This window comes from Triticum aestivum, chromosome 5D, assembly GCF_018294505.1.
Source record: "Triticum aestivum cultivar Chinese Spring chromosome 5D, IWGSC CS RefSeq v2.1, whole genome shotgun sequence".
NCBI classification, from domain to species: Eukaryota; Viridiplantae; Streptophyta; class Magnoliopsida; order Poales; family Poaceae; genus Triticum; species Triticum aestivum.
In genome coordinates this window covers 52,576,700-52,640,645 of record NC_057808.1, presented here as the reverse complement: position 1 = coordinate 52,640,645, position 63,946 = coordinate 52,576,700, and the positions used below count along the sequence as shown (strand labels likewise).

General features: G+C 44.6%; 4 protein-coding genes and 3 long non-coding RNA genes across 7 annotated transcripts; 6 read left to right on the top strand and 1 right to left on the bottom strand.

Moving 5' to 3' along the window:
• Positions 1–11,935: 11,935 nt before the first annotated feature.
• LOC123119400 (beta-1,4-mannosyl-glycoprotein 4-beta-N-acetylglucosaminyltransferase) lies at positions 11,936–14,774 on the top strand. Its single transcript, XM_044539204.1, has 2 exons — positions 11,936–12,225; positions 13,197–14,774. Exon 2 carries the CDS (start codon positions 13,298–13,300, stop codon positions 14,414–14,416), a length of 1,119 nt encoding a protein of 372 aa, XP_044395139.1. The 5' UTR covers positions 11,936–12,225; positions 13,197–13,297; the 3' UTR covers positions 14,417–14,774.
• Positions 14,775–17,568: 2,794 nt separating this feature from the next.
• LOC123124304 (uncharacterized) lies at positions 17,569–18,433 on the top strand. The gene is made up of 2 exons (XR_006461036.1): positions 17,569–17,796; positions 17,905–18,433. It is a non-coding gene; the product is annotated as an uncharacterized lncRNA (long non-coding RNA).
• Positions 18,434–20,375: 1,942 nt separating this feature from the next.
• On the top strand, positions 20,376–21,104 carry LOC123124303 (uncharacterized). The gene is made up of 2 exons (XR_006461035.1): positions 20,376–20,525; positions 20,615–21,104. It is a non-coding gene; the product is annotated as an uncharacterized lncRNA (long non-coding RNA).
• Positions 21,105–38,867: 17,763 nt separating this feature from the next.
• Positions 38,868–39,585, top strand: LOC123124302 (defensin-like protein 1). Its single transcript, XM_044544946.1, has 2 exons — positions 38,868–39,026; positions 39,187–39,585. The coding sequence occupies exons 1-2, from the start codon at positions 38,948–38,950 to the stop codon at positions 39,354–39,356; spliced, it is 249 nt and encodes an 82-aa protein (XP_044400881.1). The 5' UTR covers positions 38,868–38,947; the 3' UTR covers positions 39,357–39,585.
• A 248-nt stretch (positions 39,586–39,833) lies between these two features.
• On the top strand, positions 39,834–41,263 carry LOC123124301 (uncharacterized). Its single transcript, XM_044544945.1, has 3 exons — positions 39,834–39,972; positions 40,099–40,248; positions 40,548–41,263. Exons 1-3 carry the CDS (start codon positions 39,883–39,885, stop codon positions 41,088–41,090), a joined length of 783 nt encoding a protein of 260 aa, XP_044400880.1. The 5' UTR covers positions 39,834–39,882; the 3' UTR covers positions 41,091–41,263.
• Positions 41,264–47,670: 6,407 nt separating this feature from the next.
• LOC123124300 (uncharacterized) lies at positions 47,671–49,475 on the bottom strand. The gene is made up of 2 exons (XM_044544944.1): positions 49,212–49,475; positions 47,671–49,118 (listed from the first exon to the last, which is right to left on the bottom strand). The coding sequence occupies exon 2, from the start codon at positions 49,061–49,063 to the stop codon at positions 47,864–47,866; it is 1,200 nt and encodes a 399-aa protein (XP_044400879.1). The 5' UTR covers positions 49,064–49,118; positions 49,212–49,475; the 3' UTR covers positions 47,671–47,863.
• A 2,166-nt stretch (positions 49,476–51,641) lies between these two features.
• LOC123124299 (uncharacterized) lies at positions 51,642–52,428 on the top strand. The gene is made up of 2 exons (XR_006461034.1): positions 51,642–51,863; positions 52,074–52,428. It is a non-coding gene; the product is annotated as an uncharacterized lncRNA (long non-coding RNA).
• Positions 52,429–63,946: the final 11,518 nt, after the last annotated feature.

Sequence of the window (63,946 nt, the reverse complement as noted above, 5' to 3'; positions counted from 1 at the left end):
GGGCGCGGCGACGGGGCGGGGCGCGGCGACGGGGACGACGGGGACGGGGACGGCGACGGACGGCGACGGGGACGGCGACGGGGGCGGCGACGAGGGGCGGCGGCAACGGGGCAGAGGAGAAAGAAGCAGAGGGAGAGATGAGAAACTGAAATTTTTTTGAAGTGTTTTCTTATATAGAACAACCTTTAGTACCGGTTGAAGCCACAAACAGGTACTAAAGGTCTGTTTTGGCCAGGCCAAGCGGCGGGAAGCGCCCACCTTTAGTACCGGGTGGTGGCACTAACCGGTACTAAAGACCCACCCTTTAGTACCGGTTGGAGCCACGACCCGGTACTAAAGGGTGTGCGCTGCCAGGCGAGGGGCGCATAAGTTTAGTCCCACCTCGCTAGTTGAGGAGCGCCAGGACCAGTTTATTAGCCCTGGCGCGGGCACTGCATTGAGCTCCTCTCAATAGCAGGCCTTCTGGGCCTACCTCTCCTACTCTGCCTGTGGGCCTACTGGGCTTGCGGGCCTGCATCCTGGCCCAACTACAGGTTGGGTTTCTAGTCGTATGCAGGCCGCTCTGGCCCAGTAGGTGGGCTTTTTATTTTCTTATTTTTTTGCTTTATTTATTTTTGGTTTATTTATTTTTGAGTTGTTTTTTGCTGTATTTAGAGTTTCTTTGGGAATATTTTTGCTTTAGGTACAAAAAATTACAAACTTTCTGTTAGTGCCGGTAGTTTACAAATTTGAATAGTTTACATTTTGAATTATTTGAAATTTGTGTGAATCACTAGTTTGTGAATAACTTAACTTTGAAAATAGATTTTTCAGTGATTCTTTTTTCTTATGTTTAATATTAGTGTGTTTTATCATTATATTCAATTTGGTAATGCTTAGGTTATTTAAAAAATGAAATGCCTTTGTAACGGATGAGTTTTCGTCCGAAACCCTGATACTTTGAAAGAGATTGTCCATTTTGTACATGAAGTGCATCCAGTTTTTGCGGTAACCCTCTCTACTTTTTTGCACATGCTATGTGGGTGAAATTATGATACCATGCCAACTTTCAACCTTTTCTGAGTTCATTTGAAATGCTTTTCAATTTCAGGGTCATTTAGCTGAAAAAATCAGTAAATGCATGAAAGAATTTGTTTGCACATAAAATTTCTTCGCGTTTCAAATGCCAAAACACATAACTACCCTAACTATTACAGAGATTCCCTCCTGGGTGTGAAACACAGAAGAAAGTGATGATAGTGAAGCCGATCACATCCCAGATCTTTGGGTGTGAAACTTTTTCTTCGCGTGTGTCCCTTTGCGCCGTAGCCATGGAAAATCTTCATCATTTAACTGGATGCTCGAGTCAATATTCACTATGAATGGAGCAATTTCATCAAACTTTTCATAATCTTCTGAGATGTCTGTCTTGTCATCTACTCCCACGATGTTTCTTTTCCCAGAAAGAACTATGTGGCGCTTTGGCTCATCGTATGATGCATTCGCTTCCTTATCTTTTCTTTTTCTCGGCTTGGTAGACATATCCTTCACATAGAAAACATGTGCCACATCATTAGCTAGGACGAATGGTTCGTCTGCATACGCAAGATTGTTGAGATCCACTATTGTCATTCCATACTGCGGGTCTTCCGTTACCCCGCGTCGTGTCATATTGACCCATTTGCACCGAAACAAAGGGACCTTCAAACCACATCCATAGTCAAGTTCCCATATCTCCTCTATGTAACCATAATATGTTTCCTTTCCCGTCTTGGTTGTTGCATCAAAGCGGACACCACTATTTTGGTTGGTGCTCTTCTTATCTTGGGCGATCGTGTAAAATGTATTACCATTTATCTCGTACCCTTTGAAAGTCATTATATTCGAAGATGGTAACTGGGACAGCGAGTACAGGTCATCTTCAATAGAGGCATCATGCATGGTATGTGTCTGCAACCAGCCGGCGAAACTCCTGGTTTGTTCACATGTAATCCAGTCATCAGACCGCTCCGGGTGTTTGGAGCGTAGAAAATTCTTGTGTTCGTCCATATACGGAGCCACCAAGGCAGAATTCTGTAGAACTGTGTAGTGTGCTTCAGTGAGAGAATGTCCGCCCTACATATTTTTTGATTCCCTCCTAGCGTGCCTTTTCCATCCAGTCTGCCCTTATGCCGCGATTCAGGAACACCAATCGGCTTAAGGTCAGGAATAAAGTCAATACAAAACTGAATGACCTCCTCATTTTCATGGCCCTTGGAGATGCTTCCTTCTGGCCTAGCACGATTATGAACATATTTCTTTAAGACTCCCATGAACCTCTCAAAGGGGAACATATTGTGTAGAAATACAGGACCCAAAATGTTAATCTCTTCGCATAGGTGAACTAGGACGTGCGTCATGATGTTGAAGAAGGATGGTGGGAACACCAACTCGAACTGACAAGACATTGCAACAAATCATTCTCTAACCTTGGTATGATTTCTGGATTGATTAGCTTCTGAGAGATTGCATGGAGGAATGCACGTAGCTTCACAATGGCTAATCAAACGTTATCCGGTAGAAGCCCCCTCAATGCAACCGGAAGCAGTTGCGTCATAATCACGTGGCAGTCATGAGACTTTAGGTTCTGAAACTTTTTCTCTGCCATGTTTATTATTCCCTTTATATTCGACGAGAAGCCAGACGGTACCTTAATACTGAGCAGGCATTGAAATAAGATTTCCTTCTCTTCTTTGGTAAGAGTGTAGCTGGCATGACCCTGATGTATGCCGTCTTTTCCATGCATACGTTGCTGGTCCTCCCGTGCCTCAGGTGTATCTTTTGTCTTCCCATACACGCCCAAGAAGCCAAGCAGGGTCACGCAAAGATTCTTCGTCACGTGCATCACGTCGATTGCAGAGCGGATCTCTAGGTCTTTCCAATAGGGCAGGTCCCAAAATATAGATTTCTTCTTCCACATGGGTGCGCGTCTGTCAGCGTCATTCGGAACAGGTTGTCTGCCAGGACCCTTTCCAAATACTACCTTCAAATCCTTGACCATATCATGTACATCAGCACCAGTACGGTGGCGAGGCTTCGTCCGGTGATCCGCCTCACCTTTGAAATGCTTGCCTTTCTTTCTTACGGGATGCCTGCTCGGAAGAAATCGACGATGTCCCAGGTACACATTCTTCCTACAATTGTCCAAATATATACTGTCGGTATCATCCAAACAGTGCGTGCATGCGCGGTATCCCTTGTTTGTCTGTCCTGAAAGGTTACTGAGAGCAGGCCAATCATTGATGGTCACGAACAGCAAGGCCTTTAGGTCAAATTCTTCCCCCATGTGCTCATCCCACGCACGTACACATGTTCCATTCCACAGCTGTGTAAGAGTTCTTCAACTAATAGCCTTAGGTACACATCAATGTCTTTGCCGGGTTGCTTAGGGCCTTGGATAAGCACTGGCATCATAATGAACTTCCGCTTCATGCACAACCAAGGAGGAAGGTTATACAAACATAGAGTCACAGGCCAGGTGCTATGGTTGCTGCTCTGCTCCCCAAAAGGATTAATGCCATCTGCGCTTAGACCAAACCATACGTTCCTTGCGTCATCTGCAAACTCCTTCCCATACTTTCTCTCGATTTTTCTCCACTGCGACCCGTCAGCGGGTACTCTCAACTTTCCATCTTTCTTACGGTCTTATCTGTGCCATCGCATCGCCTTGGCATGCTCTTTGTTTTGGAACAAACGTTTCAACCGTGGTATTATAGGAGCATACCACATCACCTTGGCAGGAATCTTCTTCCTGGGGCGCTCGCCCTCGACATCACCAGGGTCATCGCGCCTGATCTTATAGCGCAATGCACCGCATACCGGGCAAGCGTTCAAATCCTCGTACTCACCGCGGTAGAGGATGTAGTCATTAGGGCATGCATGTATCTTCTGCACCTCTAACCCTAGAGGGCAGATAGCCTTCTTTGCTTCGTACGTACTCTCGGGCAATTCGTTGTCCTTTGGAAGCATATTCTTTATCATTACCAGCAACTTTCCAAATCCCTTGTCAGATACACCATTCTCTGCCTTCCATTGCAGCAATTCCAGTGTGGTGCCCAACTTTTTCTTGTCAGCTTCGCAATTCGGGTACAACAATTTTTTGTGATCCTCTAACATGTGCTGCAACTTCTTCTTCTCCAAATCACTTGCGCAGTTTCTCTTTGCATCGGCAATGGCCCGACCTAGATCATCAGCGGGCTCATCTGATGCCTCTTCTTCAGCTTCTTCCCGCATTGCTGGCTCAGCTTCTTCCCCCATTATTGTATCATCGTATTCAGGGAACCCATGGCCAGGATAGCTATCGTCGTCCTCTTCTTCTTCATTGTCTTCCATCATAACCCCTCTTTCTCCGTGCTTGGTCCAAACATTATAGTGGGGCATGAAACCGGACTTAACAGGTGGACATGAATGGTTCTTGACGTAGAGTAATTGTGATCATTCTTACAGACAGCACATGGACAAGGCATAAAACCACCCGCCCGCTTGTTTGCCTCAGCCGCAAGCAGAAAAGTTTGCACGCCATTAATGAACTCCGGAGAGCATCGGTCATCGTACATCCATTGTCGGCTCATCTTCATTACGCAACACCGAGAATACCAAATTAATACAAGTTCATGCATAAAGTTCATACGTAAAGTTCATACAAGACTTAAATGCAACAAACAAATAACTCTCTAACTAAAGCATTTAAATGCAACAACAAATGCGATCAAGATCGCAACTAAGGTACCAATTGACCCAACAACATAATGATACCAGGCCTCACTATCAATGGCATATTTTCTAATCTTTCTAATCTTCAAGCGCATTTTCTCCACCTTGATCTTGTGATCATCGACGACATCGGCAACATGCAACTCCAATTCCATCTTATCCCCCTCAATTCTTTTCAATTTTTCTTTCAAATACTCGTTTTCTCTTTCAACTAAATTTAACCTCTCGACAATAGGGTCGGTTGGAATTTCCGGTTCACAAACCTCCTAGATAAAAATATCTATGTCAACTTGATGGGCATAATTTGTCATAAACACGAAATGCAACAACTAGTTTTAAAAGAGAATATACCACATCCGAATCATAACAAGGACGAGGGCCGACGGGGACGGATATCAAAACCATGGCACTATGTATAACAAACAACGTACGGGTAAGATAATTATACGAGTAACTATATATCCAAATCACACAAACATCAATTTGGTAATGTAAAACATTCATGAACAAGAGGCTCACCACAAGGTGGTGCCGGCGACGGAACAGTGCGGGCGACGGAACGGTGCGGGCGACCGACTGTGGTTACGACGGAGATTTCGAAGGCACTAAGTAAACCACACCTACATATGCAAACTAAGTGTTATTTTTACCTCAAATTGCATATAAATCAAATACTAGCACATATATTTCCTCCCAAATTACTAAACTCATAAATTAATCACTATACAAAGCATTGCAACAGCTAATCTAGCAATGAGAGATGAAAGGACAAAGTTGCTAACCTTTGTGATCATTTGAATGGATGGGGGCCTTCAAATCTTGACAATTTTTGGGCAAAATGTGTGATGAGCTCGAGAGGAAGAGGGGAAGAACAGAGAGGAGAGGGGAAAGCGGAAGAACAGAGCGAGCTCGGGTGGACGAAGGGTTTATGTAGGACGACCTTTTAGCACCAGTTCGTGCCACGAACCGGTACTAAAGGTGCTGGAGGGGCCCCGGACTGACAACATCCTGACACCACTCACTTTAGTACCGATCCGTGGCACGAACCGGTGCTAAAGGTTCGCCATGAACCGGTACTAATGAAAGCGGCCGGCTAGCCATTGGAACCGGCACTAATGCACACATTAGTGCCGGCTCAAAATCAAACCGGCACTAATGTGCTTGACATTTGACCCTTTTTCTACTAGTGAAGGTAACCATATGCAATGAGGCGTTGGATAGAAACATAGTTGAGATGATTAAACCATTTAGTGAAACTTCTAGGCACTTGTTAAAGTGCCTTGCTTTCCTTGACTCTAGAGACCCCTTTAGTAGCTTTGATCATGATAAGCCAGTTGAGCTTCCAAATATTTACTATGTTGATTTCTCTTCACAAGAGCGCTATCTCTTGTTTTATCAACTCAACTTATATACTGATATGCTAAAGATAATTTATGAAATGTTGGCTTGTGACAGTTTGACTTGTCTTGCTCCCAAGTTGGTACAACCTAACAACATTTGGTATGTTCATTGCCTCATTAGACATGCATTGGCATTACCTGTGGCAACAACATCATTTGAGAGGGGTTTTCGTCCATGAAAATTATGAAGATAAAACTTCAAAATAACATGAGTGATGATTGGCTCAATGATCTCAAGGTTTTCTTTGTTGAGCGTGAGATATTTGCCAAAATTAGTGACAAACAGATTATGGAACATTTTCATGCTTTCAGGGACCATCGAGGCCACCTACCTCGAGGACCTTGTTTTAATTCTATAACTACATCTTAAAGGTATTACTCCCATCTTATCAAAAGCTATAATCACTTATCCCACTTGTGCAAATATTTACATTCATAATTTTTTGCTTCACATGTTGTAGGTGTCAGTTGGTATTGTGGGGTTATATTGTGGCATCGACTGAGCATTTCAAGTGGCAAGACTCTATGTTAGTAGTTCCAAAAACATTTTTGTACTTTTCCACATATTTGTTTGTATGTTTTTATATATTCTTAGTAATTTAATTTCATAAGTTTTGACTGAATAGACATGCATTTGTAAAAAAAATAGTCCTTAAATGTTCACATTGCTTAGGTTCAATTCTTGAATCCTCCGTTGCTCAAAAAGTACATAGATAAGCAGCTAGGAGACGACAAACAGAAGATTTCTAGTGTGAACGCCTCAACCCACAGGGTTTTAGGGGTTTTAGGTGATTTAGGGGGGGAGGGGCTTAGGGACGTATAGGTTATGGCTAACAGAAAAAATATCTACCGCACATAAATGACATTGTAAGCCAAGCCAAACATATTTTTTTAATTGGCAAGATGAATGTTTTTTAATATTTTTTTAACGAACCTGCTTCATTTTTTGTGTCTTTTTTTGAATTTGAAAGTTATGTATTTTGAATTATTTTTTCGTACACACTATATGCATCCATCGGCTCGTTGCTCCACATTCTCCTAGTGCTCGTTATGGTATCAAAATTTTTTGTTTCTCTTTTTTGAAATTTTGGGCTGTTTTCGACTATTTTTGGTTTCCTGTTTGTACTACAGACAACAGTCCCAAGGCTAAGCCCCCTCTTTTTTCCTTTCCCTTTTCCACAGAAGCCCAAAGTTCTTGACAAAACCTATTGAAAAACTAGACAACACAACAACCGACCTACTCATTCAGGAGAAGAAGAAGCAAGTCTGTGTGGGGGCCTAACGAGAAACATTAGGCCGCCACAATATGCAGGACGTCACGTAAATGAGAAATAGTTATTTCTTAGCTAGATGAGCTCCCTTTTTTGTATCCCTCGTGTGGGATGAGATAAATTCATCTGAGGTCGCTAGACTCATCACCAAATTTCACTTCGGTCAATGTACTTAGGAATATCGGAAATACAATCATGAAAGTCATAGCATTGGACCACTGCGTACGTTTTGGCTCCGTATTCAGCCTACCTGGCTTACCGTTTGACCGATTGTTGAGCATCAATGGAGTCAAACCCATCAAGGTTATTGAATTTGTCCTAAAAATTACTTTGATCACCGTATTAAATAATAAATCATGGATGATGGTCCACTTCATGCGTTTTTTGTGTGCAAAAAACGGCTTGTGGTATGTGATGCCGTGAAAATTCTCCTCCCTCCAAATCCCTAGCCCCTTGTCCCCATCATTCATCGACTACCTCTGATGACCCACAAGTATAGGGGATCAATCGTAGTCCTTTCGATAAGTAAGAGAGTTGAACCCAACGAGAAGCAGAAGGAAATGACAAGCGGCTTTCAGCAAGGTAATTTCTGCAAGCACTGAAATTGTCGGTAACCGATAGTTTGATAGTAAGATAATTTGTAACAAGTGACAAGTAGCAATAGTAAAAATATGTGCAGCAGATAGCCCAATCCTTTTTGTAGCAAAGGACAGGCCAAAACAAACTCTTATAGCAAGTAAATTAAAGCGTTCTTGAGGGTACACGAGAATTTCATCTAGTTACTTTCATTATGTTGGTTTGATTTGTGTTCCCTACTTTGATAATTTGATATGTGGACGGACCGGCGCTTGGGTGCTGTTTTTACTTGAACAAGCCTCCCACTTATGATTAACCCCCTTGCAAGCATCCGCAACTATGAAAAAAGAATTAATATAAAATCTAACCATAGCATTAAACGAATGGATCCAAATCAGCCCCTTATGGAATAGCGCATAAACTGGGGTTTAAATTTCTGTCACTCTAGCAACTCATCATCTAATAACTACTCCACAATGCATTCCCTTAGGACCAAAGATGGTGACGTGTCATGTAGTCGATGTTTACATAACACCACTAAGGGAATACAACATACATATCATCAAAATATCGAACGAATATTAAATTCACATGATTACTTGCAACATGACTTCTCCCGTGTCCTCAAAAACAAAAGTAACTACTCATATAACATATTCAGGCTCAAGATCAGAGGAGTAATAAATATCATAATGAATATGAACATATAATCTTCCACCAAATAAACCGGCTAGCATCAACTACAAGATGTAATCAACACTACTAGTCACCCACAGGTACCAATATAGGTTCCGGTACAAAGATTGAACACAAGAGATGAACTAGAATTTTGAGATGAGATGGTATGGTTGAAGATGTTGACGAAGATGGGCCTCCCAAAGATGAGAGGGTAGTTGGTAATGACGACAACTTCAATTTTCCCCTCCCGGAGGGAAGTTCCCCCGGCGAAATCGCTCCGCCGAAGGGCAAAAGTGCTCCTGCCCAAGTTTCGCCTCGAGACGGCGGCGCTCCGTCCCGAAAGTCCTCTCCGTATTTTTTCTAGGTCAAAAGACCTTATGTACCAGAAGATGGGCCAGGGCCCCCACTACCCACCAGGGCACGCTGGTGCCTAGTGGGCGCCTGGGTGGCCCCCTCTGGTATTTATTTTCTCTAATATTTAGTACATATTCCAAAATAATTCTCCGTAAAATTTCAGCTCATTTGGAGATGTGCAGAGTAGGTATCTCTGACGTAGCTTTTTAGGTCCAGAATTCCAGCTGCCGGTATTCTCCCTTTTTTTGTAAACCTTGCATATTATGAGAGAAAAGACACTAGAATTACTCCACAAAGTGTTATAATGAATAAAAACACTATAAATAACAGTAGGAAAACATGATGCAAAATGGACGTATCACCCAACGAGGAATAGAAGGAAATGATAAGCGGTTTTCAGCAAGGTATTCTCTGCAAGTACAGAAAGTAGAGGTAACAAGTTGTTTTGTAGGAAGGTAATTCGTAACAAGTGACAAGTAGAAATAGTAGAAAAGGTGCAGGAAGGTGGCCCAATCCTTTTTATAGCAAAGGGCAAGCCGGAAAGTTCTCTTATATAAAGCAAAACGTTCTTGAGGACACATCGAAATTGTCGTCTGTTTAGTTGATGCGCGTTCGCTATTTTGATAATTTGATATGTGGGTGGACCGGTGCTAGGGTGTTGTTCTTACTTGAACAAGAAACCCTCTTATGATTACCCCTCTCCCAAGCATCCGCAACTATGAAATAAGAATTAAGATAAATCTAACCATAACATGAAACATATGGATCCAAATCAGCCCCTTACAGAATTACGCATAAACTAGGGTTTAAACTTCAGTCACTCTAGCAACCCATCATCTACTTATTACTCCACAATGTCTTTCCTTAGGCCCAAATATAATGAAGCATGTAGTCGACATTCACATGACACCACTAAAGGAAGCAACAACATACATATCATCAAAATATCGAACTAATACCAAATTCATATGATTACTTATAACAAGACTTCTCTCATATCCTCAAGAACAAAAGTAACTACTCACAATCATATTCATGTTCAAGATCAGAGGAGTATTGAATATCATTAAGGATCTGAACATATAATCTTCCACCTAATAAACCAACTAGCATCAACTACTAGATGTAACCAACACTAGCTACTAGCAACCCACAGGTACCAATATGAAGTTTTGATATAAAGATTGAACACAAGAGATGAACTAGGGTTTGAGATGAGATGGTGCTGGTGAGGATGTTGATGAAGATTGGTCCTCCCACGACGAGAGGATCGTTGGTGATGTCGATGGCTTTGATTTTCTCCTCCCGGAGGGAAGTATCCCCAGCGGAATCGCTCCATTGGAGAGTAAAAGTGCTCCTGTCCAGGTTCCACCTCGAGACGACGGTGCTTCGTCCCAAAAGTCCTCTGTGTATTTTTTAGGGCAATTGACTTCATATAGTAGAAGGAAGGGCCGGAGGCCAGTTGTGGGCCCCACAAGGCATTAGGGTGCGCCCAGGGGGGTGGCCACGCCCTGTTGCCTTGTGGGCAGCAGGTGGCCCCCCCTATGGTATTTCTTTGCTCCAGTATTATTTTATATATTCAATAAAAAATCTCCATGAAGTTTCAGGTCATTTGGAGCTCCGTAGAATAGGTATCTGTGATGTAGCTTTTTAGGTCCAGAATTCCAGTTGTCGGTAATTTCCCTCTTCATGTATATCTTGCAAATTAAGAGAGAAGATGCATTAGAATTACATCATAAATGGAAATAATGATCAAAAACATTGTAAGTAATAGCAGGAAAACATGATGAAAAAAGGACATATCACTTAGTAGAGAAAGAAAGTTGGTCGCAACAATCCCTCTTGAGCTTGAAGTAGTCGTCATGTGTCTCCACTCCCTCCACAATGTGCAAGAACATTTGTTTTCGCATGCGGAAACGGCGACAAAACCATGGATCATCCAAAAAAGTTGGGTTCGAAGAAAAGTAGTCCTTCTACAATAGTCGTGCTCCGGACACCCTATCCCGATTGATCACTCGTCTCCCTTCGATTGGGCCCTTGAAGTTGAGAATATGCTCCACCTGTCGGTCCATTTCGTCTTGCATGCTCATGAGCATGATCGTGTCCACCTCTTCGTCCGAATACGAGGAATCGAAGAACTCATCTTGAATCATTTGATCAAGCTCCATCGGTCCATACTCCTCGTCCGACAAAGCATCGGAATTCATCGTTTTCCCTAAAGAATCACAAAAAATACAGTCAGACAATGTATCAAACACATAGAGCGCAAGGCGAAGCCAAAGAGTTGTTGGACGTACCGTGGTGGGGTGCGGACCGGCGGCGACGTCCCCGGCGGCGAGGACGGGAGAGAGGACTGCTCTGCCGGAGGTGGCGGCGTAGAGGCTCGGAGCGGCTGATGGGCGCATGCGGCAGCGGAGCGGCAAGACGGACGCCGAGTAGTAGGAAGAAAAGAGGAGAGAGCAAATGGATCCGGTAGGTCGATTTGGTAGATTTGGTGCAATTTGCAGTGGGGTCAAGCAGTCGGGCCCGACGTGACGGACGTGTCCGGACGCCCCATGTCCGTCACATATTTGGGCTGAATTTGAGAGGTGCCGGTTATCCCGGGCGTTTGAGACGTCTGTCTGGTTTGAAATTTCGTGACCGATGACCGGATGACCCGCCCAAGCGTATGAAGCGGGTTTGGGATGCCCGCTCAACTGTTGTGCCTGCAGTTTAATGGAACCTGGGTTCCCTGTTTTTTTTTTTCTTTTAAAGACAGCCTTGCCCGGACTGTTGGTCAGTGGTCCGGCTACAAACATGAGGACTTTTGTCTTGCACGAGTGACGAGTTTACCAACCTAGTTGTCACACGGGTGACGCATGCAGAGGATCACGACCCCCGTCCACCCACCCACCCACCCGGTCAGCCACCACCACCTCCTCGTGTTCTTCCGTTCCGTTCCGTTCCCGAGGAGGAGTGGAGTGGCGAACATCGCATATCCCCGGACGCAGAGCCAAAAGCGAATCCACCCCGCTTCCCCTGCTTTCCTCCCTCGCCTCCCTAATTTTAGCAGCATGGAGGGCGCCGAGCGATCCATGGGGGCCGCTGATTAAATGAGGCCAGCAGATCGCGGTGCGCCCCCCGTCTCCTTCTTCGTCGCCGCCCCCGTCTCCGTCTCCGTCGCGGTCTTCGTCTCCTCCTTCGTCGCCGCCGTCGTCGTCGTCGTCTCCCCCGAGGTGAGACCCGCTCCGCCATCTCTGTTCCTCGACATCCCGCCCAGACCCAGTACGGCCCCTCCCTCCCCTTTTCCGGCTCTGAGATATGGAGGAGCGGCAGGCAGCGGCGAGCGAGATTTGTTTTTCGTTGGATTTGGCTGGCGCCTGCCGATTTGCGAAGGGATTCGGTCAGAGCCACCAATCGGAGGGAGTCGCTAGGTGGCGGCGTGTAGTGTAGGGTAAGGCGGTCTCTCTTTTGCTTCTGAATGATGGTAACATGGGGTGGGGATGCAGATTGGTTGGACACCAAATTGGGCATACAGATGAGATGATCCTCATGGGCAGGGGTGTGGCATTTCAGTTTGATCTGGGCAACAGGGGCTTGCCATCTTACTTGTGTGCTGCTAATAGAAATAGTTGTGAGTTTTCCGCATCGCGGTCACCCATCAGGTATATAGGAGGGAGCACCAGACTGCAAGGGGTCCTAGTTGTTTTGGAATCTTAAATACTCCAAAAACGTCCTATATTATGGGACGGAGGGAGTACTTGTTTGTGTGGTTGATAGACAGGGGTAGCTATGCTGTTGAAAATACACGAGCACTTAGATCATGCTTGTTGGGGTTTTCTGGCAAGAATGCTGTGACAATAGATGATGCTGGTTCTGCTCTGGTGTTATGCTGCACTTTCATTTTCTTCCTTATTTGGTTGATGCAAATGCTGAAATGCAATAGCGGCTCGTTTATCTTGGCATATAAGTATCAATTTCACGGCTCCATGTCTTGTCGTACATGTATATGAATGTGTGCATTTAAAGAACAAGTCAGTTGGGTCACAAATTCACAAGAGTCTGTGTGTAGCTGTAACTCATCCCCATTCTACTTCGTAGACTGACAATCTTACCTGTATGTTTATTTTGTCTAAGTTATTATGTTGCTTCCTGTACCACTTTCTTCTCCTTGTTTACTTATTTTCTGTTCTCTTGCATAATGCAGGTTGCATTCAGCTTCCGATATTGCCGTGTTCCCCAGGAAGAGAGAGTACTTGGGGCACTCTCCTATGCTTCTCCGAGACTTGCTCATTTCTTTCCTTGCCAATGAAACAAGACAGTCGCATGGCGGGAAACTCGGTGAATCTGCCTCATGCAACTAGAAGAAGAAGTACTTTGGCTTTCAAGTTCCTGATACCCTTCGTTCTAGTTCTTTCAGTTTCTGTTATTGCTGTCACCCAGTACTTCCAAAGTATCTCCTACTTTCTGCGGCCGCTGTGGGACACACCACCAAAGCCCTTCACCCGTATCCCGCACTACTATGCCCCTAATATGTCCATGCACCAGCTGTGTCAGCTCCATGGCTGGGGCATCCTCTCCTCCCCTCGCCGTGTCTTTGATGCTGTTCTCTTCAGCAATGAGCTCGATGTTCTGGAAATCCGCTACCATGAGCTCTTTCCATATGTTGACAGGTTTGTCATCCTTGAGGCGAATGCTACCTTCACTGGCATCCCAAAGTCACTCACCTTCTTTGAAAACCTCAACCGTTTCGCATTTGCTAGCTCAAAGATTGTCTATGACATGCTTCCCATTGGAGAGTTGGATCCTGATTCTCGCCGAATGCCCTTCCTTGTAGAAGCTGGTCACCGCCGTGCACTTAACAACCTGCTAAAAAGATCAGGCATTGCTGTGGGGGATGTCTTGATCATGGCTGATGCCGATGAGATCCCCAGTCCTGAAACCGTGCAGTTGCTGAAGTGGTGTGATGGAATACCGCCAATCATGCATCTCGAGCTAAAAAACTATATGTACTCCTTTGAATATCATGTGGATCAAAACAGCTGGAGAACGACAGCGCATGTGTTCACCGAGCGGACCAAGTATCAACACTCCCGCCAGACCGACCTGATGCTGGCCGACGCGGGCTGGCACTGCAGCTTCTGCTTCAGGGAGATCAAGGAGTTTGCTTTCAAGATGAAGGCATACAGCCATGCAGACCGGGTGAAACATGACATTTTCCTGAACCCGGACAGGATCCAGAGAGTCATATGCAATGGGGATAACATTTTTGACATGCTGCCTGAGGAGTACACGTTTAGTGATCTCTTCAAGAAGATGGGGCCTATACCGAGGTCAGCGTCCGCTGTTCATCTTCCATCCTATTTGATCAGGAACGCGGACAGCTACAGGTTCTTACTTCCTGGTGGGTGCTTGAGACCGGGCTAAATCAGAAGTGTCTTGTAACTTGTTAGCCAACAGTATTACTTTTAGATGCAATGTTGTTGTTACTGTGGAAATAGGTGTCTTTGTTTGATGTGGAGCAGTAATAGTTTTAGATAGGATGGTAGAAACTTTCTGTCTGTGTGTGTGTGTGTGTTCAAGGAACCATGTGAACTTCAGCTTAGAATTCACCTAAGGTGATACAAAGGTAAAATAGCGACAGGGATCGCCGCCCTTTTGGGTTCATCCTGATGAGCAGGAAGCACATCAATGATGTAATTTGTTCTTGATCTAAATAAGGAGAGAATGATGCCATTGTCTTCTCTACTGGAATCAATGGAACAGGCTACAAAATGCAGAGATACAGAGTTAGCTGCTCTTTTTCGATTATATACTCTGCATCGTTTGCATGCTAATCTATGCCTAGTGTTACTTGAACTTTTTTAAATAACATTCCCTCATGGACAAATGTTTACTTACAGTCTAAACCCATAGGTTTCCCTCTCAAAATAAGAACATCTAACTAAATAATTTACATTTAGTTGTAATCAGATATATAGGAAGTCTTTTTTTTTCCCCTGCCATTGGTGTACTATTTATGTTTTCCTTAACCTAGAACACGAAAAGCCTATTTTACTCCCTTAAAGTATTGGCATGAGCACTTCACCCCGTCATCTCCGAGGCTTGGAACTGTAAATGGAAAATCAGGAGAAAATGTAGCGATGAGCTGGACAACATAATACAGGAACAAACATAACAAAAAACTATACACGTGCTAACCGCTTTGCATAATTATTATTCAGTAATTTTCGGCAGAGAGTTTCATTTGATTTTCAGATCATCAATGTCATCAAGCTGGAAACAGCCTCTTACAGAAATGTAGGGAAAGGCTGCGTACTATAGACCCAAAGTGGTCGGACCCTTCCCTGGACCCTGCGCAAGCGGGAGCTACATGCACCAGGTTGCCCTTTTTTATCATCAATGTCATCAAGCTTGTGCTTCCTGATGATCATACCCACCCATGTTAGCTTCTGGTATATAACATGGCTCTATGTAAAATTTGATCTGTTTGCAGCTTGTCAACACTTTCTTCAAGCTGCCCAAAAGTTGCTGGGAAATAAAACTTTATTGATCATTTAAACCTCGAAAAGGAACATGTGTAATAAAATATAAGAAAATCATTCAGCTTGATCCCCTTCCAGATATTTCTGTCATCCGCTCTTTCCCTCTATAGGATCTGATACATTGTTACTATTTCGTTGACATGTCATGTTTCTTTCTTTCCACTTCCTTTAATATACGTCGCATTATCACTCGCTGTTTAGTATAGTATAGACATGACTTCATGACAGTCTTTAGCATGGAAAAGTATTGCATTGTGCAAAAGTTGATGCAAAACCAGGACTTCATTTATCTGATGTGCATTGTGCAACAACTTCAATTTGTTAAAGCTTTAAGATGCCTGCATTTCTATCCATGTGATGTACTCTCCACATATTAAATGATGCATATCTTCCATCAAGTCTCAATAGTGCTTTTGAAGGTACAACACATCTTTGCATCTTCTAGATATAATTGCATCAATACTCACTTTCTTCTACATAGTTTTTCTTTTCTTTAATATGGTCTGCTCATCCATGGCTATAAGAAGAGAAGCCTCTAACCTATTTGGATCTGCACCGCCTCTCCTCTCCGCCAGCTTCATACATGGAGGCTCTCAAGGTCAAGATGCCAGACTTGTGCTTGCTCTTGCTCATGGCACTCCTGTTGCTTCCTGGTAAGCCTTGCCTGGAATAATTATCCGAACAATATATAACACTTTCTCAGTAGTCTATTCTTTTTGATGCTGCTGTGCAAAATGATGTTCTTATTTTTACTGAAGGGTCTGAAGGTAATACCTGCGCGACGGTCAGCCGGACCTACATTACTCTCTTATGTGTGCGTGATACGTGCGTCAAGCACTGCCACAGCAAGGGCTACACAGGAGGGAAGTGCGTGATCACCTCCTTGGAACCTCCCATGTTAGTCTGCTTCTGCATGAAACCCTGCTGATGATGCTTCTGAAGCGGTAATGTTTTTGTGTGTGTGTTTAAGGAACTATATTTGTGAACTTCTATGTCGTATTTGCTATGATGAGCAGATCAACACAGAGTTCACCTAAAGCGATGTAATAAAGGTAATATTGTGATGGAGTTCTCGGCCCTTTTGGGTTCATTCTGATTAGCAGCTACAGATGCAGAGATAGATATATAGCTGTGTTTGTGATGCGATTATATCTTCTGGAGTGTTTGCATGTGAATCTATCTCCAGTGTTTGACATCGTTAAATTTATCCGGATAATGTGTTCTAGCACAGTGTTTGACAAAAAGAAGAAAGCAAAACATTGAAAACAGTTGGTGCTAGCTCTGTCAGCTTCCTCTTTGGCCCCCAGAGAAGCGAGAGATCTTTCTCACTGAAGATGGTATCCACCTCAGACCGAGAGTCTCAAGTCTGTTCCTCTCTGCATTGCTTTCATAGTTCTGTAGGCCTTTTTTGGGCCATAACAACTGCAACGTTTGCCGTGGTATCATCATGATCTCAAGCATGCTGCAAAGCCGTGCTGTGGCATTTTGCAGTGAACGTTCGTTCTAGACATAACTTCTCTGATTTGATTATATCCTCTGCATTGTTTGCATGTTAATCCATGTCTGATGTCACTTGAACATTGAAAGAACAATCTCCAATGGACAAACATTGCAGCCTAAACACATAACTCCCTCCCTCAAAATAAGAACATCTAACTAAATAGTTCTATTTCAGTACATTTATAATCATATTCCATAAATATATTGTTTTCCCCCTTAAATTATTGTCATTAGCACTTCACCCCTAATCTTAGTCTGTGGCTTGGAATAGTAAATGGAAAATCAGGAGAAAACGTATTGATGACCTGGACAACAGAATACACAGTAACAACTAAAAACCACAAATACTATACAAGCTCTAGCCACTTTAGATAATTATTATTTAATAATAAACAAACCAAATGGGTCAACTCTATCTAGACCAAAAATTTCAGCATCTGCCAATGTACAACACGTAGTTGCATCATCCCTATGTTTGTTTTCATTCCATAAAGTCTCAAAAGTGCTTTGAAGGCGCAACACATCTTTGCATCATCCAGATAGAACTGCATCTTCTAGACATACTTTTTCTTTTCTTTTCACATGGTCTGCGCATCCACGACTATAAGAAGAGAAGGCGTAAACACATTTGGATCTGCACCGTCTCCTCTCATCTAGCTTCATTTCCTCTCTGGGTGCTTATACCTCGAGACATGGCGGTCCTCCAGGCCAAGATGCCAGCCTTGTGCTTGCTCTTGCTCATGGCACTGCTGTTGTTTCCTGGTAAGCCTTGACCGGAATAACTATCTGAGAACTATAACATCTTCTCGGTGTCCTATTCTTTTCTTTGATGCCGTGGCGCAAAATGAGATGTCCTTATTTTTACTGCAGGATCTGAAGGCAAGACTTGCTCGGAGGTCAGCAGGACCTACACTCCTCTCTTATGTGGGGATGACACATGTGCTACTCACTGCCACAAGGAGGGCTTCCCTGGATCGAAGTGTGTGATCACCTCCTTCGACCCTCCCTTTTCAATCTGCCTCTGCAAGAAACCTTGCTAATGATGCTTGTGGAGCAGTAATATATCGTTTGTGTGTTTAATTTACTATGTATGCAGACTTTTATGTTGTATTTGCTGTGATGAGCAGATCAACATAGAATTCACACAAGGCAACATAACAAAGGTGAAATTGCGATAGAGTTCGCGGCCCTTTGTGTTCTATCCTGATGAGCAGCCACAAATGCAGAGATAGATATAGCTGTTGTGATGCGATTATATCTTATGGAGTGTCTGCATGTGAATCTACCTCTAGTGTTTGACATGGTCAAATTATCCGGATAATGTGTGTTAGATGTATGTTTCTGTATGATCGACAAGCTGAAATGCTCAACGTACACCATACATGGTAATTGCAAATCATGGTTAATTGTGTCTGGTGAGTTTGTGCAATGAATTTGTAGTTGGTGCTGGATGTGCTTGATAGTCTAAAAGAACCAAGCAGCTAGATGTCAGTGTTCCCCCTCCGAGTCTTTACTAGACGTGAAGCTATAATCTGAAAGCTATCTAACCACCAAGCAAGCAGCTATCCCTTGATTCTAATACTTTTATCAGGATTTTAAGCGTGCTGATCAATAGAATAAGAGCTCCTTCAATAGGATTTAAAGCGTGCCGGTAAATAGAATAAGAGCTCCATCAGCGTCTCAACCAAGCCTATAAGATCATGGTGTTATTCTCTTGGTTCGATTCTTTGTAAGCATGAACAATTGGACACTAGAGTTTGCTCAAAACTACTGAGATTTCATCTCCTCTGGTATGAACAGACTTGCTTCATGTATATTATAAACTTTGTGTAAACCAATTAATAAAGTCCTCTAGTTTTTTGTACAACGGAGAGCTATAAAATTTGAAATAAAAAGAAAGAAAAACATGAAGACAGTTGGTGCTAGCTCTGTCAGCTTCCTCTTCGGCCTGGATCCCGGAGCAGCGGAAGCGACGTTCGGCCTGGATCCCGGGGGGTGGCGGCGGGTGAAGTTCAGGTGGCCCTCGACGGCATGGTGTGGTGGCGCCCAAGTCCAAGGCGGAGCTGCTCCAGCGGTCTAGTGGCTTTGGCTCCGGTTGATTTGGCTCAGTGACGGTGATGAGCAGGAGAGGGATCCTTCCCGGCGGCTCTCGGGTTTTGGCGGGGTGGGGTGGTGGCCTTCCCCCCAGGCTCCAGCGGTTGTGCACGCCGGCAGTGGCCAGAGCGTCAGGGCTCCCGCGATGACAGTGCTGTTGTGGGTGGTCGCCGGATCTGGGCGGCCAGATCTGGGGCTTTGAAGGTGGTCTGGCCGGTGCACAGGTTGTTGATTGGAATCTTGGGGCAGATCCCGGTGAAGATATTGTCTTAGGTCGATGGCCGGAGCCGGTGATGGTGACGCCCTGGGCGCCGTCTCCTTCGTGAAGGCATCATCAAGGTGAAGCTCCCACCTCCTTCCATTACCTCCAGAGGAAACCCTTGATCAGTCGATCGGATGATGGCGGCGCTCATATGTCGCTCCCCCCTTGGGGCATCATTATTGGAGGTGTTCATCGGTTGAGGGACCGGTGGATGGTTTCAATGGTGGAGCAGCGTTGAATGTGATGCATCGACGACATGGAGTCTCGGCGGGCGTGGCGCAGCAGGGTCACGGTGATGGATGCATGATGATGGACGCACGTAGGGAGGTCGCATTGTCTGGCGGCGTGGCGGCGTCGACGACAGGCCTGGCAAGGTCAATGCGTTGATACCAGTTATGAAGATGGATCGGCGGAAGACGGTGGCGGCAACCTCTAGAGTATGCGCATGCGGTGCCCGCTGAGAGTCCAATGGACCGGTTTGTGCCCCCGACCGCCGTTGGGCGGATTTGTTGAGGCCTCCGGATTTAGATGATCGGCGTTGGTGTGAGGTCTAGGCAGGCGACTCCGATCATGTGCACCTCCTTCATCAAGTTGATAGGAGTAGCGACAAATGTTGCCAGAAGGACGGTGGCTCCAGACTAATTGATGCATTACTTTGTAAGGCTTTGTTGAATAATTAATAAAAGAAATGGTTGTATGCATCGCTCGATGCAGAGGCCAGGGGTTATCCTCCTTTTCTAAAAAAATGGGTCAGCTCTATCTAGACCAAAAATTTCAGCATCTGCCAATGTATACAACACAGAGCTGCATCATCCCTATGTTTGTATTCATCCGTAAAAGTCTCAAGGTTGCTTTGAACTTTGAAGATGCAACACACCATTGCATTATCCAGATAGAAATGCATCTTCAAGATATAATTGCATCATACTCTCTGTTTTGTACATAGTATTTTTATATGGTCTGGCCATCCATGACTATAAGAAGAGAAGGCACTAACCTATTTGAATCCGCACCGTCTCCTCTCCGCTAGCTTCCTTTCTACCTTGGGTGTTTATTCTTGAAGACATGGAGGTCTCCAAGATCAAGATGCCAGGCTTGTGCTTGCTGCTGCTCATGCCACTCCTGTTGCTTCCTGGTAAGCTTTTACCTGAAGAATATAACGGTCTATCAGTGTTCTATTCTTTGATGCTGCTAAGCAAAATGTTGTCCTTATTTTGACTGCAGGATCTGAATCTGGCGATTATTGCAAGGTGTTGAGCAAGACCTACACTACTTTTCACTGCACGGACAATCCATGCGCTGAGCACTGCCGCAATGAGGGCTTCCCTCGTGGGTGGTGTGAGTTCGTCTCCTTAGAACCTCTCGCCTTAGTCTGCTTCTGCAGGAAACCCTGCTGATGATGCTTGTGAAGTAATAACACTGTTGTGTGTTTGTAAGGAAGTGTATATGTGAACTTCTATGTCGTATTTGCCGTGACGAGCAGATTAGCATAGAATTCACCTAAGTCAGTATAATAAAGGTGAAGTTGCAATAGTCTGCCTCCCTTTTGGGTTCATCCTGATGAGCAGGAGTCACATTAAGCTCTTGATGGTCCTCTCTGCTGATGAAACCTGTTCTTGGTCTGAATAAGGAGAGACTGATGCCTTTGTCTCTTATGTTATTGGAATCAACAGAGCATGCTACAAATGCAGAGGTATGGACATAGCTGCTGTGACATGATTATGTCTACTCGATTGTTTGTATGTGAATCCATCTCTAGTGTTACTTGAACATCCAAAGACCAATCTCCAGTAGACAAAAACATTAAAAGTATTTTGATCTGGTTATGATTATCTATTGTACAGTGAGATCATGCCACACTGTTTTCCTTCACCCGGTACAGCGATTAGCTCTTCAACCCCTAATCTTTGTGTGAGGCACGGAGCAGTAAAGGGAAAATCAGGAGGAAATGTATCCTTGAAGGACAAGAGAAAAGAAAAGCACAGAAACAAAATAATAGCACAAAAGGATTCTAAGTAAATTGTTGTATAAATAGAAAAACAGAAACTGTACAAGTCCTGGCCACTCTGATTAATAACATTGATAACAACAACAACAATAATAATACTTGAATTTATTAATATTATGAATACATTCGAGTACACTACAACATTAATTTCTTAACCCAGACTTAATTATGTTGTCTTGTTCTTCGTTTCCAGACCATCCATACCTATGACAAGAGATCACTTACACTTTACTCCGCATATTCGGTTTAAATTTATCAACATTTACAATGCCAAATAAATACATTATGAAAATATATTCCATAATGGATCTAATTATATTGATTTGGTATTGCGAATGTTGGTATTTTTTTCTATAATCTTTATCAAACTTTATAAAATTTGACTCAAGGCAAATTTAAGATGCAAAGTAAAAAGAAACAAAGAGAGTATATTTGGATCCTCATCATCTGGCTTTCTCCGCGCTCGCTATGCGGTGTTTATTCTGGGAGGTATGGGGGGTCTTCAAAGTGCTTATGCTTCCTCAAGTCCATCCATCCATCCACTGGTCAAATGAAGAATTTGTGAGAGGAGTATAAGCTGCCCCCAGAAGTTGCTGCTGGCAAATCAAAGAAATAAAACCGCGTGTTCCAGCTATATTAATTGGGACTGTCTATTCAACAATTGACTGATTTGTATTTGGTTATCATTCAAATTTTCCAACCAATAATCTGTTGACAGCTGTATGTCTGTTTTTACAGAAGAAAACGGATCGGGCTGTATTTGTGACCCGTTAAGCAACTAACAGCGACAAAAAGGTTGAACCAGTCGCCCTACTGTCCTTTCCTTGACCCGTCAAAAGCACCTGACAGGTTTACACCGTACAAATGCATAAGGTTACACCGAGCAAAATGCATAAGGGGGTAAAATTACAGAGTAAAATCACATTGGGACTAGCATATCAAATTACACAGTAATTAAGTGTAAAATTACAGTTTAACTAGCAACAGATTACAGTATACGTTATGGGGAAAATTACACTGTAGAAAATGGAAAAATAGGATTACAGTGAAACTACCATACAAATTACACATAAAATTATCAGTCAAATTACACAATACAGACATGGGTAAAATTACACCGGGGGAATTACATTGTAACTACTGTGTACTAACATTGTAACTACCATACAAAAATACACAGTAATTATCAGTCAACTTACTGTGTAAAAAATGGCATTTGAATTACAGTGTAGATATGGGTAAAATTACACTGTAAAAAAAGGTGTAAGGTTATAGTGTAACTACCATACAAATTACACAGTAATTATCAGTCAAATTACTGAGTAAAAAAAGGCATCAGATTACAATGCAGGTATGGGTAAATTTACACTGTAAAAAAGGTGCAGGATTACAGTGTAACTACCATACAAAATTACACAGTAATTATCAGTCAAATTACTGTGTAACTATGGGTAAATTTACACTGTAAAAAAGGGCATTCGAATTACAGTGTAGATATGGGTAAATTTCCACTTCCCGTTCGAATTACAGTGTAGATATGGGTAAATTTACACTGTAAGAAAGGAATAGGATTACAGTGTAACTACCATACAAAATTACACAATGGTTATAGGATTACAGTGTAACTACCATACAAATTTCACACTAAGTATCAGTCAGTAATAAGGGCATTTAGATTACAGTTTATATAGGGTAAATTTACAGTGTAGGTACCATACAAATGACCCAATGATTAACGAAAGAGAAAAAAAGACTTACAACATTCCTTCTGCCAGCAGATGATAATTTTCTCTTCAGGTACTTTACTTTCTGATCAAGAAACAAAAAACATAAAATCATCAAACCAACATATGAAAAAATATGGAATAAAAACATCAAACTCTTCATCATCACACTAGTAGAAAACAGGGCTTAGGTCACAAGGCAGTTTTCACATTAGCCCCGGTTCAGTCACGAACCGGGACCCATGGGGGCATTCGTCCCGGTTCGTGAGCCCAGGGGGCCGGCCGGGGCCTCGTGGGCATTGGTCCCGGTTCGTATGGAACCATTTGTCCCGGTTCGAGCCACGAACCGGGACTAATGGTCCTCGCTCCTGGCCCACAACCATTGGTCCCGGTTCTTGGCATGAACCGGGACAGAAGGCCCGGATTTAGTACCGGTTCATGCCACGAACCGGGACCAATGAGGTGCCTATATATATATACCCCTCGCCCGCGAGCAGAGCACTCCAGTGCTCTGTTTTTCTCTGGCCGGCGAGGGGAGGGCTTTGTGGTGCTCTAGCTCATCTCCTATGCACATGAGGTGTTCGATGAAATGCCCGAGCCACACTAGTTAAGCTTTGTCCTCTCGAAGCTCGACCTCAAAGCTTCATTTTCCTCGAGATTTGTCTAGGTTTAGCGGCCCGTCACGTCCCATTCCCGTCTTCACCGCCGTCGACCGCCCGCGTCGATCTCGTCGCCGGCACCACCGTGGTGAGCCTCTTGTTCTTATCTTCTTTTTGAAAGAAAAAAATCTTACTTTAGATAGATACTTGTCTAATTTTCTTACTATTTTATTCCTTCTTATTACATAGTGCGATGGTTTTGGTATCCGCCCCCGTCGGCCCTCGTCCTGTCTATGATTCGGATGTGGTATATATTATCTTTTTATAACTATTTGATTCATTTATTGTTTATGACAAATATACCGACCAGCGTGACATAGATTTTATTTATCTAGGAGGTGGTTGAACCGGAAATTCTAACCGACCCTATTGTCGAGAGGTTAAATTTAGTTGAAGAAGAAAACAATTACTTGAAGGAAAAAATAAAAAAAATTGAGGAGGAGAAGATGATATTGGAGTTGCATGTTGCGGATGTCGTCGATGACCACAAGATCAAGATGGATGCAATGCGCTTGAAGATTAGAAAGATTAGAAAATATGCCATTCATACCGAGGCTTGGTATCATTATGCCGTTGGATCAATTGTTACCTTGGTTGCGATTATGATCGCATTTGTTTTCGCATTGAAATGTTTACCTAGTTTCAATGTATGGTTTAATTAATTAGATGCTCTGGAGAGCTATATATATGTTGTTAGATGAGAACTATGTATGTACTTTGGTTCTAATGTGATGATGAACTTCTATTAATTTGGTCACTTAATTATCTATTCATGATGTTATGTAATGGTTTTTGACACACTTAATTATATATAATGCACGCAGATGAACCGGCAATGGATGTACGGTGACAGACACACCTCCAAGTACATTAAGGGCGTGCATGATTTTCTCGAAGTGGCTGAGGCAAACAAGCAGAATGGTTTTATGTGTTGTCATGCCCTATATGTGGGAATACGAAGTCTTACTCTGACCGGAAAATCCTTCACGCCCACCTGCTTTACAAGGGTTTCATGCCACACTATAATGTTTGGACGAGGCACGGAGAAATGGGGGTTATGATGGAAGACGGCGAAGAAGAAGAGGACGATGACAACTATGTGCCCCCTGAATACGGTGATGCTGCAACGGGGGAAGCTGCTGAAGATCAAGAGGAACCAGACGATGTGCCCAATGATGCTGCAAGGGGGGAAGCTGCTGAAGATCAAGAGGAACCAGTGCCCGATGATGATGATCTCCGCCGGGTCATAGTCGACGAGCTCACAATGGCCCTCGGGAATCCTGAGCACCCTGGACGGACACGAGGCACGCCAGGCTCCGTTCCGTGGAAGGCTGGTTTTCCGGACGCGGGCGGTTACAAAACCCAGGAGAGGAGGAAAAAAGTGGAGCAGATCCAAATTCAGCGTCTGCACGAAAGGGTTCAAGTGCTAGAGGAACGAGACGGCAATCGAGATGCCGAAACTGCCCCCGAAGCTACACCGCCATCTCAGCGTAGAAGCAGCGTGGCTTCCACCGAGCTGCCTCAGCTGGAGCATGCGGCTACTCCTAGCTACCCCGTGGATGCTATCACGGAGTCTCAACATTGCCACCTTATGGCGGAATGGTAGAACTTGAAAGTCAAGGCGGCTGTTGGCTCTGTTTTACCTACTGAACCCGGCGCAACCTACCACTGCCGGCCGATTCCAGAAGGATATGCTAGGGTGATGGTGGATGAAATAACGGAGGGATTTGAGGACCTCCAGCTTGACCACCCTACCGGTGAAGGGGAGACTCGGCTGGGTTTAGCTCTGAAGACTCCATGCCTATGGCGGAAGGAGCTCATCCAGCTTCCGAACTGGACGGCTCCGGCGAGTAAGGGCACTCCGCCTCCTCCTCCGCCTCCTCCTCCGGCGAGTGATCAGGGCACTCAGCCTCCTTCTCCGGCGCGTGGCGGCACTCCGCCTCCTTCTCCGCCAGCGCCGGCGCGCCAGAGCAGCCAGCCTCCTCCTTCTCCGCCTCGTCGGCAAGGGCGGAAGAGACCCGCCGCCGCTGCGGCTGCTCCGGCGCGTCGTAGTCCTTCTCCTACGCCTCGTAAGCAAGGAAAGAAGTCAGCCGCAGCCGCTCCGTCTGCTCTGCCGGCGTCTAGCAGTACAGCTGCCAGAGGCGGGAGGCAATACAGATTCGGTCCTTCTCTGGAGACTCCAAAGAAGTTACCATATGAGAGGACCGAGGAGGAGAACGCGAAGATCGTGCGAGCCGAAGTGAAGAACTTCTTTGAAGGGGTGAAAGCAAAGAAACATCCACCTCCGGAAGAGAAGGTAGATCCGGTGAAAGCAAAGCGCACTCTGGCTGCCCTGACAAAACCACCAAAGTCTCCGCCGAGAGGCAACTATGAGCGCGTTCTTGGAAAGGCATATGCCGAAGCGGAGCGGCCGGGAAGTACTGTCAGTGATAAAAGGATGAAAGAACGACGAGCTGGGAAAAAAATTGCCCAGCTCGGCGAACAAGCGAACCAATCGTGCCCCCCGCTCAAGGTGTCAAAAGACATCGTCGCTAATGATCCGGGTATGGTGTCCGGTTATAGCAATCTTGGAGATTACCTGCCCGACGATGTACATTATGAAATCATGGAGGTGGACGAACACAAATACCATTACGGGAAGCCTCTCGTCAAAGATGTCAGATCTCTAAGCACGATGATGCGAAGACTACATGATTGGTACATGAAAACCTGCAGAGAGTCTGATGGGATGAGTACTTTGACGCTGAGAGTTAAACCGGAGCATGACCTCGTTGGAATTGAACTGCTGAATGTTCCATTTGAGGATTTCTTCCAGTTTTACAATCAAAAGTCCCTCGATAAAACAACGATCACTTGCTACTGTCTGTAAGTAGTACTACTTCTGTCATTAAGTCTCTCTATATAGGTCAGCTCTTTCATTGCATGTATTTATACTTATCCTCACTATATTATGCAGATTGAAGATCGCCGAATTGAAGAAAAGACAAATCGGTGATATTGGGTTCATTAACAAAAATCTCATATATGCATATACGGTTGAAAAACATCCCAAGGAAGCCGAGGCCAACTTGCTACAATCGTTGGTATTAAATCAAAACAAAGATATAATACTCTTTCCTTACAACTTCAAGTGAGTGTTACTGTCTTGTGCATATTCGGTTTCCCTTATTAGTCCGGGTTATGGTAATGTAATTGATGACTTATGCATGCATGCGCAGCTTCCACTATATTCTCCTAGAGATTAAGCTTGAGCCGGGAGTAGTAACCGTCTTAGACTCGAGACGAAAAGATCCCCAGGACTATGCGAACATGACTCAAATGCTCCAGAAGTAAGTTAAATTGATCATTATCCACCATATCAGCAACTTTGTTCATTTCCTGATATCAAGTAATTGTTTTCTTTGTCTGGCAGGGTTTGGAGAAAATTCACCTCAAAAGCCCCGGGCCTGCCGAACCAGCTGCAATTTAGACACCCGAAAGTAAGTACTATAGTAGCATGTTCCGCGCATCTCCTAGTGATTCAAGCGCTAGTTTGATCAATACCATTTAGCATGCTTGCTTATCAGTTTGATTGCCCTCTATTTCTTGTAAAGTGGTTGTGGCAGCAACCCGGGAATAATTACTGTGGATACTACGTTTGCGAGTCCATCCGCTACCATACCTGTGAGCGGGGCTACACTGAAGAACAATATGAAGTGCGTAAGCAATAATATTCACAATTTTATTTTATTACCATCATTTGTGTTGAGTTTCATTTATTCATATATATATGTATTGACCCCCTTCTTTAAATTAGATTTTTCGGAAGCGGGATGAACTCCTAGCAGAAGATCGTATGCGAGGAATTCAAGAGGAATTGGCGGCATTCTTCCTTGACCACGTGATCGCTGAAAACGGAGAATACTATGTGGACCCTGTGTTCCTACAATATAATTAGGAGATTGTATTGTAAGAGATAATTATTGTATATATGTAGCCGGTAGTGTCGGATAGATATACGAGAACTTGTTGTTCGACCAATATCTCGGAGAAGGAGAGGTGGTCGATATCACTTCTCTCTGTATGCATATGTTCATGACGATCTTCTGTTTCCTTCATTTGATTACTAGCTAGCGTGTCTACTCCTCTCCATACGTATATAGTACGTAGCGTCGATCAAGCACGGAGATAAGAGAGGACACTTCTCTCTATTAATTAGCTAGCTAACACAATATATGAAACACCTAAATTAACCCCCCAAAACCCCTAAACCACCCCCTTTCAAAAAAAAACCTCAGCTCCTGCCAGGTCCTGACACGTGGATGCCTATTGGTCCCGGTTGGTGGCACCAACCGGGACCAAAGGCCCTCCTGCCTGGGCTCCCCGCACCGGCCACGTGGACGGCCTTTAGTCCCGGTTCGTGTAAGAACCGGGACTAAAGGGCTAGGGCATTAGTAACGACCCTTTAGTCCCGGTTCCAGAACCGGGACTAAAGGCCCTTATGAACCGGGGTAAAAGCCCCTTTTCCTACTAGTGTCACCAGAAACATGAAAAAATGGCTTACATTATTCAGATAGAAATTGTAAAGTGCTTTATTAAACTCTTCATCATCACCAGAACAACCCTGCAAAAGGAAAAAAAATATAAGAAAACAATAACAAAAATTAATATAAAAGAAAAATATAAAAGAAAAAGAAAATGAAAATGGAAAGAAGATAAGAAGACAAATAATAACTCCCAAAGACATAGCATTAGAACCATCATCAGCAAAATCATTAGGCACATAAGGGTCTCTCAAAGAATCAACACTCTCGACTGAAGAAACTAAGGGAACATCCTTGCGAGAGACTTTCCGCAGTCTACCCATTGAGATACTACCTGAAAAACAATAGAGAGAAAAAATGGGCCTCAAAATATACATAAGAGAAATTACAGGCTAACTAGCATACAAATTACACAATAAATACGGGAGAAATTACAGTGTAAAAACGCATCAGATTACAGTGTAACTAGCATACAAATTACACAGTTACAGTGCAAAAGCGCAACATATTACAATGCAAAGGCAGCAAGCTTGTGAATTGGATTTTTTTTTTGGAAAAGGGGGGGCTCCCCGGCCTCTGCATCAGGTGGATGCATACGGACACTTAGATAAATAAAATAGGTTCAACAATGTCGAATAGTCGTAAAAGAAAACAACGTCGAGCTCACATAGACGTCGACGCGAAAACATAAAAAGGCCATAAAGCCACAACCGGCTGGCAGAAATATAGGTAGGAAAACTAATTGCCTATCCTATTACATGACCGCCATCCAAACCGGTTGAATATATCCCGCGCTACCATCTCCCACCGGACAGATCCAGTAACCAAACGCTCCCTGGCCTCCGTCGGAGTGAGTAGGGACCACATACGGATCAACGCCGTAGCACGGAATACAACCTGCAAAAAATGAATAGTAGTTATTCTGTTAAAAGCCAAATCATTTCTGCAGTTCCAAATTGCCCATAACAACGCACAAACTCCTACACGAATGTGTCTAGCTGTAACGGACTCTATCCCATCCAGCCACGTTCCAAATAACGACCCGGCCGAACTCGGAGGAGTAATGTTAAAAGCAATTTGCACTGAGCGCCACAAAATTCTTGCCAACGGGCACTCAAAGAATAGATGCTTAATGGTTTCATCCCGATCACAGAAACTACACCTAGTAGATCCTGTCCAATTGCGCTTAACCAAGTTGTCCTTTGTTAGATTTATGGACAAACCACATAAACACTTTGATTTTCAAAGGAACTTTGACTTTCCAAACATGTTTGGAGTTAGGAATGACACTCGAGTTAATAACATCGATGTACATCGATTTAACGGTAAATTGTCCAGACCTAGTAAGTTTCCAACACAACTGATCGGGCTGATGTTGTAGCTGAACCTCCATCAGTCTACGCACCAGATGAAGCCAAGCTTCCCATCTATTACCAACAAGCACCCTCCTAAACTGAATATTAAGGGGGGTGGCCTGCATAATCGTTGCCACAACCGCATCACGGCGATGCACAATACGATACAGAGTTGGGTACTGTAATGCCAAAGGTGTCTCACCAAGCCAAGTGTCCTCCCAGAAGCGAGTATCGTTACCATCGCCGACTATAAACTTTGTTCTATTAAAGAAGGCTGTCTTAACTCTCATAAGCCCCTTCCAAAATGGCGAATCAGTTGGTCTCATTGTCACCTGTGACAAAGTTTTGGATCGTAGATACTTGTTACGAAGTATCTGTGCCCAAGTCGCATCAGTCCCAACTGATAACTTATATAGCCACTTACTAAGCAGGCATCTGTTCTTGACCTCAAGATTCTCGATACCCAACCCCCCTGATCCTTGGGACGACAAATAATATCCCACTTGGCGAGTCTATACTTTCTCTTAAGATCATCACTCTGCCAAAAAAATCTTGACCGATAGAAGTCCAGCCTTTTCCTAACCCCAACTGGAACCTCAAAGAAAGATAGTAGGAACATCGACAAACTTGTGAGCACCGAATTAATAAGAATTAACCGGCCTCCATAAGACAGAAGTTTGCCCTTCCAGCAACTAAGTTTCTTTTCGAACCGATCTTCGATACATTTCCACTCTCTGTTCGTGAGCTTACGATGATGAATGGGTATACCTAGGTAAATAAAAGGTAAAGCCCCTAATTCACAACCAAACAATTGCCTATAAGCCTCTTGTTCCTCCTTGGCTCTACCAAAGCAGAACAACTCGCTTTTATGAAAGTTAATCTTTAAACCGGACAATTGTTCAAATAAACACAACACCAGCTTCATGTTTCTCGCTTTTGCTAAGTCATGCTCCATGAAGATGATTGTATCATCAGCGTACTGCAAAATGGACACACCCCCATCAACTAGGTTGGGCACCAAGCCACCTACCTGACCGGCGTTCTTTGCCCTGCCTATGAGAATGGCCAACATATCGACTACAATGTTGAACAATATAGGGGACATTGGATCTCCTTGCCTCAGGCCTTTGTGTGTCTGAAAATAATGACCTATATCATCATTGACTTTAATTCCAACACTACCTTTTTGCGTAAAGGATTCTACCTGGCGTCGCCATGCCTCATCAAAACCCTTCATGCGTAAAGCCTGTTGAAGGAAAGGCCATTTGACTTTGTCATACGCTTTTTCGAAATCCACTTTGAAAACAACCCCATCCAGCTTTTTCGTGTGGATTTCATGGAGCGTTTCATGTAGGACCACAACACCCTCAAGGATGTTCCTGTCCGGCATGAAGGCAGTTTGGGTAGGCTGCACAACAGCATGCGCGATCTGTGAGAGCCTATTGGTCCCGACCTTGGTGAAATTTTTGAAGCTAACATTAAGAAGACAGATTGGCCTGAATTGCTCAATTCTCACAGCCTCTGTTTTCTTAGGAAGAAGGGTGATCGTTCCAAAATTTAGCTGAAAAAGATGAAGCTGCCCAGCAAACAGATCATTGAACAAAGGCAACAAATCTCCTTTAATGATAAACCAGCATTTCTTATAAAACTCCGCTGGAAATCCATCTGGGCCCGACGCTTTGTTAGTTTCCATTTGTGAGACGGCCTCAAATACCTCTTTCTCGGTAAAAGGAGCCGTCAGAACATCATTCTCCACAACTGTGAGCTGAGGAACATCCTCAACCCTGGACTCATCCAGAGACACACTGTTATTTTCTAGAGGGCCAAACAAGTGCTTATAGAACTCAGTAATGTACAATTTTAGGTTCTCCTGTCCTACAATTGTACCCTCATCTTGCTCAAGCTGAAAGATCCTCTTCTTTCGATGCTTACCATTAGCAATCATGTGAAAAAATTCAGTGTTCGCGTCCCCCTGGACTACTCTCTGGACCTTGGCCCGCAACGCCCACTTCAACTCTTCTTCCCTAAGAAGTTCCTTGAGCCTCAATTCCGCGACCAGCTTGGCTTGAAGCTCCACGACTGGCAGAAGCGTGGTTTCTGCCTTTACATCTAGGGACTGAATAAGGGAGAGAAGCCTTTCCTTTTCAACCTTATAAATCCCGCTAAGATGCTTAGCCCATCCACGCAGGACACTCCTCAAGTGCCTGATCTTATTCTGCCAGCGCTGAAGCGCAGTCTTTCCTCCTGAATCCTTAGCCCACTCTCTAGCCACAAGATCAAAAAAGCCTTCACGTTCAAACCAAGCCATCTCAAAGGAGAACACATTCTTGTTCCCCAAGTGGGAGGGCTGACCAGAGTCCACAAAAAGCGGCGTGTGGTCAGAAATACCACGGGATAAGGCCTGGACTGTTACTAGAGGAAACTTCTGTTCCCAATCGACACTAGCCAACACACGGTCCAACTTCTCATACGTCGGATTTGGCAGCGCATTAGCCCAGGTGAATTTTCTGCCCGAGAGCTCAATTTCTCTCAGGTTCAAACTCTCAATGATAGTATTAAACATGAACGACCATCTGCCATCAAAGTTATCATTGTTCTTATCCTCACGCCTTCTAATAATATTGAAATCACCCCCCACCAGGTACGGCAACTGCTCGGAACCACACATCCGAACTAGATCAGCCAGGAAATCGGGCTTGAGCTCGGGCTGCGCAGCCCCATAAACCGCAACCAGAGCCCAGTTAAACCCATCTTCCTTCGACCGCACCCGGAACTTGACTGCAAAGTCTCCCATAACCACACTGCGAACCTCAAGCGTCTCGCACCTAACGCCGAGTAAGATTCCACCCGATCCCCCTCTCGGCGGCAAGCAATGCCAATCAAACTCAATACCCCCCAACAAAGAATTTAGAAACTGAGGCGCAAAATTATCTCTCCCCGTCTCCAAAAGAGCGATAAAATCTAAGTGATGCTCGACAGACGCCTCAACAAGAAACCTTCTTTTAGCCAAGTCTCTTAGACCTCTGCTATTCCAAAAGATTCCTTTCATAGTTCATCGTAGAATTTTTTTGCCGAATGCAACCTAGCACTCCTACGCACTGCGGACAATGGGTATACCTTCCGTTTCCACTTGCGCTTTGGAATAACTTGACTCTGCAACTGGTCCTCATACCCAGTGTCAGAGGGGCTTGCCAAGCCTATCTCAGTAGAGACATCCTCTACCCCCGCCTCAGAACTAGAAGGCAAAAGATCCGCACAAAAATTGTCAAGCACCCTGACCCCAAGCGCATCAACCTCCGAATCACACATGGGTTTAACAGCCGCAATATTGCGAATCATCTCTAAGGCCCGCTCAGCCTCTAGGTCAAGTAGATCATTAATAGAATTAGTAATTTCAGTTTCATTACTACCAAGAGAAACTCCTAATTGATTTGCATTATCAAGAATCTCATCATTTGAAAAATGCAAAATGGAATTGGAAATATTAACCGAAACACCAGTAGTGACCTCGACATCACGAAGCTTGGCCGCCCTCATGGCGCACCGTTGCTGGATGTCGTCCACATCCGGATGTGCCTGGAGACGGTCACTCACCCGACGCCCCTCAGACATGGGATCCTGGATCCCGCCAAACGCAATGACCTCCTCCCGAGAGATCATGGATGGGGTACGGCCTCCTGCCTCACCCCAACCTGCCGTCCGAGCAACCTGCATGGGCCTCCCCACAGTCGCGCCAGTAGGAGAAAGGGACGCCTGGCGCGCCCCACTAGACGAGGACATCACCGATGGTGTTGGAGACATAGCCAGGACCTCCCGTCCTGGCTCCCCAACCTGCACCGGAGAGGCCACCACCATAGGAGAAAGCTCCGAAGCCACCTGCCCCGAGCCCACTCCCGAAGGCGAAGCCGACACCATCCGAGAAGAAGTCGCAACGGGAGAAGAAGTATCCGAGTCCTCCTGACCCGGACCTCCTCCCAGCGAAGAAGAGGACACGGGAGCCACCTGCCCCGCATCCCCGTCCTCAGCACAAAAAGAACCCGAGACCGCCTGGCCTATGGCTCCTCCCTGCACACAAGGCATCTCCTGAGGGAGAACCACGCGCTGACCAGAAGAGGGAGTGGCCACCTGCCGACTCACCTCCTCCGCCCCCCTGACCGTAAGAGATGAAACCCCGAGATCCCCAGAGCCCGAGTCCACAGCATCCAGAAAATCCAAAGCAGGCAAAGCGAGCTCAAAGGCCTCCTCGGACTCCACCCGATCGCTCCACAACCTCGGCGGTGCAGAAAAAGGTTCGAAGGATCCAAATCTCAACGACTTCGAAGGCACCGAGGAGGGCTGGGCAACTCCATCCCCGGTCGTCGCGGTCTCGGACCCCGGCCCCATGGACAGCTGTCGTCCAGAGTCCTCGACCGGCGGTTCCTGAACTCCCGCGCCACCGTCACCCTCATGCATATCAACGTCAGACACGTGAGCCGGCGCAGACAGCAGGCTCTCGTCCTCAAACTCAATAACCAGATTATAAATCCTGCCTCGATAAGCCCACTTAACCACTTCCGGCACATACTCAACATTCAGAATACTGACCAGAACCCGAGCAATCCCTTGAGCTCTGGTGAAAGCCATGTCCACACGCTCAGGCTTCCCCACAAGAATGCCCAAACTGGCCACAACCCCAGCATCCTGCAGCGGCGAGGAAGGTGCCCCGGAAAAGCGTAGCCACGCTTGCGTAAGCGGTACACCCTTCAGCAGAAAACGTGATGTATAGATATTTTACAAGCCTCACGCCACTAGATACAGCAGTGATGGTGATATTGAACAAACTAGGAAGACAAAATCTCAGAGTTATTAGCAGAACCAAAATTGACAGACAAATTCCCAATGAACCTTTGAAGTAGTAATTCACAGAAGCAAGAGCATCTTCTACCAAAAACATATGACTAGTTTACTGGGTCTTACTCGCAGATCAAGCATCAGCCACCACACATGAGTGGTCAAAAAGCACCACAAAGGTTTCACAAAAATCAAGACTGCACAAACTTATCCATCGACTGCTTAGTAAGTTTCAGAAAATAGATGAACAAAAGTCATGGGATCATTCAGATTTCAACAAAAACATCAAAGACTGCAGGGCTGCACAACAAACAGGGGTGAACTGCGAGGCCACTCGTGCATAAATCATAGGGTGACTAGCATGCAAATTACACAAATAAAATACGGGAGAAATTACGGTGCAAAAACGCATCAGATTACAGTGTAACTAGAATACAAATTACACAGTTATTATGGGGTAAAAAATACTGTGCAAAATCGCGACAGATTACAGGGTAAATGGAATATGATTACAGTGTAACTACCACACAAATTACACAGTAAAAGATTAGTCAAATTACTGTGTAAAAAGGGGGCATCGGACTACAGAGTAAACATCGGTCGAACTAGACAGTAAATCATGGGATAGGATTACACTATAATTTCACAGAAATTATCGGTCAAATTACTATGTAATTTACGGTATAACTACCACCCAAAACTACATAGTAATTACCGGTGAAAAATACTGTGTGATGCACAACAAGGTAGCTACATGAACAGACTGTAGGGGAAATTGATAAAAAGACAAGCTATCCCCACGGTATTAGAGGGAAAAAGCTTACATAGTGACAAGGTTCAGGCTATAAAACGAGAAACACTGAAACACTTAAAACTGCAGAGAGGCTCTATATAGGAACTGTAGACCAACTCTGAAAAAAATCTCAGTTACACTAATTTACAGTATAACAAAACCCTACCACACCTACCTCCACATCAACAGTGACAAGGTTATGCTGAGCGCGAAATCACTGAACTCGATCCTTCAGAGTTCAACATCTACTGGATCCACCCCTCAAAACTAAACCCTACCACACCTACCTCCACATCAACAGCAAGGGAAATCTAGCGTTCTACGCCTACCTCCACATCAAACAACCACAACACTGCCTCCAAAAAATGTCCTATGGGATCCTAACCAGGAGGAATTTGGCCTCCGTCCACAGCAGGAAAAGGAAGACATGGCGAACTGCGCATGGCACGCTGCAACCTCCGACGCCACAATCACGACAAACACCATGGCAAACAAACTCTGCGGATCCACAAAATCCCCTAGATCTGAGACTACACGGCCACGAAACCACGGGCAAGAGACGAGGAAACGAAACAAAGATGACCAAAATTCAGAGCCTACAGTGGCGACAAACCAGAACTCGGAATTCAGAGACAGGAGCTATAGGATCCACCACTAAAACATAAATGCCTACTACGCCTACTTCCACATCAACTCTAGGACACATAAAAATACACATCAACAATAACAACCTAACTGGGGAGGGCACAGGATTTGGACTGCATCCACAAGAAAAACACAAGACCACGGCATGACACATAAGGTAGCAGTGACCCTGTACAGGACAAAATGCAGTGAGCATATATGTGAACTAAAAAAGGGTGAGAAAAATGCATAGCAGAACTTCATGCACATAAATCTGCAGACCCTTGATATTATGTACACTCATATCATGGTGGAAATACATAAAAACAAGCATGTAATTCAAGAAAAGTGCAGAACAAAAATGAACAAAAAATACATAGGGATGATCAGTAAGCCACCGGGATGAACAACAGCGGACAAAAACGACACAAACATCACAAAATTCAGGCGCTCTAGCCACAACTCGAACTACAGACACAAGCTACGGGATCCGCAGCTGAAAACTAACACCAACTACGCGTACCTCCACAACATCTGCAGGAAAAACTATCCTCTACGCATACCTACACATCAACAACTAGAACCCTAAGGCGGGCGCTCCTCCACATCTGCAGGAACACACACACCTCGGGCATGGGGACTACGTGCGGCACACTGCAAGCTCCTACCAGAAATTCACGCGCGCACAAAACACACACACATCACGGGCATGGAGAACACCGCGCCAGAAACATACACATCCCGCGGATCCACTAGTAGAAAACAGGGCTTTGGTCACAGGGCAGTATTCACATTAGTCCCGGTTCAGTCACGAACCCCGTTAAACATTTTCAAAATCCTCAAAAACCTAACAGAAAAAAAGTTACGGGGCTTTTAAGATCTAGAGTGGAAAAAATCGAAAAAAATTCAAACTGTGGTCAAACAATGGTCAAACTAATTATTCTAGAATATTAGTGTTACTAAATAATTATTTCAGTTATTTTGAATTTTGGTCAAATCTAGTCAAACTGTGGTCAAACAATGGTCAAACAATGGTCAAACTAATTATTCAAGAAATATTAGTGTTACTAAATAATTATTGTTTTTTTAAATAATAGTTTCAAACTCAAACAGTGAAATGCGTCACTTCATACTCAAGCAAAATTCCTGAGGGTTAATAGGATTGACATCTTACTATTGTCAGGAAAACAACAAGTGCAGACTTGAAAACGAGGGAGAATAGAACCCGGAAGTTAAGCGTGCTCAGGCTGGGGGAGTGGGAGGATGGGTGACCGTTCGGGAAGTTAGATGATTTGGAATGATGAGGGGTGATTAGAGATTAGAGGATAAATTGAGCAGTGATGAGGGGTGATGATTAGAGATTAGAGGTTAAAATAATTCAGAAATTTGAAAATAAAAAAAATTCAATAAAAAAATCATAAAATTTCCTTTAGTCCCGGTTGGTGTTACCAACCGGGACTAAAGGGGAGAGGCGCCTTTAGTCCCGGTTCGTGTAAGAACCGGGACTAAAGGGACTAAAGGGGAGAGCCATTAGTAACGACCCTTTAGTCCCGGTTCAATGAACCGGGACTAAAGGGCCGGTTCAATGAATCGGGACTAAAGGGCCTTACCAACCGGGACAAAAGCACCTTTTTCTACTAGTGATCCGCGAACCCAAAACTCACCTAGATCTGGAACTACATGGCCACGAAAAGCAAGCACAAAAGCGCGAGAAGACAGGGCAACAAACCAGCGCAGCCGCGGGCGACGAGAACGAAGAGGATGCCGTCAAAATCCTGGGGCGGATGAACTCCAAATCGCCATGAACATGGGGAATCGCCTCGAGGAATCACCTCGCCCTCCGCCGCCACTCGAGCTCTCACTCCCTCTGCCTTATCCAAATGAGAAAGGGGAACGACACCCCGCTCCAAATTCAAAAGGGACAAAAACCTACCGTGCCCACCGGTTCGGCCGGGTCAAGGAAAAACGGGCGGATGGAGAAAACCGCGCCCGATAAACAAAAGCGACCCGAAAACCAGCACAAAAGAGCAGGACCGAGCGCGAATCTCGACGCGAGATCAAACGGACAGAAATTCGAACGTCAGCGAATTACAAAACAGCCGACTGTAAATTAGCAAAACCGTATTAATTACACTCAAGTTTTATACATCTGGGCTTTAAATGTTTCATATATATTAATAATGTGTTTGTTGCTTTGGCTACCACCATCGCCACCACTAATAATAATAAATAAATAAATAAACAAATTTCATTACAACACATTATTAATTGCATCACCCAGACAAAATCACATCATCATCTTATCTTTGTTTTTGACCATCCATGGTTATGACAAGAGATTGCTCGTATATATATATATATATATTTTTTTTAAAGGAGGATTGCCCCCAGATTGCTCGTGTACTTGGATCCACATTATCTCGTTTTCTCTGCTCTCGCTAACCGGTGTTTATTCTGGGAGCTCTTTTAAGATGGTCCAAATTGGTATGAGCCGTTAATTAGGAGAGATTCAATGGCTAGTATTACTCTTACCTCTCATGATCAGGTAAGATGCTACAAGTGATTCTGTGGGGCTAATATGGACTTTGTATTCCTACGAATAAGGAAGTAAATTATCCCTTCATTAAATCTGCAAGTAAATAAGGAAATTTATAGTAATGCTAGTTAATGTGCGTTGCCTCCGTTCCAAGTTTATTTTCAATCACAATTACATTATTAATCTGCCCTCACTGAATGTTGTGCTGTGCATTGGAAAGCAATCTGCTGGGAATTTACTGAAAATATATGGACCATTTAAAGCCCACACGCAGAAAAGATATGGGGGCAGCTCATACTCCTCTCACGCACTCCTCATTTGACCAGAATAAACATTTTGGATTATGCAGAAGTAAATGCATCGTACTCACCTTTTCTCTCTTATTTTGTAAGGTTTCATCATCCATGGCTAGCTATAAGAAGAGACGGCACTCGCGTGTTTGGATCTGCGCCTTCTCCTAGCCCCTTCCTTCCTTCCTTCCCTCCTCCCTTCATTCCTTGGAGACATGGCGATGGCGGCGCCCAAGCTCAAGGTGCCAGGCCTGTGCCTGCTGCTGCTGATCATGCCACTCCTCTTGCTCCCTGGTAAGCCTTGCGCCCTTGCCTGAAGGAAATTCATCCATCTGGAGAACATGGCACATCCTGAGCAGATGTTATGCTGTCGATCCATACCCCATTTCATTGTGCAAAGAAGAAGAAAGGAAATCTGATGATGTTATGCTGTCCTTTTTTCCTTTACCTGCAGGATGTCAAGGGGCGACTTGCAGGGAGCCGAGCAAGACCTATACTGCTCCCAACTGCGCGACCGGCCGATGCGTGGAGCACTGCCAAATGGAGGGCTTCCGCGGCGGGGTGTGCGAGGGGAACTACTTCGACCCCTACAAGATAGTCTGCTTCTGCAACAAAAACTGCTGAGCAGCCAGCGATGGCGCATTGCTTCCGGGGGTGTAATAAGATGTTTGCCAAGGCGAGCCGTCGTCGATGCGCCATTCACACAAGTTGAAGCTGTAACAAGTTTCATCTGTACCAATTTTATTTTCAACTGCTCGTCTCCCGGTTCGAGATTGGTCGAGTATTTGACAAAAAACTACCACATTAGGGGTATCCGTCCCACAGAACTACCACTTTCAAAAAAGTGACTAATAACTACCGAAAATTTCAAATTTTGTGGCAAAAAACTACCAAGTCGTGTTGATCGTCTATTTAGCCGTTTTAACCGCTTAACTGACAGGGATGGCCCACATGGCAGGCCGACGGCGGCCCTAACGGCTAACGGACGCCCGCTCGCGGCCGTTAGTGGCCCGGCTCGGTCGGAACCAGCCAGGGGCTAGGTCAAAACCGACCGGCCGGCCGACCGAGCGAACCATCTCTCACTCACTCCTCTCCCTGAGCTCTCTTCTTCCTCTGTTTCCTCCGGCGACTGCGACGCGGCGGCGCGAGGATGCCTTCCTGGCCCAACAGCAACGAGACATCCGACGCCGACGATGACGAGTACATGGATGAGTACAGCAGCATGCAAATGGAGTATTTTGTAAGTGAGCTCACTCTGTTCTCTCCTATGCTAGGGTTAGGGTTAGGGTTTGAGCTCACTCTGCTCTTCCATGTAGTTCTTATGTGTGAGGTGTTGTGGCTGATATATATGGGGTTGGTACTGCAGCAAACTCCTGACACGGTGATAGATCCAAGTTTCAGTGGGCTTGTGGTTGAATCTGACCGTAAGTGCATCCTGCACAGGCAGAGACCAGGCAGGTTTGTGGCATTTGAAGGGACTGACACTGGAAGGAGATTCATTGGATGTGCTACTACGGTAAGAGCAACTATTGTTAGTGGTTTTCATGTGTAGATTAATTTGGTGGTACATAGTGCAAACAACATTGATATTCTTGTTGTTTCAGTATCTGTTTACTGAAAACTGAAGTACAAAGCTGGTGTGGTGTTCATGTGTTAGCTAAATCTATGATAGGAACTGAATCTAGGCAACATCTAAAATTGGTCTAACTGAATTTCTTTGTTACTGCATTCAGACAAACATTGATATGTATGTATGAATTCTGTAACTGAATTTTACTGGATTTAGTTATCATTAATATTTTACTGCATTTTCAGGATGGTGTGAACTGTGGTGTTCTGGAGTGGGTAGATGCCCCTTGGCCAGTAATTCTGCAGAGGTGTTTAACCAAGCTGTGGGATATGTATCATGAGGAGAACCTTGGTAGAGTCCAAGACAAAGAAGCTCATGAGATAGAGGTTGAGAAACTGAAGAAGGAGCTGGATTCTCTTGCCAATCAGTACAGTCAGCTTGTGGATGATGTATCCAAGCTGTTTGATTACCAGGATGGGCAGAAATCCCATGACATGGATTACACAAGCCATGAACTTAAGGAGAAGAAGCATCAGCTTGAGGAGCAGGCAAAGATTGAGGTTCAAATGGAGAAACTTAAGCTGAAGAAAGAACAGAGGTGCATCCTGCAGAGTCAAGCTGATATCATTCAAAACACCAGGAAGGCCATGAAGGAGATACAAGTGGAGAGAGACCTCCTTAAAGAAGAGAAGAAGAAGCTGGAGCATGTCATTTCTGAGCTACTGAAGGTTGGTCATGGGTCCAAGGAAAAGCTGGACAAGATCAAACAAGTTGTCATGGAGGAGTGATTTTTTAGGCATGGTTGGTAAGTAAATATGAGGCCTCTATATATAACTGGCCTAGCAATGAAGGAGTCTGATGCAAATATGCATCTCATCTGATGCAAATATGCATCTCAATACTAATATTAGCTAATGAACTGCCTAAGCCTAAGAACTGCCTATGATTTCAGATCATTTTGGTTGTGGTGTGGGGTGCTGTTATGGCCCTGATCTGTAATGCTCTAAGATGATGTTATCTTTAATGCCCTGATGCTAAGTTAAGAACCTTATTATCTAAGCCTGCTACAGTTTCTATCTGTCTTTTTTATCCTACCTGCAATATGGTCGTGAGAAGTTTGTTGTAACATTTCACAGATTGCACAAACTTGGTAACACTGAACAAAGGTAGGTAGTTCACATAGGAGGCACCATAGGTAGCATTACATAGATAGCACATAGGAGTTCACTGAACAATACTTGCTAAAACTGAAGATTACTGACACTGACGAAACTGACATAGGTAGTTCAATTGACGAAACTGACATAGGTAGTTCAACTACTGATGAAACTGAATCTGAAACTTATAGTTTCAGATTCACTTAGTTGTTTGTCCTGCTAAGCGTCTGGATCGTCGTACCTCTTGCTTCAGTTGGGTGGGATTTGGCTGCACCTCCACATCCTCTTCCTCTTCGTCTTCATCGATGATGATGATGGGAGGAGGACGGCGGCGAGCCTGCACAGCTGGCTGTGCGACGATCTGTAGGTCGTCGTCGTCTTCCTGCACCTCTGCTGCGTTTGCATTTGATGTAGCTTGTGCTGGAGCGACATAGCGGTGGTCTGCCCACCGCTGCCTCTGCCCAGCATCGCCGGAGTCGGCCTCCTTCATTGCCCATAGGAGAATGTCGATGGGCATGACCACCTTACCTGGGTTTCCATAGCGCTGCTCCATGCGCTGCTTCTCCTCGCTAGTCGCCTTCTTCCTCACTTCCTCTACTGCATCTACCAGCCCAATAGCGCTGGTGTACCTCATGGCGACCTTCATGTAGTCGAGGAAGAGTTCTTGGTCGCCGCGTGCTGAACCAAGAAGCATGGCAACCCATCCCTTGCCAGTTGGGAATGGGTTTAGCCATGGGTCTAGGGAAGGGGAAGAGGAAGAACCAGCCATGGGTCTGGGGAAGGGGAAGAGTAGTTGTGGGTGCGGCAGAAGTGAGGTGGGGGAGTTAAGTGGGGGGAGGTGTTGTGTGGCAGTGGAGTAGTAATAGTGAGGAGATTTTACTAGTCTTTACAGGTGGTAGATGTGCTGTATTTAATGTTCACAGTTTCAGTGTGTTGAAACTTGTGATAATTTTCTGCCATTTCTCATCGGGAAAGTGAAAGTTAGGTTGGAATGTAACCAAATTTAGAAACATTCAGCAGTGCTTAGATAGCATGATCCTTAACCAGATTCAGACATAGACAGAGACGAAACATTCAGTACCACGCATGAAAACGCATAAAACATAGATAGTTCGAGCTGATTTAAGCAAACATAGTACTAATACAGACGACGAAGATGACGAGAATTTGCTGCTGCATCTCCATTGTTGCATGCTCTCTCACTCTGCAGACGACGAAGATGACGCCGCTCTGAACATTCAGAAGTAACAACAATAAGTGCACGCAAATGCAGTATAAAGGAAGAAATAAGTTCAGAGACATACATAAACAGAAAACACAGAGCATGCAGAGAACATGCAGAGAACTAATCCTCTCTTCCTTCGAACGCAGCCAACATCCTAGTCCACCGAGTCCTTGTTACTTGGAATAGATGGAAGCTTGCCCTGTCTCTTGCCCACCAGATGACAAGGTCATCCGTGATGTGCGTTCCTTCTGGGAACGCCTCATTGAACTACTTGACATCGTTGGCGTTGCGTTCTGCCATAATCCTGGCAGCCAGCCTCTGCCGTCGCTCCAGTGCGTGCGCTCTGCGATTGGCCCTCGCAGCAGCCCTATCAACCTCCTCATGGTCATCCACTAGCTCTCCTAATGCTGGATCCATCTCTGGCTGAACTAGGGTCCGCGTGCTTCCGCGGCGGCTAGGTTTAGGGTTAGGGGAAAGAGGTTGTAGGATCGCTGCGTCTTTTGTAGACAGAATGGCAGGCTTGGGAGGGGGGCAGAGAGATCCAATAACCGAGCCCAGTGCCAAGCCCAAAATAATAAAGCATAACAGGGCAGCAGGCCCATCTTAGACAATTTCAGTTTCAGACAAGTTCAGACAAGTGTAGAAACTAACTTCAGAAGCTAAGTTCAGAAACTAAGTTCAGAAACTAAGTTCAGAAAAGTTCAGAAACTAAGTTCAGACTTACCATTAGTTACCACTTGCATAGAAGTAGCCCTTCAATTTGGAGCTTGGATACCTCTTCCTTTTGGTCCCTGCCAAACCTTGTGCAGAAGTTGTGGCAGATCTTGGTGCACTGAAACCAGAATTTCTCCCTCTACCTGCAGGCCTGCCCCTTCTGGATGTACCAACAGGGGCTGGTGCTGATGCAGAAGGTCCTGGAGCAGAATGTGATGCTCTATTTGCTGTTGCAGCAGGTCCTGGAGTAGGATTGGCTCTTCTTCCAGTTGTAGCATGGCCTTGAGCTGGTGCAGCTGGTGTATCTGCATAAACTGCCCTATTTTCCCGCATTCAAGAACCAGGACACATTTAGTGAGGTAAATACCATGGAAAAAGGAAACTTGTAAGTCATGTAATTACCTGATGTTTGTTTTTCCTCATCTGAAGCTTAGGCCTCAGAGCCTTCTGGCAACTTGTATACTTGTGTCCTTCTAGCCCACAGTTACTACATGTTATAGTCCCCATCCTACTACTATCTCTTGGACCTGGAACTTCAAACTGCCCTTTCCTCCTTGCAGTTTGTTTTTTCCCTGCCTTTTCTTTAAAAACAGGAGGCTCAATGTCTGGTGTGTTTGATTGAGGCCAGCAATCTGGACCAGGGACAGGGTATATAATTTCTTTGTATGTCTCAAAATATAATGTCTTCTTGAAAAATTCACTAACATAGTCCTCAGGATGCAGTTTTTGCTTTGTCATTGCAGATATGGCATGACTGCAAGGCACTCCTGACATGTTCCATCTTTTGCAATCACAGGTATATTTTTCCATGTCAACACAATATTGTTTTTCTTTGCTGGTAACTTGCCATATTGTTTCACCTGCTCTATCAGCCTGGCAATACTTGGCATATTTCTTGTTCTCTTCTAAAATCTCTGCATAGTTGGGTGTGATTGTCCACCTGCTAATCTGTAACTTCTCTCTGGTCTGCTGCCTCTTGATCATCTGCTTGGTCCTAATCCCTTCAAACATTGTCCTTATAGGCTTAGCCCTAACATCCAGTATCATCTTGTTGAACACTTCACTCAGGTTGTTCACCACTATATCTGTTTTGCATGTATGATCCATAGCAAACCTAGCCCAAGCAGAAGCATCAATCTTTTTTAGCCATTTTCAAGCATCCTCACACTGTGCTTTCAAATCTGCCATCCCTAATTCATGACCATGTTTTGTGTAAGAGTAGCTAGCCTGGTCCACACATTTCTTTAGTTCCTGCCCCCTAAATCCAGCTGCTTGGAAATTTGCATATATGTGCCTAAGACAGTACCTTTGAGGTGAAGGGGATACCTCATTTATTGCCTTAAGCAAGCCCTGTGCATTAACCAATTAGTAATGCACATGATCAAACTTAAATAATTCCAGTAGGTACTAAAACCACATTGATCAAACATATTTGTGCATAAGACACTAACCTTTTGCCTGTCAGATATGATGGTGTATGTTCCAAACTTGTTGCCACTACCAATGCAACATCTCAACTGAGTTAAAAACCAAGTCCAACTCTCTCCATCTTCCTTGTCAACCACACCAAAAGCTATGGGGTAGATGTTGTTGTTGCCATCCCTTCCTGTGGCTGCAAGTATTTGTTGTCCAGTGGTTAACTTGATGAAGCATCCATCAAGACCTGGATTAAGTGACAAATTAGCTACAGCATAGAACTACCTAATTAATAATAGTTAAATCTTCAAAAATTACCTATAAATGGTCTGCAACCATTAAGGAAACCTTCCTTTGAAGCTGCTAAACAGTAGAAAAGATACTTGAATCTAGGAGTAGGTGCTGGGTTTTCTGGATTTTCAAATGTTGTCACTATACACCTGCTCCCAGGGTTTGTATCAAGAACAGCTTGAAGATAATCTCTTAACCTCAAATACTGCTGCTTGTGATCACCTTGCACCACATCAACAGCCTTCCTCCTTGCCCTATATGCCACACTCCTTGACACATCCACTGAAAACTTGGTCTTTGTCTTTTTAATTAATGCATCCACAGGAGATCTAATGTCTTCTCTCAATGCTTCCTGTACTGATCTGGACAACCACTTTGTAGTAACCTTTGTGGACTCTGCACATGCTCCACAAGTGTGCACAATATCACACTTCTTGATGCAGAAAGTTTTCTCATGAGCTATTTTAGAGGCAGTGATATAAAAATCACATCCTTGTGCTCTCTCTGAGCACCAAACAATAATCCTATCTGGGGCATTTCTATGGTATTGAAAGTTCCTCAATGTCCTAATGTGAAAATCCCTAGGTGCATCTCTGTACTCATAAACACTGGTGAAGCACAATCCCTTACAAAACTGTTCTTCTGGGTTTGGTAGTTTGGGATTGAACCATACCCTTTCCTTCAACTTCATATTCCTTCTCTTCCTACCACTTGGTAGTTTATAGGATCCTTCAGGCTCATCTTCTTCATCACTAATGCCATAATCACCAGGAAAACATTTTTCATCAGCTTCAGGCAACCAATCTGGTTTTTCCATTTTCTCAGCCTCATTGTGTGATCTAATTGTTGGACCAGGATTTCTCACTGGCTTTAGTTTCTGTGCCATTGGTCTATCCTCATCATCAGATGAAGAAACTGCTTGCAGTTGCAATTCCACACTGTTGCCATCTGAATCAGACAGAAATTCTGATATATCAGTGTCACCTTCAAAATGATTGAGGTCGGCTTCTCTCTGAAGAACACTTTTCTTAAGCTCTTCCTTTCTGTCCATGCTTGTATCCATCAACTTAGTGCAACTTTGTTGGGTGTTAATGCAATGATCAACAAAATAATAATCTCTGTTTTCATCTGCATTACACAGCTCATTTGCTCTCACAACTCTTATGTTCACACTCTTTTCATTTAAAGAGTGGAGCAACATCTGCTGCACATCATCTTCAAAAGATATTTTCTCTAAGCCTTCTATCCCTTTATGAGCATCACTAACATAGTACATATAATCATCAGAGCAGCAACCCTCACTCCTAATAAGAGATATCAGAGTCCCAAATGATATGTCTGACTGGTACATGTTTCTAACAACAGAATCTCTGCCTTCTAAATGGAACCAAATTCCCCATTTTGGGTCATCAATACTAGACAAAAATGGAATGAATTATTATAAAGAATGCACACCGCTAAAGTTTCTAACAATTTGCAATTACTCTGTTATCATACATTAGGGAAATTGACCTAAAATACATCCTGCCAATAAAACTGAAAAAGAAGAAGATATGTTGTACCTGCCGCCTCCCGCACGAGGAAGCTTGCGCCGGCCACAAGGTGCACTTCTTGTCGTCGTCGATGCTGGAGCCGCCGCCAACTCCTGGGATGGCTCGTCGGTGGTCGAGCCGCCGCCGCCGCCAACTCCAGATTCAGGCTGTTGCGCCGCAAAGCTACAGCTGCTAGAGCTGCCTAGCCACGTATCGACCTCCGAAAGGTCGACGCGGCCCCCAACTACGTCAGGAGGTTGGCCGCCGAACAAATTGCCGTCGGGGTTTGGATCCACCGCCGCCATTACCACCGCCGCCAGAGGAGAGAGCTCGGGGAGAGAGATGGTTCGCTCGGTCGGCCGGCCGGTCGGTCGTTTTGACCTAGCCCCTGGCTGGTTCCGACCGAGCCGGGCCACTAACGGCCGCGAGCGGGCGTCCGTTAGCCGTTAGGGCCGCCGTCGACCTGCCATGTGGGCCATCCCTGTCAGTTAAGCGGTTAAAACGGCTAAATAGACGATCAACACGACTTGGTAGTTTTTTGCCACAAAATTTGAAATTTTCGGTAGTTATTAGTCACTTTTTTGAAAGTGGTAGTTCTGTGGGACGGATACCCCTAATGTGGTAGTTTTTTGTCAAATACTCAGATTGGTCAGCTTGCGGAAATGGATCGTGTCGTGTGTTCCTGTTGTTTTCATTTCGTTCCTGTTGAAAAAGAATTTCTATCCTTTGCATATTAAGAGCCTAAATCTGCATATTTCTTCTGAATATTAATAGCCTAAATCTGCATATTTCTTCCTATATCCTTTGCCTGAAAAACAACATCTATCTGATTTCAATAATATACAGATGACACTCTGCGTTCTTCCTCAGAAGTGTTCTATTCTTGTTCTCTGAGTGTACAAGGCTGCCGTGCACTTCCACGCTTGGTTCGCCGGTGCGGCTCGCCGAGACGAGGGACCGGTCCTTGAGTCGCCCAATACTTATGTTCAGAGTTGGCCCAAGCCTACTGAGCTGGGACTACAATGAAGACCAAAATATTTATGTTCAAAAGCCAAAATATTTGCTGCAATTATTCAAGCAGATAGCATAACCAACAATTTTAAGTGCAAGAGTTGCCAACATCTACAACAATCTCCAAACTCTAACAAAAAGAACAGCAATGATCTTCAAGGATGTATAGATGCACATCATGCAAAGTTTTCGTTTGAATCGGTCAAGTCCCTGACTCAGAGCACGCAGTGGATACCGAAATCGTCTTGAAGCCTGTAAATTTTGCGCTTGTGGTTGATCATGTGGAGCTCATCGCCACGGCGCACCACCTCCACTTCCGTCAAGACGGTGAGGTCATGGAGCGCTATGTCATCATCCAGGCCGTCGTCAGAATGGCAGCCCCATGAGTTTGGGTGCCTCTCGATGCTCTGAAAGCTGGTGGCGATGCAGAACTTGCCTGAGCCGAGGTTCAGCAGGTGCCTCTGCGACGTAAGCCACTCGCCGGGCAGGCGATCGAGGTAGCTCCAGGTTTGCCGCACCACCGGCGGCGAGGAGGAGGAGGAGAGGTCAAAGGCGCGCAGGCGGTGGTCGGGGTTGCGCTTGGCGTGCTCGACGCCGAACCAGAGGCCGAGCTCGGAGACGTATTCGGCCGCGCCGTCGCAGGGCAGCACCCAGCCCCCAGCCTGCCTCCACTCGCCCCTGGCCGTGTCGAATGCGCATGCGCTGCCGGCGTCCACGGACGACACGCAGATCGTCGTGTCGTCCACCACCGCCGCCGCGGTGGGGGAGAACACTTTCCTGCCGATGTCCGGCGGGCACGCCGGTCCGTAGAGCTGCGGGGAGGGCAGAGGCTTCCAGCTCCACCACAGGGGCCCAGCATGAGATCGACCATACCAAGGGAAGCCGGTCCTCCTGTAGTTCAGCACCTCGAAGAAGCCATCGTCGCCATTTCCTCTGGTTATGACATAGAGCTGCTGCTGGCCGTCGTCGTCGTACTGGCGGTGGACGCGTGCCCGAGGCCCGGCCACGGACAGGGAGATGGAGTCGCTCTGCTTGGGGAAGCTGGGCAGGGGCACGCCGGCGACGGACTCCTTGTCGATGTTGTACAGGACGGGGTTGTCGTAGCAGGGGACGAACATGACGGAGCCTTCCGCCTGCCCTCTCAGCAGCGAGAAGAAATGCATGTACGGCGAGCCGGCCATGGCCGGAGTGATCGAGAACTTGATGCTGGGACTGGGCAGACGGTCGCCGCAGCTCGAGGTCGTTGGTAGTAGTAACAAACCCTTCGTCTCATTCGCTTTCGCGGCTGGTGCTGCTGCTTGTGCGGCTGCTGTGGAAGGGTGGAAGAGATGCCGCGCGAGGTCGAGACGGCATAGGGAGTAGATTCCCCTGCCGCCATCGCGCACTATCATGTTGGCAAACTGGCGATTCATCATCGTCGTTCCTCCCTCCCTCGGCCCAGTTAAGCTAACCCACCTAGTATCCTCCTGACTATCAAAAGAAATGAGTTGTGTACCTGCAGGCCTAGGAAGGCTGCGATTTTCTTCATCGAGAAACGAGAAGAAATTGGAAGTTCATGTGTACCTGCAGGCTGCAGCAAGATCAGATCCCGTATGGCTCCAGTTCCAGATTTTACATCTAGGGCCAGGGCCGTCCGGACGTACGTACGCGGATTGGTTCTGCAACCCGGCCCCTTTTGCTGCGGTGCCGTCAAAGATGTGGATCGCGCGCGGAGGCGGAGATCTTGCGATCGGAAAGATGAAGGCCGGGCAGGTTAATGCGGAAGAACACCTGAAGCTTGATGGATGGGGCAGAAAGGCGGCGGCGCGCGAGATTTCGTTGGGGCAGACGGTTCGCTAGGCTGGACCGTCGAGGAAGGTGAGCCAGTTTTACGTGACGTGTTTTCGGTCACCTGATCGTTGGATCGTCGGCTATTCATCCGTCGGACATTTTTTCCTGAAACTAGCTCCGTCGGACATTTGATTATCATCATGGCGGGGTTTTCTAAAACACGGCATAGACACATACATACAAGCGTATGTAACACTCATCTCTATGAATACGCATGTAATACTATGAATGTCCTCGAGCAGTTGAATCTTGAGATTGACAAAGTCACGACTAATTAATGTCTCGCTGTTAAACCTAAGGTTTAATCCGAGTTAATTGCATGGAAATACCACACTTGCGGCAGGTGTGACGAATCAGTATCACTGGTCGTTTTTTTGTTGCATGCCAATAAACAGTGGATGACAGCGCTTGACGCTATATCTAACCGCACGACCCCACTTGTCAGGTGACACACTGGCCAACAGACGCGTGTTGCTACGCTGACTAGGACGAGGCCGGCTTGGTCGCTGTATATGTCTGGGTCGGACATAATCATACCGGACCCAACTCTCCTCGAACCCTAGTCCCCTCTTGAGCTCTCGCCCTTCGATTCACCGCCGCCGCGCCATGTTGTACGAGGATGAGAGCAGTGACGACTACTCCATCCTGCAGTACATCAACTCCTCCTCCGACGGCATGCAGTACCAGGTGAGTGGTGGAGCTAGGGTTAGGGTTTCAGCTTTGGGGATTTGGTTTGGGGTTTTGGGGGGTTTTGATTTGCGCCTAGTTGTTTCTTGTGTGTTCTAGAATTTTCCCAAAACCGGTTTTTTGTGTTTTGCTGTTGGTTTTCCTTAGGTTTTCTTTCGTAGTTTTCTTCTTGTTCCTTTTGCTTTTTTTCTTTTTCAAAATTTGCAAACAGTTTTTGAATACATGTATATTTTTTAAAATCACGTAACTATTTTATAAATAGTGAACAATTTTTTAAATCATGAGTAGTTTTTGAAAATGCGAACATTTAAAAAAAAATCACAAATAATTTTTGAATCCATGGATATTTTTTCAAAATTGATGATTTATGAATTTCAAACATTTGTCAAATTCATGAACTTTTTTCAATATGCGAACGTTTTTTAAGAATAGCGAGCATTTTTTGAAATCTAGGAACATTTATGATTTCCCAAACATTTTCTAAATTCGCAAACAATTTTTAAAATTTTGTGGACATTTTTGGAATATGCAAACATTTTTTAATTGACGAACATTTAATGATTTTCTTAGCATTTTTTTAAACCATGAACATTTTTGAAATCCTATAACAATTTTAAAATTCATGAAATTTATTAAAATCCAAAAGGAATTCAAATTCATGAAATTTATCTCTACCCCGAACATTTTTCGAAGTTAAAAAGGGGATAAGGAAACAAAAATGATTAAAAAAAAGGGGCGCCACGCCCCCGCACATGAGCCGGTCCAAATCGTGCGCGGGAGGAGGGAGGGGGTGCACGTTTGAGCGCTGTCCCCCGTGCAGGTTGCTGAATAGGAGGACTCGATGCTGATCGCCAAGTCACTGGTTGTGGCGTCGAACAAATTTTCAGGATCGCAGCAACAATGCTTGGTTTACATCAATCTGTTGTGTTGTACACTGCTTTAGCCAGGGAAGTCTCTAGAGAAGATGTCCATGAAGAACGATGTGTTTAATTAGCACGCCACCATGCATCCACCATTACCATTTTAAGCCAAGATAAGGATCATCGGTCAGCCCGTGGAAATGGATCGCGTTGTTTTGCTTCCTTTTTGCTGAACGCACATCACATGCATCTATCTATCCATCTGCGTGTCATTGCTCAGGATCAGAGGAATAAGGTCTATCTATCTTGCTATCTATGGGTGCAAAGTCCAACGGCCCCGCTCAAAACGCGCACCGAGAACATGCTGGGACTGCACAAGAGCCAGAAGATAGCAGAGCATCGTAACCGCAGCTGCCGCCACAATTTTGGTCAGTCGCCAGTTCTGGAAGACGTGCAGCCTCCCACCACATCTTCTTTCAGAGGGTTTCCAAATGAGAGCACATTATCGCGTCTTGAAGATATAATAGTTGCATTATAATGCCACGTACATTTTTCTCTTTTTTTTTTCTCTTCTCAGCCATCCATGGCTGCCTATAAAGAAGGGGAGGGGTTGATGGATGATGGCACTACACCAGCCTATCTGCATCTGCACCCTCTCCTCTGAATCTGATCTTCCTTACTCCCTTTCTTTGTTGAGAGAGAGAGAGAGAGAGAGAGAGAGAGAGAGAGAGAGAGAGAGAGAGAGAGAGAGACATGGCGGAACTCAAGCTCAAGCTCATGGTGCCACCAGCCCTGTGCTTGCTGCTGCTGATCATGCCACCACTCCTACTTCCCCCTGGTAAGCATTTGCCTCCTTCCTCGGTCTCATCTTCTTTCTTTCTGAAGAATATGACACTCTGCTTCTTTCCTCGGCATTCTAATATTATTTCTTTCTGAGACCAGTTTATTGCTGGTCTGGTATGTGAGTGAAAGGATTGTAATAAACTGCATGCCCAAATAGTTGTAAGGTTCATTGAACTAACACCAATTGATCACATTTTCTTTGTAGGATGTGCCGCCACTCGTCTTGATCCCACCCAAGGGCCATCTGAGGGCAACAACAAGACCTGCACGGAGCTGAGCAAGAGGAGCCCCATTCTCTACTGCGAGCACCACGCATGCGTCTACAACTGCCGTATCGAGGGCTTCGCCGAGGGAGGGTTTTGCAACTGGCTGCGCTGCCTCTGCAAGAGGCCCTGCTGAATGTGACGATGCTGCTTCAGGATGTTGCCAGTGATGCAGCTAGTAAATAAGTAAGATGCATCAAAGTGTTGATGTGCATTTTCGCAAAAGAAAAATAAGTGGTGATGCGCAAGTTGTAACCGCAACAAACTTCCTTCTCTAATACTATTTGTCAACTCCCAGTTGCAAGCTATATAAATCTGAGGCATCTAAATATTAATTAATTGTTCTTGCAACAAAACTGTCAGATCATATGCAAAATTTATGTGTTGCGACCCAAATGGAATATTAAACCATCTGCCATATCCACAGGTTGGCTTCTAAATGATTCAGTGTCTCACACAGATGCTGCAAATGTTGCTTTTTAGGGGATATAAATTTTTTTAGGGGATGCAAAAGTTGTTTCTGTAAGCTGCAAAAGTAGTAGCTGAAATATCACTACACATTTTTAATAATTCTGGTAATATCCAGAGATTAATTCATGAGGGGAACCACAAGCTTTAATTTGTTGATCAATCCGAACGTCTCCACACATAGATTCCATAGTATTTAGGCATAAACCACCAAACACAGGGACTGGCGGACCACAACAGAGGATGTTTATAGTTGCGGTTACATTCTGCGCAATTTTACATAGTGGACAGTCACACAAATTGTTGATGGTTGGGTTTCATACCGCGCAATCTTCATCTTGGAACGAGAGCGATGCCATCCTGTTGGAAATTCCGGACTCAGAAGCTCAGTGGAAATCGACTGTGGTGTGATGCACAAAGTAGCGACATCACTCCCTGGCAGAAAGATAGCAGCTAGTAAACGGATTGTTTTAACCTAAAATCAAACACTCCCGATATTGAGCCACATCATTGTTAATAAAACGTTCGTTAAGAGATGGAACACGATGCATTACCGAGTTTCACCTGGGGATATAAAAAAACATTTTTGCCATTGTTAGAGATCATTTGGCGGTGTGAAGTACCGTTCTCATGCAAAGCTAAGCACCTGTGATATAAGAAACATTTCTGCCGTTGTTAGAGATAGGGCCATAAGGGGTTCGGCATGCATCCAGAGTATTAAATTCATAAAGAACGGAGTAACGTCTTAAGCAAGATGATATGATGTAGACAAAGTAAACTCAATAAATCTGAATAAATCCCATCTTTTTATCCTTAATGACAACGATACAAATGTGTGTCGTGTCCCTTTTTGTCACTGGGATTGAGCACGGCAAGATCGAACCCATCACAAAGCACTTCTCCCATTGCAAGATAAATCAATCTAGTTGGCCAAACCAAATGGATGATCGGAGAGAAATACAAAGGTATAACAATCATGCATATAAGAATTCAGAAAAGACGCAAATAATATTCATGAATAATCTGATCATAAACCCACAATTCATCGGATCCCAACAAACACACCGCAAAAAAGGATTACATCAAATATATCTCCAAGAGCATGAAGGAGAACATTGTATTGAAGATCAAAGAGAGAGAGGAGAAGCCATCTAGCTACTAGCTATGGACCTGTAGGTCTGTGGTAAACTACTCACGCATCATTCTGAAGGGCAACAAGGATGATGTAGAAACCCTTCGTAGTCGATTCCCCCTCCGGCAGAGTACCAGATAAGGCCTCTAGATGGGATTGCGGAAGAATAGAGGCTTGCGGTGGCGAAAAAGTGTTTCGGGTGGCTCTCTGATGTATTGGAAATATTTGGGAATTTATAGAAGTGGAAATAAGTTAAGAGGTGCCACGAGGGGCCCACAAGCCTGGGGGCGCTCCCCTAGGGCGCGCCTGGCAGGCTTGTTGCGCCTCCGCGACTCTTCAGGTCTTCTCCCGAAACTTCTAGGGTCCCTTCTCAATCAGAAAAAATCGTCAAAAAGTTTCGTAGTGTTTGGACTTGGTTTGGTATTGATTTTCTGAAAAGTCAAAAACAAGCAAAAAACAACAACTGACACTGAGCACTGGGTTAATAAGCCAGTCCCAAAAAATGATATATAATTGTATATAATCATAATAAACATCCAAGATTGATACTATAATAGCATGGAATAATAAAAAATTATAGATATGTTGGAGACGTCTCAACTCACTACTTCGATGATTTGTTATGTGGGTGGACCGGTGCTAGGGTGTTATTCTTAGTTGAACAAACAACCCTCTTATGATTACCCCCTCTCTAAAGGATCTGCAAACACGAAAGAAGAATTAAGATAAATCTAACCATATCATGAAACATATGGATCCAAATCACCCCCTTACGGAGTAGCGCATAAATTAGGGTTTAAGTTTCTGCCACTCGCCACAATGTCTTTCCCTAGGCCCAAGCATTGTAATGTGTTGTGTACTCGATGTTCACACGAAACCACTAGTGGGAGAGCAACATACATATCATCAAAATATTTAACAAATGCCAACTTCACATGATTACTTATAACAAAACTTCTTCAATGTCCTCAAGAACTAACGAAACTACTCACAAATCATATTCATGTTCATAAGCAGAGGAGTATAATATTATGATTAAGGATCTGAACATGTAATCTTTCAACAAAAAAACTAACTAGCATCAACTACAAGATGTAATCAACACACCAGCAACCCACAGGTACCCAGTGGCGGAGCTAGCATTTGACGACAAGGTGACCCCGCTAAAAAAATGACAACAAATATGCCATGTGTGAAGGAAATATGCCCTAGAGGCAATAATAAAGCTATTATTTATTTCCTTATATCATGATAAATATTTATTATTCATGCTAGAATTGTATTAACCGAAAACATGATACATGTGTGAATACATAGACAAACAAAGTGTCACTAGTATGCCTCTACTTGACTAGCTCGTTGATCAAAGATGGTTATGTTTCCTAGCCATAGACAGAGTTGTCATTTGATTAACGGGATCACATTATTAGGAAAATGATGTGATTGACTTGATCCATTTCGTTAGCTTAGCACTTGATCGTTTAGTATGTTGCTATTGCTTTCTTCATGACTTATACATGTTCCTATGACTATGAGATTATGCAACTCCCGTTTACCGGAGGAACACTTTGTGTGCTACCAAACGTCACAACGTAATTGGGTGATTATAAAGGTGCTCTACAGGTGTCTCCGAAGGTACTTGTTGGGTTGGCGTATTTTGAGATTAGGATTTGTCACTCCGATTGTCGGAGAGGTATCTCTGGGCCCACTCGGTAATGCACATCACTATAAGCCTTGCAAGCATTGTAACTAATGAGTTAGTTGCGGGATGATGTATTATAGAACGAGTAAAGAGACTTGCCGGTAACGAGATTGAACTAGGTATTCAGATACCGACGATCGAATCTCGGGCAAGTAACATACCGATGACAAAGGGAACAACGTATGTTGTTATGCGGTTCGACCGATAAAGATCTTCGTAGAATATGTAGGAGCCAATATGGGCATCCAGGTTCCGCTATTAGTTATTGACCAGAGAGGTGTCTCGGTCATGTCTACATAGTTCTCGAACCTGTAGGGTCCGCACGCTTAACGTTCGTTGACGATATAGTATTATATGAGTTATGTATGTTGGTGACCGAATGTTGTTCGGAGTCCCGGATGAGATCACGGACATGACGAGGAACTCCGGAATGGTCCGGAGATAAAGTTTGATATATGGGATAATAGTGTTTGGTCTCCGGAAGGGTTCCGGAATTCACCGGAAGGGGTTCCGGATGTTTCCCGAAATGTTTGGGTACGAGAACACTTTATTTGGGCCAAAGGGGAAAGCCCACAAGGTTTTTGGAAAGCGCAAAAGGAAGTTTTGGGGAGTCCAGGGGCCAGACGCCAGGGTCCCTGGCGTCTGGGTCCAGATGCCGGGAACCCTGGCGTCTGGCCCTGGAGTCCGAGAAGGACTCTTGCCTTTCGGGTGAAACCGACTTTGTGAAGGCTTTTACTCCAAGTTTCGACCCCAAGGCTCAACATATAAATAGAGGGGTAGGGCTAGCACCCAAGACACATCAAGAAACACCAAGCCGTGTGCCGGCAACCCCGTCCCCTCTAGTTTATCCTCCGTCATAGTTTTCGTAGTGCTTAGGCGAAGCCCTGCGAAGATTGTTCTTCACCAACACCGACACCACGCCGTCGTGCTGCCGGAACTCATCTACTACTTCGCCCCTTTTGTTGGATCGAGAAGGCGAGGACGTCATCGAGCTGAACGTGTGCTAAACGCGAAGGTGCCATACGTTCGGTACTTGATCGGGACGGATCGTGAAGGTGTACGACTACATCAACCGCGTTGATTAAACGCTTCCGCTTACGGTCTATGAGGGTACGTAGACAACACTCTCCCCTCTCGTTGCTATGCATCACCATGATCTTGCGTGTGCGTAGGAATTTTTTGAAATTACTACGTTCCCCAACAGTGGCATCCGAGCCTGGTTTTATGCGTAGATGTTATATGCACGAGTAGAACACAAGTGAGTTGTGGGCGATACAAGTCATACTGCTTACTAGCATGTCATACTTTGGTTCGGCGGTATTGTTGGATGAAGCGGCCCGGACCGACATTACACGTACGCTTACGCGAGACTGGTTCTACCGACGTGCTTTGCACACAGGTGGCTGGCGGGTGTCAGTTTCTCCAACTTTAGTTGAACCGAGTGTGGCTACGCCCGGTCCTTGAGAAGGTTAAAACAACACTAACTTGACGAACTATCGTTGTGGTTTTGATGCGTAGGTAAGAACGGTTCTTGCTAAGCCTGTAGCAGCCACGTAAAACTTGCAACAACAAAGTAGAGGGCATCTAACTTGTTTTTGCAGGGCATGTTGTGATGTGATATGGTCAAGGCATGATGCTATATTTTATTGTATGAGATGATCATGTTTTGTAACCAAGTTATCGGCAACTGGCAGGAGCCATATGGTTGTCGCTTTATTGTATGCAATGCAATCGCCCTGTAATTGCTTTACTTTATCACTAAGCGGTGGCGATAGTCGTAGAAGCAATAGTTGGCGAGACAACAACGATGCTACGATGGAGATCAAGGTGTCGCGCCGGTGACGATGGTGATCATGACGGTGCTTCGGAGATGGAGATCACAAGCACAAGATGATGATGGCCATATCATATCACTTATATTGATTGCATGTAATGTTTATCCTTTATGCATCTTATTTTGCTTTGATTGATGGTAGCATTATAAGATGATCTCACACTAAATTTCAAGATAAAAGTGTTCTCCCTGAGTATGCACCGTTGCCAAAGTTCGTCGTGCCCATCTACAACGGGTGATGATCGGGTGTGATAAGCTCTACGTCCATCTACAACGGGTGCAAGCCAGTTTTGCACTCGCAAAATACTCGGGTTAAACTTGACGAGCCTAGCATATGCAGATATGGCCTCGGAACACTGAGACCGAAAGGTCGAGCGTGAATCATATAGTAGATATGATCAACATAGTGATGTTCACCATTGAAAACTACTCATTTCACGTGATGATCGGTTATGGTTTAGTTGATTTGGATCACGTGATCACTTAGATGATTAGAGGGATGTCTATCTAAGTGGGAGTTCTTAAGTAATATGATTAATAGAACTTAAATTTATCATGAACTTAGTACCTGATAGTATTTTGCATGTCTATGTTGCTGTAGATAGATGGCTCATGCTGTTGTTCCGTTGAATTTTAATGCGTTCCTTGAGAAAGCAAAGTTCAAAGATGATGGTAGCAATTACACGGATTGGGTCCGTAACTTGAGGATTATCCTCATTGCTGCACAGAAGAATTACGTCCTGGAAGCACCGCTAGGTGCCAAACCTGCTGCAGGAGCAACACCAGATGTTATGAACGTCTGGCAGAGCAAAGCTGATGACTACTCATAGTTCAGTGTGCCATGCTTTACGTCTTAGAACCAGGACTTCAACGACGTTTTGAACGTCATGGAGCATATGAGATGTTCCAGGAGTTGAAGTTAATATTTCAAGCAAATGCCCGGATTGAGAGATATGAAGTCTCCAATAAGTTCTACAGTTGCAAGATGGAGGAGAATAGTTCTGTCAGTGAGCATATACTCAGAATGTCCGGGTATAACAATCACTTGATTCAACTGTGAGTTAATCTTCCGGTTGATAGCGTCATTGACAGAATTCTTCAATCACTGCCACCAAGCTACAAGAGCTTCGTGATGAACTATAACATGCAAGGGATGGATAAGACGATTCCCGAGCTCTTCGCAATGCTAAAGGCTGCGGAGGTAGAAATCAAGAAGGAGCATCAAGTGTTGATGGTCAATAAGACCACCAGTTTCAAGAAAAAGGGCAAAGGGAAGAAGAAGGGGAACTTCAAGAAGAACAGCAAGCAAGTTGCTGCTCAAGAGAAGAAACCCAAGTCTGGACCTAAGCCTGAGACTGAGTGCTTCTACTGCAAGCAGACTGGTCACTGGAAGCGAAACTGCCCCAAGTATTTGGCGGATAAGAAGGATGGCAAGGTGAACAAAGGTATATGTGATATACATATTATTGATGTGTACCTTACCAGAGCTCGCAGTAGCACCTGGGTATTTGATACTGGTTCTGTTGCTAATATTTGCAACTCGAAACAGGGACTACGGATTAAGCGGACACTGGCTAAGGACGGGGTGACGATGCGCGTGGGAAATGGTTCCAAAGTCGTTGTGATCCCTGTCAGCACGCTACCTCTACATCTACCTTCGGGATTACCTAAATAGTTGTTATTTGGTGCCAGCGTTGAGCATGAACATTATATCTGGATCTTGTTTGATGCGAGACGGTTATTCATTTAAATCTGAGAATAATGGTTGTTCTATTTATATGAGTAATATATTTTATGGTCATGCACCCTTGAAGAGTGGTCTATTTTTTATGAATCTCGATAGTAGTGATACACATATTCATAATGTTGAAGCCAAAAGATGCAGAGTTGATAATGATAGTGCAACTTATTTGTGGCACTGCCGTTTGGGTCATATTGGTATAAAGCGCATGAAGAAACTCCATACTGATGGGCTTTTGGAATCACTTGATTATGAATCACTTGGTACTTGCGAACCATGCCTCATGGGGAAGATGACTAAAACGCCGTTCTCCGGAACTATGGAGCGAGCAACTGATTTGTTGGAAATCATGCATATTGATGTATGTGGTCCAATGAATGTTGAGGCTCGCGGCGGGTATCGTTATTTTCTCACCTTCACAGATGATTTAAGCAGATATGGGTATATCTACTTAATGAAACATAAGTCTGAAACATTTGAAAAGTTCAAAGAATTTCAGAGTGAAGTTGAAAATCATCGTAACAAGAAAAATAAGTTTCTATGATCTGATCGTGGAGGAGAATATTTGAGTTACGAGTTTGGTCTACATTTGAAACAATGCAGGATAGTCTCGCAACTCACGCCACCTGGAACACCACAGCGTAATGGTGTGTCCGAACGTCGTAATCGTACTTTATTAGATATGGTGCGATCTATGATGTCTCTTACTGATTTACCGCTATCATTTTGGGGTTATTCTTTAGAGACGGCTGCATTCACGTTAAATAGGACACCATCGAAATCCGTTGAGACAACGCCTTATGAACTGTGGTTTGGCAAGAAACCAAAGTTGTCGTTTCTTAAAGTTTGGGGCTGCGATGCTTATGTGAAAAAGCTTCAACCTGATAAGCTCGAACCCAAATCGGAGAAATGTGTCTTCATAGGATACCCAAAGGAAACTGTTGGGTACACCTTATATCACAGATCCGAAGGCAAGACATTCGTTGCCAAGAATGGATCCTTTCTAGAGAAGGAGTTTCTCTCGAAAGAAGTGAGTGGGAGGAAAGTAGAACTTGATGAGGTAACTGTACCTGCTCCCTTATTGGAAAGTAGTTCATCACAGAAACCGTTTCCTGTGACACCTACACCAATTAGTGAGGAAGCTAATGATGTTGATCATGAAACTTCAGATCAAGTTACTACTGAACCTCGTAGGTCAATCAGAGTAAGATCCGCACCAGAGTGGTACGGTAATCCTGTTCTGGAGGTTATGTTAATGGACCATAACGAACCTACGAACTATGAAGAAGCGATGGTGAGCCCAGATTCCACAAAATGGCTTGAGGCCATGAAATCCGAGATGGGATCCTTGTATGAGAACAAAGTGTGGACTTTGGTTGACTTGCCCAATGATCGACAAGCCATTGAAACTAAATGGATCTTCAAGAAGAAGACTGACGTTGACGGTAATGTTACTGTCTATAAAGCTCGACTTGTTGCAAAAGGTTTTCGACAAGTTCAAGGGATTGACTACGATGAGACCTTCTCACCCGTAGTGATGCTTAAGTCTGTCCGAATCATGTTAGCAATTGCCGCATTTTATGATTATGAAATTTGGCAAATGGATGTCAAAACTGCATTCCTGAATGGATTTCTGGAAAAAGAGTTGTATATGATGCAACCGGAAGGTTTTGTCGATCCAAAGGGAGCTAACAAAGTGTGCAAGCTCCAGCGATCCATTTATGGACTGGTGCAAGCCTCTCGGAGTTGGAATAAACGTTTTGATAGTGTGATCAAAGCATATGGTTTTATACAGACTTTTGGAGAAGCCTGTATTTACAAGAAAGTGAGTGGGAGCTCTGTAGCATTTCTGATATTATATGTGGATGACATATTGTTGACTGGAAATGATATAGAATTTCTGGATAGCATAAAGGGATATTTGAACAGGAGTTTTTCAATGAAGGACCTCGGTGAAGCTGCTTATATATTGGGCATCAAGATCTATAGAGATAGATCAAGACGCTTAATTGGACTTTCACAAAGCACATACCTTGACAAAGTTTTGAAGAAGTTCAAAATGGATCAAGCGAAGAAAGGGTTCTTGCCTGTGTTACAAGGTGTGAAGTTGAGTAAGACTCAATGCCCGACCACTTCAGAAGATAGAGAGAAAATGAAAGATGTTCCCTATGCTTCAGCCATAGGCTCTATCATGTATGCAATGCTGTGTACCAGACCTGATGTGTGCCTTGCTATAAGTTTAGCAGGGAGGTACCAAAGTAATCCAGGAGTGGATCACTGGACAGCGGTCAAGAACATCCTGAAATACCTGAAAAGGACTAAGGATATGTTTCTCGTTTATGGGGGTGACAAAGAGCTCGTCGTAAATGGTTACGTCGATGCAAGCTTTGACACTGATCCGGACGATTCTAAATCGCAAACCGGATACGTGTTTATATTGAACGGTGGAGCTGTCAGTTGGACAAGTTCTAAACAAAGTGTCGTGGCGGGATCTACATGTGAAGCGGAGTACATAGCTGCTTCGGAAGCAGCAAATGAAGGAGTCTGGATGAAGGAGTTCATATCCGATCTAGGTGTCATACCTAGTGCATCGGGTCCAATGAAAATCTTTTGTGACAATACTGGTGCAATTGCCTTGGCAAAGGAATCCAGATTTCACAAGAGAACCAAGCACATCAAGAGACGCTTCAACTCCATCCGGGATCAAGTCCAGGTGGGAGACATAGAGATTTGCAAGATACATACAGATCTGAATGTTGCAGACCCGTTGACTAAGCCTCTTCCACGAGCAAAACATGATCAGCACCAAGGCTCCATGGGTGTTAGAATCATTACTGTGTAATCTAGATTATTGACTCTAGTGCAAGTGGGAGAATGAAGGAAATATGCCCTAGAGGCAATAATAAAGTTATTATTTATTTCCTTATATCATGATAAATGTTTATTATTCATGCTAGAATTGTATTAACTGGAAACATGATACATGTGTGAATACATAGACAAACAAAGTGTCACTAGTATGCCTCTACTTGACTAGCTCGTTGATCAGAGATGGTTATGTTTCCTAGCCATAGACAAAGAGTTGTCATTTGATTAACGGGATCACATCATTAGGAGAATGATGTGATTGACTTGACCCATTTCGTTAGCTTAGCACTTGATCGTTTAGTATGTTGCTATTGCTTTCTTCATGATTTATACATGTTCCTATGACTATGAGATTATGCAACTCCCGTTTACCGGAGGAACACTTTGTGTGCTACCAAACGTCACAACGTAACTGGGTGATTATAAAGGTGCTCTACAGGTGTCTCCGAAGCTACTTGTTGGGTTGGCGTATTTTGAGATTAGGATTTGTCACTCCGATTGTCGGAGAGGTATCTCTGGGCCCACTCGGTAATGCACATCACTATAAGCCTTGCAAGCATTGTAACTAATGAGTTAGTTGCGGGATGATATTATAGAACGAGTAAAGAGACTTGCCGGTAACGAGATTGAATAGGTATTGAGATACCGACGATCGAATCTCGGGCAAGTAACATACCGATGACAAAGGGAACAACATATGTTGTTATGCGGTTCGACCAATAAAGATCTTCGTAGAATATGTAGGAGCCAATATGGGCATCCAGGTTCCTCTATTGGTTATTGACCAGAGAGGTGTCTCGGTCATGTCTACATAGTTCTCGAACCCGTAGGGTCCACACGCTTAACGTTCGTTGACGATATAGTATTATATGAGTTATGTATGTTGGTGAACGAATGTTGTTCGGAGTCCCGGATGAGATCACGGACATGACGAGGAACTCCGGAATGGTCCGGAGATAAAGTTTGATATATGGGATAATAGTGTTTGGTCTCCGGAAGGGTTCCGGAATTCACCGGAAGGGGTTCCGGATGTTTCCCGAAATGTTTGGGTACGAGAACACTTTATTTGGGCCAAAGGGGAAAGCCCACAAGGTTTTTGGAAAGCGCAAAAGGAAGTTTTGCGGAGTCCAGGGGCTAGACGCCAGGGTCCCTGGCGTTTGGGTCCAGACGCCGGGAACCCTGGCGTCTGGCCCTGGGGTCCGAGAAGGACTCTTCCCTTTCGGGTGAAACCGACTTTGTGAAGGCTTTTACTCCAAGTTTCGACCCCAAGGCTCAACATATAAATAGAGGGGCAGGGCTAGCACCCAAGACACATCAAGAAACACCAAGCCGTGTGCCGGCAACCCCGTCCCCTCTAGTTTATCCTCTGTCATAGTTTTCGTAGTGCTTAGGCGAAGCCCTAATAAGATTGTTCTTCACCAACACCGACACCACGCCGTCGTGCTGCCGGAACTCATCTACTACTTCGCCCCTTTTGCTGGATCGAGAAGGCGAGGACGTCATCGAGCTGAACGTGTGCTAAACGCGAAGGTGCCGTACGTTCGGTACTTGATCGGGACGGATCGTGAAGGTGTACGACTACATCAACCGCGTTGATTAAACGCTTCCGCTTACGGTCTATGAGGGTACGTAGACAACACTCTCCCCTCTCGTTGCTATGCATCACCACGATCTTGCGTGTGCATAGGATTTTTTTTGAAATTACTACGTTCCCCAACAATGTGAATATCCTTTTTTTCAGGAATCCATATGGACGTTCTAACTAATTACCTTCAGTCAAAGTATAAAGTCATACATCTAGCCAAAATTATGAAGTCATACACATCTAGCCAAAATCAGAATGATGTACTGCAACATTGTTGGGGAACGTAGTAATTTCAAAAAAATTCCTACGCACACACAAGATCATGGTGATGCATAGCAACGAGAGGGGGAGTGTATCTTCATACCCTTGAAGATCGCTAAGCGGAAGCGTTTATCAACGCGGTTGATGTAGTCGTACGTCTTCACGATCCGACCGATCCAAGTACCGAACGCACGGCACCTCCGAGTTCTGCACACGTTCAGCTC

What these genes read in the sequence shown, in the direction of transcription:
- LOC123124302 (XM_044544946.1), top strand. Translation starts at nt 38,948, where the DNA reads ATGGCGATGGCGGCGCCCAAGCTCAAGGTGCCAGGCCTGTGCCTGCTG. An exon ending in GCCACTCCTCTTGCTCCCTG is followed by an intron (nt 39,027 to 39,186) that starts GTAAGCCTTGCG and finishes CTTTACCTGCAG; the next exon opens with GATGTCAAGGGGCGACTTGC.
- LOC123124300 (XM_044544944.1), bottom strand. Translation starts at nt 49,063, where the DNA reads ATGATGAATCGCCAGTTTGCCAACATGATAGTGCGCGATGGCGGCAGG.
- LOC123119400 (XM_044539204.1), top strand. Translation starts at nt 13,298, where the DNA reads ATGAAACAAGACAGTCGCATGGCGGGAAACTCGGTGAATCTGCCTCAT.
- LOC123124301 (XM_044544945.1), top strand. Translation starts at nt 39,883, where the DNA reads ATGCCTTCCTGGCCCAACAGCAACGAGACATCCGACGCCGACGATGAC. An exon ending in GCATGCAAATGGAGTATTTT is followed by an intron (nt 39,973 to 40,098) that starts GTAAGTGAGCTC and finishes TTGGTACTGCAG; the next exon opens with CAAACTCCTGACACGGTGAT. An exon ending in TCATTGGATGTGCTACTACG is followed by an intron (nt 40,249 to 40,547) that starts GTAAGAGCAACT and finishes CTGCATTTTCAG; the next exon opens with GATGGTGTGAACTGTGGTGT.